At 40.5% G+C, this 70,837-nt stretch overlaps 5 protein-coding genes and 1 pseudogene across 9 annotated transcripts in view; 1 reads left to right on the forward strand and 5 right to left on the reverse strand.

Annotated features, from left to right (window-relative positions):
• The window catches only part of LOC100551746 (phospholipase A2 inhibitor gamma subunit B), a 16,500-nt gene extending 16,423 nt beyond the window's left edge, over window positions 1-77 (reverse strand). The window contains exon 1 of the mRNA XM_003222816.4: window positions 1-77. This exon is cut by the window's left edge and continues 36 nt beyond it. The gene's annotated coding sequence lies outside the window, so the exon portion shown is untranslated.
• A 1,437-nt stretch (window positions 78-1,514) lies between these two features.
• LOC100551743 (phospholipase A2 inhibitor and Ly6/PLAUR domain-containing protein) lies at window positions 1,515-10,565 on the reverse strand. Of its 2 annotated transcripts, none has more exons than XM_008113777.3 (6): window positions 10,457-10,565; window positions 9,585-9,732; window positions 8,498-8,614; window positions 6,612-6,764; window positions 4,124-4,264; window positions 1,515-1,863 (listed from the first exon to the last, which is right to left on the reverse strand). In XM_008113777.3, the coding sequence occupies exons 2-6, from the start codon at window positions 9,655-9,657 to the stop codon at window positions 1,661-1,663; spliced, it is 687 nt and encodes a 228-aa protein (XP_008111984.3). In that variant the 5' UTR covers window positions 9,658-9,732; window positions 10,457-10,565; the 3' UTR covers window positions 1,515-1,660. The 2 variants fall into 2 exon arrangements, with proteins under 2 accessions (XP_008111984.3, XP_062818481.1); XM_062962411.1 differs by having other exon boundaries at window positions 10,425-10,518.
• Window positions 10,566-14,659: 4,094 nt separating this feature from the next.
• Window positions 14,660-27,700, reverse strand: LOC100568117 (phospholipase A2 inhibitor gamma subunit B). 2 transcript variants are annotated; one of them, XM_062962410.1, is made up of 6 exons: window positions 27,645-27,700; window positions 22,595-22,704; window positions 20,668-20,811; window positions 18,535-18,687; window positions 15,854-15,991; window positions 14,660-14,998 (listed from the first exon to the last, which is right to left on the reverse strand). In XM_062962410.1, the coding sequence occupies exons 1-6, from the start codon at window positions 27,671-27,673 to the stop codon at window positions 14,793-14,795; spliced, it is 780 nt and encodes a 259-aa protein (XP_062818480.1). In that variant the 5' UTR covers window positions 27,674-27,700; the 3' UTR covers window positions 14,660-14,792. The 2 variants fall into 2 exon arrangements, with proteins under 2 accessions (XP_062818480.1, XP_008111983.1); XM_008113776.2 differs by lacking the exon at window positions 27,645-27,700 and adding an exon at window positions 26,382-26,431.
• Window positions 27,701-29,856: 2,156 nt separating this feature from the next.
• On the reverse strand, window positions 29,857-40,079 carry LOC134293846 (phospholipase A2 inhibitor and Ly6/PLAUR domain-containing protein-like). 2 transcript variants are annotated; one of them, XM_062962741.1, is made up of 6 exons: window positions 39,914-40,079; window positions 39,510-39,619; window positions 37,393-37,521; window positions 34,658-34,810; window positions 32,663-32,800; window positions 29,857-30,202 (listed from the first exon to the last, which is right to left on the reverse strand). In XM_062962741.1, exons 2-6 carry the CDS (start codon window positions 39,556-39,558, stop codon window positions 29,985-29,987), a joined length of 687 nt encoding a protein of 228 aa, XP_062818811.1. In that variant the 5' UTR covers window positions 39,559-39,619; window positions 39,914-40,079; the 3' UTR covers window positions 29,857-29,984. The 2 variants fall into 2 exon arrangements, with proteins under 2 accessions (XP_062818811.1, XP_062818812.1); XM_062962742.1 differs by lacking the exon at window positions 39,510-39,619 and having other exon boundaries at window positions 39,914-40,073.
• A 2,807-nt stretch (window positions 40,080-42,886) lies between these two features.
• LOC103279302 (phospholipase A2 inhibitor and Ly6/PLAUR domain-containing protein) lies at window positions 42,887-59,757 on the reverse strand. Of its 2 annotated transcripts, none has more exons than XM_062962069.1 (6): window positions 59,356-59,757; window positions 53,039-53,146; window positions 52,085-52,198; window positions 50,084-50,227; window positions 44,734-44,865; window positions 42,887-43,395 (listed from the first exon to the last, which is right to left on the reverse strand). In XM_062962069.1, the coding sequence occupies exons 1-6, from the start codon at window positions 59,492-59,494 to the stop codon at window positions 43,181-43,183; spliced, it is 852 nt and encodes a 283-aa protein (XP_062818139.1). In that variant the 5' UTR covers window positions 59,495-59,757; the 3' UTR covers window positions 42,887-43,180. The 2 variants fall into 2 exon arrangements, with proteins under 2 accessions (XP_062818139.1, XP_008111982.2); XM_008113775.3 differs by having other exon boundaries at window positions 53,039-53,162; window positions 59,356-59,749.
• A 6,161-nt stretch (window positions 59,758-65,918) lies between these two features.
• LOC134293882 (U2 spliceosomal RNA) lies at window positions 65,919-66,014 on the forward strand (annotated as a pseudogene).
• The last annotated feature ends 4,823 nt before the right edge of the window (window positions 66,015-70,837 follow it).

Genomic DNA, 70,837 nt, shown 5'->3' on the forward strand with positions numbered 1-70,837 from the left:
TCTTTGGTCTTAGTTGCAGGAGGACTCTTTTTAGAATGTCTATGGATTCTGTCTGAATAGGCCTTTGTTTCCTTGTGTTCTAACCAAGAACCTTTGTACTGCTCTAGCAATTTGACTCAACTATTGCGAGATTCAGTCTGAAATATTTAAATGCATTTTAAAACATCTTTGGGATATCAAACCATTTACATTATACAATTAACCACAAAGAATTCAGTGGTACATCTCCTTCTTTATCCTGCAGCCCTGATAGATTATTTAAAAGAGAGGCCAATTTATTTTCTAAAATCTCTGTTTTTGCTCAGCCCAGTAAAGCTGACAGACCTACAGGCAAGGGTCATTTCTTTGTTGTGCAAATGTTCCTCTTTCTTTTTTTATTTTTACTACTCAAGGTACCTCCAGCAGGAGACAGTGAATTAAAGGAGGAAACTGAGGACAGAAATCTGACTAGAAAAAGATTAGGACATGAATATTGGAGAACCATGCTTTTCTTCAGTTGACTGTAACAAAAGTCCCCTTCTAAAAGAAAGCGAGCGAGCGAGCGAGCGAGCGAGAGAGAGAGAGAGAGAGAGAGAGAGAGAGAGATTACAGTAAAGCTAAAATACCCTGAAACATATCTTCAAACATTTCACAAATGAAAACCATGACACATGAGGCCAAGCAACATTAAAGGTAGATCAAATTGGCAATGAAAGAACACAAGGGAGAGGCTACAAAATGTGTTCTTACTGAACCTATTGTGAATGACAAGATTCTGCCTCTTCCTGTTACCTCCACCTGCAAAATTGAATGCAAATTACTTTTGCACTGTGAGTCCAGTCTGTAGTAAATAGAGGACAAAAAAGTAATTTTAATTTTAAGGGTTTTTTTTTTTCAATTACAGCTTTTTGGGTTAGGTTGGACTAGATGGCTTTGGGGTCCTTTAGAGGAAACTTTAGAGGCTCATTTTTCTATCATTTTCATGGCTATCGGGATGAAACTTGGGAAACTTCTAGAACACATTTACAACTGTAATTCTTTACAACTGTTTCATGACATTTCACTCATCCACTGATCATTTGGAATTTTTTAAAGTTTTTAGAAATAGCATTTTAAAAAACAAGAGAGTTATCCTTTGAATTTCCCCACAGCGACAGAACATGAGTAGGGCATCATTCATGCCAAGTTTCGGAATGTTTCACTCCTGCACTGATTTTTAGGATGTTTTAAAAAAATTATATCTCTCCTACGTACAGGAAAAAAACCCAGGGAATTCTGGGACTCGAAGTCCAGGACAATGGAGAGGAAAATCATCCTGTGGTTGGCTGAGGAAGAGCAATGGCTTTCTAGTTTATAGAAATTGTTGGGAAGGGAGTTTGCTGTTGCCTTGTCACCCCTGGAAGCTCTGGGGAAAGCAGAGCAGTAGCAATGGACATCACCAAATGCTTCCCAAACCCTAAACACATGAGGCCAGATTCTACAGGCAAAGTGAACTCAAACACATAACGTAAAAAAAAAAAAACATTCCATTTTGATTGGTTTTACACTTGGAGTTTATTTTTACTGATGAAAGCAGAGAAACTCCACCTGGATGTCTAAGCAGCACGGTAAACTGAAAACATGTGGATTCAGTCAAGGAGTGACTAATTGTTTAGTTGGTACAATCTTGCAAAAACATCGTTTACAAGAGAGTCTTCAGCAGCAGGAGCCCGTAGAAGAGTGGTTGGAAGAACTTAGAGGAGGCTGACCCATGAAGTGGATCAGGTGTGCATTCAATTTTTGTAATGATGGCCTCTCCCAACACTAGAGCCCGGCTACTTGATAATGAAGCACAGACAGCCTGCGTTGTACAACCCTTCATGGTATATGTCATATCCTTTCCACCTGAATGTGAAAGATCAGAGGGAATAATTGTTGCTTGTCATGTCACTAGTTTAGGTTTAACTCAGTGCAATAGTACATGCCATTTCTCCCTCCCATTCCAATCCACACCACACTAATAATAATAATAATAATAATAATAATAATAATAATAATAATAATAATAATAATAATACTGTGGGACTTCCGAATCCAGACTGACAAAGTTCTGGAACACAACACACCAGACATCACAGTTGTGGAAAAGAAAAAGGATTGGATCATTGATGTTGCCATCCCAGGTGACAGTCACATTGACGAAAAACAACAGGAAAAACTCAGCCGCTATTAGGACCTCAAGATTGAACTGCAAAGACTCTGGCAGAAACCAGTGCAGGTGGTTCCGGTGGTGATGGGCACACTGGGTGCTGTGCCAAAAGATCTCAGCTGACATTTGGAAACAATAGACATTGACAAAATTACGATCTGTCAACTACAAAAGGCCACCCTACTGGGATCTGCACGCATCATCCAAAAATACATCACACAGTCCTAGACACTTGGGAAGTGTTTGACTTGTGATTTTGTGAAATGAAATCCAGCATATCTATCTTGTTTGCTCTGTCATACAATGTAGTTGTGTCAATAATAATAATAATAATAATAATAATAATAATAATAATAATAATAAATCTTTATTTGTATCCCACTTTTCTCCCTAAGTGACTCACAACATTTTACAAATGACAATACAGAACAATATACATATGTAAAATAATAACCTATAAAACAAATTTACAATCAGGAATAAGTAAATATATTTTATAACATTTATCTAATACAATTCTTGCAAGCTACTCAACAAGACAGATGGTAAAGTTAGCACAACTCAATGAAAGTTATCCTTCCTGTCATTACAGCTAAGTGTCTTCATCAAAAATGTGTGTGAACAGGAAGGTCTTTAGCTGCTTTTTAAAAGATGTCAGGGAGAGGGATGTTTTAACCTCCTTGGGGAGGGAGTTCCAAAGAGTTGGAGCGACCACCAAGACGGCCCTCTCTCTCGTCACTGTCAACCGCCTTTGCAATGAAAGGAGGGCCTCGCTAGAAGATCTTAATGTTCAGGCAGGTTGGTTTGAGGAGATGTGGTCTGATAGGTAAGTAGGACCTGAACCGTTTAGGGCTTTAGAAGTCAAAACCAACAGGCCCAGAATGGAATCAGGCCCAGAATGGAATTGGCAGCCAGTGCAGGTGTTTTAGTGGGGTGGGGGTGTATACTCCCTGGGTCCAGCACCTGTTAATAACCTGGCCGCAGATCTCTGAACTAATTGAAGTTTCTGGACACTCTTCAGGGGAAGGCCTACGTAGAACCCGTTACAGTGTCTAAATGGGATGTAACCAAGGCATGGACCACCATGGCCAAGTCTGGCTTCTCAAGGTACAGTCGCAGCTGGCATACAAGTTTTAATTGTGCGAAGGCCCTCCTGCCACCAACGACATCTGGGCCTCCAGGCTTAGCGATGAGTCCAGGAGGACTCCCAAATTGTGGACCTGTGTCTTCAGGGGGAGTGAGACCCCATCCAACTTAGGTTGGCACCCTGTACCCTGATCTGCCTTCCGACTGACCAGGAGGACCTCCGTCTTGTCTGGATTCAATTTCATCTGAATCCAGACAAGATGTTAAAATACCAGAAAATTATTTAAAAATTAACAACTATCTTCAAAAAAGACTTAGTAGCAATTAGAACAATAGTGTGCAGACAAAACCACAGTATTTGAAACATTGTTGTGATTGGGAAGTAATGACAGCTTCACCTTTCTGAAGAACAGAGTTCAGGTTCATCTGGTATCCAGGAAATGAACCATGGCTTTGTTGTCTAGATTCAGTCTGCCTCACTATAGGCTTTACCATCTAAAGGTGAAGGGAGTCCCAGCCTAACAGATTTGGAAAACTAAAGTGTCCTATCCTGATTCTGGGGCTGTACATAAACATGGATAGGTTTGTTGGCCCTTCTGCCTGTAGTATTTTGATGGAATTTTTCAGCCATGCCCATATGTCTCCAATCTCTCTCTCTTCCCCTTTCTCTCGCCCCAAAGTGCAAAGAAATTTGGTATGGGGCAGCCACCTTGGTTAAATGAAGGACCTTCACATGTCTTACACAAAGGCAAGAGTAGTAGTCTCCATCTATATCACGACCAGATAGCACTGCAGCTAAACCTAAGATCACATAAGGAAATAAAATTTTAAAATAGGGGAGAAATCGATTGCCCATTGAATTAGACTTACCAAGCCTTAGTAATGCGGACATATCAAAACAGAAATCCTGTGATCCAATACATGCCACGGTGCTGTTCTTGTCACATGTTCCCAAAGCAGTGTAGCACGCAGGGCATTTTTTTCCATTGAGCATGAACTCTGTTATTGGTACTGGAAGCAGATGACCGGGGGAGTGGATTGGTGTAGGAAAAGATATAGTGCTCTATTTCTAAATTATTTCATAAATGGCAATAAAAACAGTTCAGATAATTTATAAAGATGGGGAAGATATTAGTAGCACAAGGTTGAACTTCAACAATTGATTAAAAAGATATTAAACATTGGGATACAGTAATCTCCAAGCCTATAGCTCTATGTGCGTAACTAGACACAGGGTTTTATTGGCAAGATTTACTCAGAAGATAACTTTCTTTTTGATGTAAATCAGTGCTTCTCAACCTGTGGGACCCCAGGTGTTTTGGGCTACAACTCCCAGTTTACCAACTGTTCTGACTGTAACTATGTCTATTTTAACTGAATTGTTTTTGCCTTGTTATGATGTTGTTTATTATGTCTGTTGTGTTAAGTTGCTGTATGTTGTTGTTGACAATTGATTGTTTTGTATACATGCTGGAAAGTGCCCTGCGTCCTCTCAAGGAGATAGAGTGGTATAGAAATAAAGTTTTTGTATTATTATTATTATTATTATTATTATTATTATTATTATTATTATTAATTTTATTAATTTAATAATAATAATGTTGGATTTCTGGGAATTGAAGGCCAAAACATCTGGGGACCCACAGGCTGAGAACCACTGAAACACTGATAGTGTATAGACTGAATCCTATTGGTCCCAATTAGAGTAGATTAATTGTCTTAATAGCATTTGCCTACATGTTGACTCACCAGTCAATACTGACTCAGTGGGTATCCTCTAGTAAGGAGTAATAAATAGGACACAAGGCTTGTCCTCCTCTCTTCTCCTTACTACACTAAGTAACCAAATAAGCATCTTTTCTTTTTCCATGAGACATTGTTCCACAAGATGTGATTCCCTGGGGCACTGTATCAGAGGAAATGCCTTCCCACACCCAAATCATTTTAAAATTATGTGCAGGGTTTCTGGGAACCATGCTACCACATCACAAGAGCAACAATCTCATCAACATTCCTGAAACAGATATTTTACTTAGGAGGCCATTGGCTGCTGAGTTCAGCTACTTACTCATGTTTAAAACAAAACTTTTGGCAAAGTAGCACATTAGAGCATGCGGAGTAATGATCTATACACATAGGTCTATGTAGTGCTTCCTCATTGGGAAGCAGAAGAAAGATAATAAGCAGCTGTGAATGGAATTGAAATAATACCAAGAGTTCTGGGAGAATGGCTCCAGAGCAGCAACTGTAGTTGGGACAACTACTGCCCCTGGTTTCCTTTCCCATCAACCCAGGCTAGTAAATAGTCCCAAGAGTACCCTGCAACTGTTGGCATCGGGGTTTCAGATGTTTGGTGAACAGTTAAGGAATAGCACCCATATTCTACACCAATGGTCACCTTGACGTAGTGAGGGGGCTTGCATGTTCCAATGAACCTGCAGGCACAACCACAGGAGTCACACACTCCCAGGAGTGGCTACAGGGGAGGATCCAGACCAAGAACAATCCGAAGACTCTAAAGACCTCAACGGCGGAGCAGGCGGAGGATAACATGGTACATGTTACAACTGCTGTGAAGGCGGAAGAAGTCTGCAACAGACTGAGAAGCCACTCTTGTTGTGTTAACCACACCACTGCTGGGACCTCAATCTGTGAAGACTGTGTGTTGACCGGCCGTGCACCGACCTCCATACATTAAAAAAAAATCACGCACAGGCATCTTCCAAGAAATGGAGGACCATCATCCTCGAACTACGTGGGATCGCCTAAGTAAGCTTAATTATGTCTACATAACAAAGAGAGATCTCCTGATCCAATCCCCATCTAGCCCACCTAAAGAACCAGCAACCAAATCAGGTGAAGAGGTCATTTCAATACTCAATGAAATGGGGGCATCATCTTTCTGGGATAAAGATGATGCCCCCCACCCTCATACTCCTACCAGCAATTGAGATTGCACTAAGAACTTGAAACCTGCTCCTGATTGTCATTGCTTTGCTCACTGGTGGAAAGGAAGGTTGAAACAGCTACGTGTCCTTCCTTCACTCCAGTCAGAAGCTGAACGGGAGCACCTTTGCTTGCTCGAACATCTAGCTCAGGTGGCATTCATGTAGTTTTTAGGATAGGCTACGCAGTGGTGGAGCCATAACTTTACATTAGAAAGCCATTAAGCCATACCTTCAGTTAAGAATGCTAGCCTAGATATTTTTATGCAACATCCAAACCCACACATATTCATTATACTTGTGTGTGTGCATGTATGTGTGCTTGGAATCTGTTTAGAAACTTTGAGTTCTGGATGAAAAACTAAGAGAAATAAGGAATTGCAGGGGGAAAAACTAAGAGACATTATGCTTACTTTGAGGAGAAATATTTTGGCATTCTCGTCCTTTGCAACAGACCAAAGACGTCATGTAGGTTGTTTGTTTTCCCATACTCAACACAACTGCAGGAGAACCGCACATGTCAAGATTTCCACAGTTTTTAATGGTGTTCATAGACGTGTTTCCAACTGTGGTGGGGAGAAAGAAAAAATGACTTTCTAATACCCTAAATGTATTCTGTCCAGTATGAATTAATGTAGGAGTTGAAGCCCTAGAGATTTAATTCTTGACTGTTTTCCCCAAAGGAAAGAATAAGTCATTTTAGAAATTATTTTTTCTCACTGTGAGAAAGTCTCAAAAAACTGTATTGTTCTCAAAGACAATTGAGACAGAGATCCTGCTTCTGATTGACAGAGTTTAACTCATTGACTAGAGTAGAGTGGAAACATCCTTCTTCTTGGCACCAGCTAAAGAGATACTATGTTTGTTTGTTGTTAACTGTTTTCTGATAAAACAGATTGGGAATGAGTAGAGCCAGGGGCTATTACTTAAGGGTACATTGGTAGCTAAGAAGGCGATTTATTTATTTATTTATTTGCAGTATTTATATTCAGCCTTTCTCACCCCAAAGGGGATTCAGAGCAGATCAGAGAACACATATGCGGCAAACATTCAATGCCATTATACAAAGACAGGACAGACACGGTACAGATAAAGGTATATAGGCATTTCCCATCTTCGGCATCCCAAAGGTTGTGCTCGATTCCAGCCACAAGGGGGTGCTGTTGCTCCATCCTTCTTTTCAAAGAGCCCTGTTCACAGACTTCCTCCTTTTTTTGATCACCAGCATTTTTCTGGCATTTCCTTATGGTGCCAATTAAAATACCTCCCTGCTTAAGAGGTACCTATTTATCTACTCACAGCAGTTTTCGATCTGCTAGGTGGGCAGTGAGCTGGGCTGAAGGTTGGGCACTCACCCTAACCCAGGCTTCTAATTGTCAACCTTTCAAATTTGTAAGATTTACTCTAGCTGGTGGTTAACCTGCTGTGCTATAGAATATGGCCCATTTTTTCTATGTAGAAAATGATATTTCTAGCCCAATTTTCAGAGCAAAACAGCCATTTGCAAAAGTCTTGTAATATGAGGATTCCCATCAGTCCAGGATAATTCTCAAAAATTAAGAAACATTTTTGCTACAAGTTTTCAAATCTTTAAACTATTTTCCTATCCCTAGCATAAGAGGATGTTCAGCATTAATTGAACTTCAGCTCCCATTACCACTAGCTCTCAGAGCAAATGGTGAGGGTTCTTGGGAGCCACAGTGCACTTTCTGGAGGGTAACAAGTGCCCATTTCCACATTAAAAGCTTTCACTCCCTGCTCAGTTAGATCTAGAAGTTGCTGGGAGGTGGGAGGGATATCAGATGTTTAACTTCTCCATATCCAGTTTTGATAGAAAGATATTTCAATTTTAATTGCACTGAGCACCTTATTGATTCTATTGATTCTAGTTCAGCTTTCAGTTACATCAGTGGTTCTCAACCTATGCATCCCCAGATGTTTTGGCCTTCAAATCCCAGAACTCCTAACAGCTGGTAAACTGGCTGGGATTTCTGAGAGTTGTAGGCCTAAACACCTGGGGACTCACAGGTTGAGAACCACTGAATTACACAGTCTAGTCTGCAAAATTGCAACTTGATGCGAAAAGTGGTAGAGCATAGTTGACACATGCAGCCACATGCAAAGATTTGTCCTAATTAACTTTAATGCAGAATTTCAGTCAATATATAACAGAGAATATCCATCTTACTCAGGGCTCATACTGTACTATAGGCTAAGTTCATCCTTCCAGATTTTCAGCCATTTCCATTCCCACAGTAGGTCATCATGACTGAATTCTTACAATTTGCATCATACTTACATATAGTACTTCTAACCACTGCATGGATACACACGTCTTTCTTAGAAGGACATTTCTCCAACCTGCCAGAACAGGTGATGCCTTCACTTTCACAAATTTCACACTCCATGGATGCAACTGGTAAGTGAAAGAATAGGAAACCAATAGAGAAATCAAATACATTCTTTTGAAGGAAGTGATGAATTTATTCTAAGTGTAATCAGCCCAAGTAAAGGTAAAGGTTTCCCCTGTCGTTAAGTCCAGGCGTGACCAACTCTAGGAGTTGGTGCTCATCTCCATTTCTAAGCCGAAGAGCCGGCGTTGTCTGTAGACTCCTCCAAGGTCATGTGGCCGGCATGACTGCATGGAGTGCCGTTACCTTCCCGCCGGAGCAGTACCTATTGATCTACTCACATTTGCATGTTTTCGAACTGCCAAGTTGGCAGGAGCTAGGGCTAACAGCGGGCGCTCATTCTGCTCCCGGGATTTGAACCTGGGACATTTTGGTCCACAAGTTCAGCAGCTCAGCGCTTTAACACACTGTGCCACCAAGGACCCATGATAAGAATCAAAGAATACAAATTTTTATTAAGCCAGGATCATAATTATAGAAATCTGGTAGTTCTGTGTGGACTTCTTTGCAGCTTGTGGCTGATCTGTATGGTGCCTGTGTAGGCACTTCAGAGTGAACCAGAGCTCTATAATCCACATTCTAATCTGGATTAAAATCTTATGTGAAAGGGTCAATAGACCATGTTCAGTGCCTCCAATAGCTCTTTTAAAGTTTGGACTGAGACCTAGAGTAAATTCACTGCCCTGCTGACATTGAAGACTGATTTTTCCCCTGCTACCACGGAAAAAATAGCAAATCAGGAAAATGACACCCCATGCTAGAGTTGCAATCCTCTCCTCCCTGTTTTTTCAAGTAGCTAAACTTATGCTACTTCTCCCAATTCAGATATAAAACTTGATGTTATTCACATTATCAGAAAATTTTCATACTGTCTTTCATCTTGTACCCATGCCAGTCCCAGGACACCTACTTAGATTGGCCACTTTTTGCTCAATGGAACAAGTCTACATTGATTTTCTACCAGTTCCTCCTTACCTGTGGCTATCAGTGCAAAGAAAAGTAAGAGTCTCGGGACAATGTTGAAGAGGACATGCATGGTGATAGTCATAGGAAGTCGAATGTGGATGAGCTAGTGCAGAATTTCTCTCATTGATGTATCAAAGTCTGTGGCTCCCTGTGTCTGCTATAATGTGGAAAAGATTAATTGAGATGGGCTTCTCCATTCCCACTCCCTTTATAGAACTAAAACTCAGCTTCAGCCAGTTCTATCGATTAATAGCAGATTAAGGATAGAGAAAAGGAGGTGCATCTTTAAAAACATGTTATGAATTGGTACAATTTATTGTTAGGATATGGCAGCTTCTAGCTTAGGGTGCATCTACATGGACCACAAATGATGATGATGATGATGATGATGATGATGATGATGATGAAGATGATAATGATGATGATGATGATGATGATTTCCTGTCTTCTCATGATGTGGCCAAAGTGCTGCATCTTTGCCTCTAATATATTTCCCTCCAGTGAGCAGATATCAAATATTGCTATTATGATAATCATAATACATACACAATCTCCAAGAAGTAATACAGTTTTGAATATCAGCTGCTGTGGACAGCTTGGGAGGTCTATTGTTTTCATGCCCCACTTTGGGGCTTCTCTTGGGAAATTGGTTGACCACTATGGCAAAGAGGATGCCAAACAGTTCTACCTACTGTTCTCCTACATTTCTAAACCACAGGTCTATCCTTGAAAAATTAAGGAATTTTTTTCATTCTCAGAAACCTAGGGTATTCTCCTTGTTACTTGGGAGATGTTATCCAGATTAGTTTATAGCCCATTCTTAGATATTCATTTTGAGAGAATCCTCACCAACATCTTCAAAATCCACCACTTATATTCACCTTTATGTGGATGTCTTCATCTTGATAGAATGACACTGAAGACAATAGTTGCCTTTAAACTCATATCCCAAAGAATTCCAGTAACTGTAACTTAGGATTCTAGGATTCTAGGAATCCATTTCTCTTAAAGTGAAACTACAATCAGTCCTCCACTTTTGTGGGTGCCAGGGAATGGGATCCCCACAAAAGTGGGAAAATATAAATATTTCTAGATGGCTGAGCTATATTCACACACACAAAATTACATATATTGGCAGAATGGCTGTATGAAAGTTAGTAAGAGAGAAGGGAACTCTGAAGAGATTGGTCCAGCTAGGTATATGAATAGATAAGGATGTGATGGGATTCTGGGAATTATAATTTTAAAGAGTCTTTCATCATCTCTGCCAAATAGTGTTGCTACTTCACCAAACTATGATTCCTGGGATTCCACATCATTCAGCCCTGGCAGTTCAAGTGGTGTCCAAATGCATTCATTCTCCAGCAGCAGAGGGTCAGCAGCAGAAGAGGAAGGATGATATGAGCCTTTCTTCAGGGGAATCTGACTCTTGGAGTTTACTAGAAAGCTGTGTTTGTTTGTTTGTTTGTTTGTTTGTTGTTCTTTAAAGACTGTGTCAGTCCTTGAAAGCTATAGGACACAATGCAAGTTCACACAGGTAGTTCCGTGGAAATGCTTTATTGAAATCCTTCTTGCCAATATGAACACAAAGCTAGTACTAACCCGTTCCTGCCAAGACCCCAGCATATCAAACTACTACTTCCCCCCAGCCCCTTTCCACATTCAGCTTGCAAACCAGAGCAGGCCATAAATCAATCCTCCTAGCCAGATGGCCCTTATAATTTAGGCTATCTCCACCCCAATTGCTTTTGGCAGGATGGGAACAATTCAGCTAGTGTGAATGCTGGGCGATCACATCCTGACAGACTGGGTGCTTGGTTTGTAAGGTGGTGTGTTTGTTTTTAAGGCTTTGTGGTTCTGGTAGTTAGCGTGTTGATTAGGGCAGTGCAAAACTTCATTTGGAACTTGTTTGTTGAATCTATTTCATAAGATTTGCACATACAAAGTAACATTTAGAAAGGTGAGGAGTGGCCATGCAAAAAACTTAAGATTCACAACACTGACCTATGACTTTCAAATGACTTATGTAAGTCCTGTAAGTGGCTCCAGATCTCTGTTTCGGACTCTGCTGCTCCCCCAAAAGGGCTGGGTTTGGATCTCCCAAAGGGCCCTGAGGAAGATGGTGAGACCGGAATGGAGGGAGAAGCCCTGCTCTTTCCTCCAAAGGAGCTGGCGAGGGGGCGAGGGAGAGGGGGATGCCTGGCTGGATGGCTGAGTGAACAAAAAGTCCCTTTAGGACATGGCCGGCCCAGAAAGAGAAGCAGAGACCACACTCACATCGAAGTTTTAATGCGGGAAATGAGCAGAACTCTAGCAAATGTATTTTAGGGTGTAACTTTTGAATTCTCTGCTACAGGGGTCCTCAACTTCCCAAACTTCATTTCCCAGAATTCTGCTTACCACCTTGTCCGGCCTCCTCCTCTTCCTCCTCCTCCTCCCTGAAGGTTTTGGTGAGGAAACTTTATTTCTAAAGATAAAAAGGTATTGTTTGGAGTTGAATCAACTCTTTGGGATAGGCTAAGTTGAGAGGCAGTAACTCCAAAGTTTACCTAGTAGGTTTCCTATTATTAATAATATTGTTGTTGTTGTTATTGTTGTTGTTATTTCAAAGGCTAGATGAACATCTGCTGGAGTGGTTTTACTGTGCTTTTCCTGCCTGGCAGAAGGGAGTTGGACTGGATTACCTCTGGGGGCTTCCAGTGAAATACTACTGTTAAATTTATTTTGGCTAAAATTCCATAAAAATCAGTGGATGTGCAAATCTTTCTAAAACTTGGGGGGAATTATGCCCTGGTTATGTTGTATCATTGAAAATAGAAATTCAAAAAGATAGCTCTTGTAGTTTTTTTAAAAAAATTGTTCATAAAACCTTTTATAAATTCCCAACAATCAGTGAATGAGAGAAAAGTTCTGAAACTTGGGGGGAAGGGTAACAGTGGTTTACCATTGTAGCACATTTCATCCCAATAGCTCTAAAAATGAGGGGGAAAGTAGCCCCGGAAGCTCCCCCCCCCCCTTGCACAATCACATAATGAAAAAAAGTAACAAAATCATAGAATCATAGAATAGTAGAGTTGGAAGAGACCTCATGGGCCATCCAGTCCAACCCCCTGCCAAGAAGCAGGAAATCGCATTCAAAACACCCCCGACAGATGGCCATCCAGCCTTTGCCTAAAAGCCTCCAAAGGAGCCTCCACCACAGTCCTGAGGAGAGAGTTCCACTGCCGAAAAGCCCTCACAGTGAGGAAGTTCTTCCTGATATTCAGGAAGAGCTTCCTGATGTTTCCTGTAGTTTGAAGCTATTGTTCCATTGCATCCTAGTCTGCAGGGCAGCAGAAAACAAGCTTGCTCCCTCCTCCCTATGACTTCCCCTCACATATTTGTACATGGCTATCATGTCTCCTCTCAGCCTTCTCTTCTGCAGGCTAAACATGCCCAGCTCTTTAAGCCGCTCCTCATAGGGCTTGTTCTCCAGACCCTTAATCATTTTAGTTGCCCTCCTCTGGACGCTTTCCAGCTTGTCAACATCTCCTTTCAATTGCGGTGCCCAGAATTGGACACAGTATTCATTACAAAAATTCATTACTTTATTAGTTACAATACAGACCCCTAATGATATTTTGGAAACACTTTAGAAATGATTAGTCACCCCCACCTAATATAGAAATGAGCACTGAAACTTTTTTTCATTGATTGCATAGGCTGATACCTCTGCTCAAGGCCTTGAGTTTGAGGTTGTGTGCTTGAGGAGTTGAGTTTCAGCTAGATCCCCTGATCTTTCTGGGGCAGAGCCAGTAGCATAAAGGTCAACAACCATAATCTCCACACACACAAAAACTTAGAAAAGGGGATCAGTGAAGTGTTTTGAAAAGAGGAACCAGAGTTCTGTAAAAAGTCCTGCTTGGTGACCTAAGTCATCGGGATAAGGAGCAGAGTGGTGTAATCATGTGCAGGAGCTGTGAGATGTTCATCTTCTTGCCGGAACACTTGGCAAGTTACATCTGCAGCAAGTTACATCAATACCAGGAAAGATCATTAAGGAGGCAGTCTGCAATCACTTAGGAATGCTGTGAGTACTAAAAGTCAAAAACAAGTCATACCAGAATAATCTTATCTCTTTTTCAATAGAGTTGCAAGTTAGGAGATGCAGGGAATGCTGTGTGTGTGGCACATTTTGATTTCAGTCATAGACCAACCCCCTGCCAAGAAGCAGGCAAATCGCATTCAAAGCACACCTGACAGATATCCATTCAGCCTCTGTTTCAAAGCCTCCAAAGAAGGAGCCTCTACCACACTCCGGAGCAGAGAGTTCCACTGCTGAACCGCTCTCACAGTTAGGATGTTCTTCCTAATGTTCAGGTGGTATCTCCTTTCCTGTAGTTTATCTTTAAATATATTTAAATTCAAATTAAAAAGAATTCCAGTAAATGTTACTTGGAGATTCAGATATTCCAGGATTTCATTTTTCACAAAGTGAAATTATTTTTCATAGGAGATAGTGAGAAGAAGACCATAGTATTGGGTTAAGATTTCATTCAGGCATTGGTCAGGCCAGATGCCCAAGTATAGGCAATTTTGTTAAAGAATTGCTAGACAAGACTATCAAAGATATGTTATGTGGGATGAGAGGGCCAAAGTGTGATGTGGGGGAAATAGAGATATAAACGTTTATAACTTGCATTCTTTCAGGCAAGAACAAATTTTACACTTTTTTCTTGGCACGATAAAATCACCCAAATCAGAATGAGTTTTTGCAAGCCCAAACTCATTCTGTACACAAAAATGTGCTTTTTTTCATAAAGAATAGCAATTTCTGCAATGAAAACAATATTTTCTGTGCAGTTTTCTGTTCCGTGGGAGTGTATTCTAGAGCTGGAGTGCTACTATTGAGAAAGTGAAAAGAATTGCATTGTGAAACTCAGGGCCCATTTAGACTACAGAATTATAGTGCTATTATTCCATGATTCCATTCTCTGGGATTTGCAGTCTTAGATGGCAATCTGTGCTGAAGGAAAATATCTTTATCGAACCAAGAACATTTTTTTTCGGGGGGGGGGGGGGAGGGAGCCATCTAACATTCAGAATTTATTTGCTTTAAGCCTGGAATTTATTTTGGCCCACGGAAGCAGAGAAAATCCAAAAACTGCACTCAATTAAAATGGAAAATGGATGTGATGGAGTGAATGCAGACTGGAGGCATTCCCACGCTGTTGCCTTTTACCCAAAGATCTTCATCAGCAGGAGCCCAAAGACAGTTGGCAGGAAGAAACTTGTAGGTTGAGACCCCTTAGAAACCTTTGGGGTACATGCAACCTCATCAACTTCACCAGTGAAAAGAGGTGTTTTGTCCTCTTTTAGTGATACACAGACAGCCTCAGATGTGCAACCTTTCATAACACTGTTGACGGTTTTTCCATTAGGACCTAGGAGAGAAGAGAGATGGTTAAAGAACCAGTTATGCAGGCAAACTCCTCTCCAAGGACCCTTCCACACCAACCTATATCCCAGAATATCAAGGCAGAAAATCCCACATTACCTGCTTTGAACTGGAATATATGGCAGTGTGGATTCAGATAACCCAGTTCAAAGCAGATATTGTGGGATTTTCTGCCTTGATATTCTGGGATATAGGGCTGTGTGGAAGAGCCCCTAGATACGCTCCATCTAATCTATTTGACATATACTTTGCCCCTGTCACAAAGTCAGAGTGCATTCACACTATAGAATTAATGATGTTTGACATCCTTTTAACTGCCATGGCTCAGTGCTATGGAATCCTGGGAATTTTACAATGTCCAGTTTTGGATAGCAAAGATAACACTCCTGTGACATTTGCTTTGCTCTCTATGCCCCTGTTCAGAAGATTTCACCTTTCTTTCTGTTCCTGTGATGACTGAATTTTGAAAAATTGTTTTGTTGTGGAAACAAGGATTGTTGAGAAAGCTTCAGTGGAGACACCTTTCCCCCATGATAACTCTCCCAGGAGTGAGTTTTCCTTCTGAGCTGTAGATCTCTCTCACCTTCTCTTGCCGCAACCTGTTCTTAACCATGAGTCATTTGTAAGTCATGATGGTTATAACTTAGACGCAGTCTGGACTGGGATATAACAGTTAAAGTGGTTTCAAATTGCATTAATTCTATAGTATTGCACCCTAAGACATAGTATGTGAAAGAAGCATTGCTTTTTTGTTAAGTTGAAGCCAATAAAAGACTCCAGAGGCAAACTAGCCATTTCCCTACAAAAAGAGGAAGCGTCTTGTAGATCAGAAAGGACTTACGTTGTATGCGTGTGGTTTTGATCTCAAGGCAATGGGTGTCTGATCCGGTACATTTCATTGTCTTTGGCTTACATTTGTCTGACCAAGCAAAGCAGGCAGGGCATTCCTTTCCATTGGGAGTTTTTTTTTCTGGTGACACTGACAAAAAAAAAAGAGTGGAAATTTTGCAGTCGAGGTGGCATGCTACACAATGCAAAAGCAGAAATCTTACTAAGTATCTTGCATGCATATTTGGGTTTTATAAAAAGAGTAACAGAAAACTATAGAAGAAAAGTGCCTCCACAGCCATCTGCAAATTAGGATCCCTAGATCTCCGGGACTGATTCTGAGTCTCGGGCCCTGTACCATTTTCTCCAGTCCTCAGGGCAAGAGGGAAGGAACTCAAGGTGAGAGTGCTGACCTGAAAATCGTATGTGCGCATGCAAATGCAATGTGATCATTTGTTCTTAAATGGTCTAGTTTCCATATAGAGATATAACCCATTGGGAGGCCATAATAACTCAATGAGAAGCCCCGATATGGATCCCAATGGCCAATTAGGGGCCAATAACCCTATGGGGAGCCCTAATATGGGTCCCAATAACCCAATGGGGGCCTCTACTAACAATATATACATATGCATAGGTCATGCCATGCATATAGGGCCAAAAAATTACCATCACTCAATTGACATATTTGGAAAATAGCAGTAGTAATAGAGTTGTTTGGATAGGATTGTACATTGCAGTTGGGAATCCTATATTGCACACTGGGAAATGTACATGGTGCGTTGCACATTACACAATGGCACCTAGTAATGATGTGTTGCACACTGTTGCCATTCTATATGTGGGATGGCATGGCATGGGTGTACGCTGAACTAAGAGGAGTTTGGACTTGCAGCCTTATTATTTAGGATTTTATTTCAAACTAGCTGTACCTGGCCACGCGTTGCTGTGGTGCAGTGCGGTGATATGGAAAATAAAGTAATGAGAAAGTGCTGGTTTCTAATATATGTTATTTCTTAATGCTTATTTGTTGTATACAGTGTTCCCTCACTTTGCGGTTCACTTTTTGCAAATTTGCTGTTTCACGGTTTTTCAATAAACTCTAAAAGAATATTATAAATCATAAAAAATTACAATTCACAGCCTAAGGAAGGGAGGAAGGAGAAGCCAAAGGAAGAGAAAAGGAGCCCAAGCAGCAACGGGAGGAAAAGGAGGCGATTTATCAACACACAATTGGTTGATAAAGACTTAAAATAGTGTATAACTACTAAAATAATGTATAAATATTAAAATAAATATTGCGTCCCTACTTCACGGACTTTCACTTATTGCGGGTAGTCCTGGAACAAACCTCAGCGATAAGTGAGGAACACTGTACTCATCTTGTTATGTATCAAATTATACATATATCTACATATATAAAAGGGTAATAAAATTTCGGCCTAGATCAAAACAACAAAACTACTCATCCCAGAAACACTTAACTTGCCAGCACAACCCCTCATCTATGCCTCTACGTTCATACAACAAAAAGAAAAGAAAAAGAAAGTCCTAATTAGAGGGAGAGGAAGAATTGTTTTTATCCCATTGCTGCCAGTTAGAAGGCTAAGTTCCGCCCACTTGGTCTCCTAGCAACCCACTCAGCCCAGGGGACAGGCAGAGTTAGGCCTCACTTAGGCCTCTTCCACACTGCCTATAAGATACAGATTATCTGATTTTAACTGGATTATATGGCAGTGTAGACTCAAGGCCCTTCCGCACAGCTATATAACCCATTTATAATGGACTTAATGTAAGGTAAAACCTTTACCCTTTACCTTAACTACCACCAATTCCTCAATACTTTATTTCCCATACCACCATACTTTGCCACAGAAATGCGTGGCTGGCCACAGCTAGTATATATATAATATTATATTATAGTAATAACTCACATCATGACTGGCTAACCCCAAAAAGGTCCATGAGTACTGAAAGTCTGTTATATTGGGTTTTTCTTTTCTTTTCTCTGCTCGCTGAAGGGGAGTGGGGCAAGAGGGAGATTTCTTGTGCATGCACAAAGTGGGTTGGTTTTTTGTTTTGTTTTTTGCAATATTTTTGGCCTTGTCTCTGTTTTTTTTTTAAAAGATTTTTATGGTCACTCCTTTGAAAGTGATTAGTTTGTGGCCAAATTTGGTGTGATTTCGCCCAGTGGTTTTGTTGTTTCTTCTGTCCTAATTATGCACGTTACAATTATTTATATATAGATAAATAAATAAATGTCATTCTCCAAAATTTTGGTAGATGTTTCATGTAGCATGCTACTTGTCAGGGGAATGCTCTTCACCCTTGTAACATCTCCAGGACTCACCCACAATGACAATGATGAAGGGTTTTTTTTTAAATCTACAGATTGAGGAACTGTGGTGGCACAATGGGTTAAACCCTTGTGCTGGCTGAACTGCTAACCTGAAGGTCAGCAGTTCAAATCAGTGAGGCGGGGTCAGCCCCAAATTCCCATGTGGTGATATGAGAGAAGCCTCCCCTATGATGGTAACACATCCGGACGTCCTCTGGGCAACATCTGACGGTCGATTCTCTCAAGTCGCTTCTGACACGATTTTAAAAAATCTGCAAATCTACAGATGAACTCTTTTGGACCAAAAGAAAGATTAAGATGCTGAAAATAAATCCAATCAAAATTGATATACTTACATGGAGGAATGTCTTTGGGGCAGTTTTTGCCATTGCAACAGATTATGGATGACCTGTAACCTCTTCCCATCCCCACAGAAAAGTGCAGTTTGTGACGGGTACAGATGCTGGAGTAATCACAGGACCTCTCTATACTGTGTTCTGTTACTCCATCTATAAGTAAAGGAGGGGGGATTATTTTGTGACTAACGGAAGATCCTTCCATAGGATGAGTCTCGTATGTTGGAATGAAGGGTTTTTAGTTCTTTTCAGCAGTTGTTTATTATGTGCCTTCAAAGTCAAATTTGACTTCTCGGTTTTTCTTGGCAAGATTTATCCAGGAGGAAGATTGTCATGGTCTTGCTCTTAGACTGAAATACTGTAACCTGTGGCTGAAAGTGAATTTGAACCCTAGTCTTCAAGAATTCTAGTCTCTTTCAAGGACCCAGTCTATCAAGATGGGATCTCTGTAACTGACAGTTTAGTGGCTCCATGGATAAGTACTTACATGGCAATTTAAAAAATTGAGGCAGGCTGAACTAAACTAAATCCATCTCTGTAAACAAACCATGGGTTGTTTGCCAGCCACAAAGCATCATTAGTGGCCTAACTGTGGTTTATTGTTGATTTACAATCCCCAGGTAGCTTTAAAATGAATTTTCATTAGGTCTGAATCCCTCTCACTCCTGGGTTGCTTCCTCAGCTGCCCACCTTAAAACAGGAACTGACAAAAGGGACTGGAGGAAAACAAACTAGAGGTGTGGAAAACAATTTGTGATTTGATTAGTAATCTTTGGCTAGAAAAACAAAACCTATGTACGAAACATGGTTTAATGTAGCACTCTACAGTGTAGGTGGGCAGTTGAGGGAGACAAGAGAAGCATATTGGCACTCTTGGAGACCTAGGAGGAATTTCCCATCACAAAAAATCAATTTAATCCCTTCTCCCATCTCCAGCATAGTATAGCAGTGTGGACATTGGATTACGACTCTGAAGACCAGCGTTCAAATCCTTGCTCAGTCATGGAAACTCATTATGTGGCCTTCAGTGAGTCACACAACTTCGTCACATTGAGAGGAGAAAGCATGAGTGACCGTCCTTTTAGCATAGAGAATCACCCCTCTTATATTGTCAGCAGTCCGGTTTCAGGTTCTGCCTCTCCATCACGCTCACACATGGAAATTTGAGAGCTGGCAATATACTTACATTCATCACAAGGACAGTATTTTTTAAAAAAAATCAAGAGAAACAACAATATCCAACAACCAAGAGATCCCTTGCCCTGCCCAAAGCCCCTTTCATTAAAGGAGACTGACATCCGTTTAAAACCTCATCTTCTCATATCATGTGCTTGCAGAACTTCCATCATAAAATCCCAGTTTAAGCTGTCAAATGCTTTTTCTATGTCTAGAAAGAGTATCGCTAATTTCCTGCTGGGATATTTATCAAATAGTTCAATTATATCGATAAGGGATCTTATATCTTGTTTAATTTGTCTATTTGGTAAAATAAAAAGCCTATTTCAATAAATAAATAACAAATCCAAAAAAAAAAAAAACCTCATCTTCTCAAGGGATCCTATCAATCTGCGTCAAACCCTAGAGGATACAAAAGACAGCGATCCAGGTTTAAACCATTGCTTTCCATGGGATCCTATTGATCTGTATCAAACCCCAGAGGATACAAGAGGTTGTGATCCAGTTTAAAACTATTGCTTTCCATGGGATCCTATGGTTATCCATCAAAGCCCATAGGACCCAAAAAACAGTAATCCAGGTTAAAACTATTGCTTTTCATGGGATCCTATTGTTCTGCACCAAACCTCATAGGAGGTTTGAATAGAGGCTGAAGTGTCCTACAACTGGGAAATTTCTCAGTGTAATAAGGTGGAAATTCTCTCAGTCTCAGACCCTCTCTGAATGAATCTTGCCAAGATACACAACAACAATAACAACAACAATGCAACATCTCTCTTTTACCCTATACCAAGAAAAAAATAGCAATTCTTTTAAATCCGGGGGGTGGGGGATTAGTTCAAGGGCAAAACAATCTTATCTTAGGAGCTAGATGCCTCAATCCAACCAATCTTCTCTCTGGGCAAAAGTTTGTAATTGCTTTTACTCCGCACATGGCCAAGGCAGCTTCTCACCCACCTAGATTGTGTCGGGAATAGACTACGGAACAGGTATTTTTGTTAGCAGCACAGGTCTTCATGGGTCCACTGCAATTGATACTGGTGGCATTGCCGGTGTGGTTCCTGAAGATCTTCATACAAGTTTCACATTGTAAGCAAGCACCTGGAGCAAGCAGAGACACACAAAATCCTCTTGTTAGCATAGGTATGTCTGTTTGTCAAAACATGTGTTTTTCCTTAGATGCTCTTAAAACCTGCTACCCAACTTTAAATACAAACCAGGCTGTATGGCATGCACACCTCTGCCTTTCACTAGAAAGATGGAGCCACTGAGCCTCAGGAGAAATAGCTAAAGGGCTTTCATCCCTTCCTCCTTAGAACTTATGCCTTCACTCTCTCTGAAGGCAGGGCTAGCTTTCATTACATACAGTTAAATCGGGGGTACTTCTTTCACATTAAAAGGGGTGCATCCAAAAGGTCTGTACAACTGTTTTTCTTCTTGTGTCTTATTTTTCTTTGGCCCACTGATTTGTACACTTTTATTCCTTCCATGTTGATACCCATTATATAACCTGGAAAAGGAGATTCATAGAATCATAGAATTGGAAGAGACCTCGTGGGCCATCCAGTCCAACCCCCTGCCAAGAAGCAGGAAAATTCCATTCAAAGCACCCCCAACAGACAGCTATCCAACCTCTGTTTCGAAGCCTCCACCACACTCTGTGTCAGAGAGTTCCACTGCTGAAGAGCTGTCACCATTAGGAAGTTCTTCCTGATGTTCAGGTGGAATCTCCTTTCCTGTAATCTGAAGCCATTGTTCCACGTCCTAGTCTCCAGGGCAGCAGAAAACAAGCCTGCTCCCTCCTTCCTATGACTTTCCCTCACATCTTAATAAATGGCCATCATGTCTCCTCTCAGCCTTTTCTTCTGCAGGCTAAACTTACCCGGCTCTTTAAGCCACTCCTCATAGGGCTTGTTCTCCAGACCCTTGATTATTTTATTCGCCCTCCACTGCACACATTCCAGGTTGTCAACATCTCTCTTAAATTGCGTGCCCAGAATTGGGCACAGTAATCCAGGTGTGGTCTCACCAAGGCAGACTTCCCTGGATCTAGACACTATACTCCTATTTATGCAGACCAAAATCTCATTGGTTTTTTTAGCTGTTGCATCACATTGTTGGCTCATGTTTAACTTGTTGTCCACAAGGACTCCATGATCTATTTCACATGTACTGCTGTTGAGCCAGGCATCCCCCATTCTGTATCTTTGCAAAGAAATGTGCTGGAAACAAATAAATACAGAAGAGTAAGGCCTCTCTTACACAGCTGTATACAATCCACATTGAACTGGATTATATAGCAGTGTAGACTCAGATGACCCAGTTCAAAGTAGATATAGTGAATTATCTGCCTTGATATTCCAGATCATGTTGCTGTGTGGAAGGGCCCTAAGATACAAAGTGGAGAATTCGGGGCTTCCTTCATTGCATCTTTGCTATGGAATCCAAGGATGCTTATAACAGGTGTTGTGATTTTTCTTTCAAGATTGTATTTGGTTTTGTTTGCCAGCATGGACTGTTTTCTTCTTCTTTTCCCCTCTCTAATGATAACAACCCATTTGGACCCACTAAGAGTAGGATTTTTACAGGACAGGCAATCCTCAATAACTACAACACTTCATTTTCCTCTCTCTATTGCAATGGTTCTCAACCTGTGGGTCCCCAGGTGTTTTGGCCTACAACTCCCAAAAATCCCAGCCAGTTTACCAGCAGTTAGGATTTCTTGGAATTGAAGGCCAAAACACCTGGGGACCCACAGGTTGAGGACCACTGCTCTATTGGGATCTTGACATACCCTGCCCACCTCCCATGAACACCAGTCTTGAATCTGACCCCACCAAACTCAATGGAATAATTATCCAGTGAACTATTTCCTCCTACTTACCATTTCTTAGGAGCATAAAGAAGAGCAAGACTTTTAGAAAAACTTGCATGGTGGTAGAAAATCCATAGACCCTTATTCCACGATGGACTGGATTCTTTGACTCAAAGGCCCTGCAGTGACATCCAGGCAAAACATGCACGGCATGTGGTAAATTCTCCTAATATTTATGTGATAATGATAAAGAGATGAAACCCAGTTCATTAAGATATAGTCTTGAGCTATGTTTATAAGAGGCAGGTTACTCTGGGGTATTTCTGCTTCAGAGCTGCCCCAGATCCAACATGTACCTACTGAATCTAGAACCAGTATTCAGATGGCCAAACTCATTCCTTGGCTGGCCCATCCACTTGTATCCATACTGCCACCATTGCTCCCCACTGCCCATGGAGCCTGGCCATTGCCTGTTGCCTCTGTTGATGTCAGCGAGAAGAAGGTAGTGACTCCCTCCTTCTTGCTGGTCATGTAGGTCCCACATTTTGACATTTACAGATATGATCACAAAATGCTAAGTTCAGTTGGGAGTGGGGCATTGAGGTGGTGACACGGTGACAATATTGACATATTGAGATCTTGACATAACCCAATCTTCTATGAACACCCATTTTAAATTTGCCCTAACCAAACTCAGTGGACAGTATATTGGACCAACATGGAACTGGTCTGGCACAAAGTCCTAGGATAGTCCAAAATTTCCTGCAAACTCTGGAGCAGCGGTTCTCAAACATTTTCAGCCACGGGGCCCTATTTGAGGCAAAAGTTTCTCATGGAGCCCCAAGAAATGTTTATATATTATATATAATGCATATATATATCAGAGCCCCTAGTGGCGCAGCAGTTTAAATCGCTGAGCTGCTGAACTTGCTGACCGGAATGTGAGTAGATCAATAGGTACTGTTCCGGTGGGAAGATAACGGGGCTCCATGCAGTCATGCCGGTCACATGATCTTAGAGGTGTCTACGGACAACGCTAGCTCTTCAGTTTAGAAATGGAGATGAGCACCAACCCCCAAAAGTCAGACACGGCTAGACTTAATGTCAGGGGAAACCTTTACACACACACACACACACACACACACATATATATATATATACTAGCTGTGCCCGGCCACGCGTTGCTGTGGCAAAGTGGTGGTGGTATTGGTTAAAAATTGTTGTGTAATTTTTATTTGACTTTATTTGCATTTTTTATTAATTTTCTTGTAAGTTATATTTTTATTTATTATATTTTATTATTTTCTTGTATTATTTTTAGTTATTTCCTGTTATTATAGTATTTTATTGCATTAATTTTTAGTGTTTTCTATTATTTTTATTGGGTTGCTAGGAGACCAAGTTGGAGGAGCTTAGCCTTCTAACTGGCAGCAATTGGATAAAAGCAAGTATTCCTCTCTCTCTAACTAGGACTTTATTTTTCTTTTTGTTGTATCAACCTAGAGGCGTGGATGATGGGTTGTGTTGTCAAATTTCGAGGTTGGGGGGCCTGTAGTTTTGTTGTTTTGTAGGTCGCCGTGATGCCATCACTCTTTTATATATATAGATATACAGTAGAGTCTCACTTATCTAAGCTAAACGGGCCGGCAGAAGCTTGGATAAGCGAATATCTTGGATAATAAGGAGAGATTAAGGAAATGCCTATTAAACATCAAATTAGGTTATGATTTTACAAATTAAGCACCAAAACATCATGTTATACAACAAATTTGACAGAAAAAGTAGTTCAATACGCAGTAATGTTATGTTGTAATTACTGTATTTATGAATTTAGCACCAAAATATCATGATATATTGAAAACATTGACTACAAAAATGGCTTGGATAATCCAGAGGCTTGGATAAGCAAGTCTTGCATTAGTGAGACTCTACGTTGTGTGTGTGTGTGTGTGTGTGTGTGTGTGTGTGTATGTATGTATGTATGCATGTGTGTGTATGTATGTATGTATATATATATATATATATATATATATATATATATATATATATATATCTCTCTCCAAACTTTTGGACAGGGGTTGCAATGAATTTGACAGATGGGCCAGGCTAGAGGCAGATGAATGGAGAATGTTTGGGGGAACTAATTGGAAAAAAAACATGAACCAATTCCTATGCACATTGCACATACAGTAGAGTCTCACTTATCCAACGTTCTGGATTATCCAACGCATTTTTGTAGTCAATGTTTTCAATATATCATGATATTTTGGTGCTAAAGTAGTAAATACAGTAATTACAACATAACATTACTGCTTATTGAACTACTTTTTCTGTCAAATTTGTTGTATAACATGATGTTTTGGTGCTTAATTTGTAAAATCATAACCCATTTTGATGTTTAATAGGCTTTTTCTTAATCTCTCCTTATTATCCAACATATTCGCTTATCCAACATTCTGCCGGCCCGTTTATGTTGGATAAGTGAGACTCTACTGTATTTCATTTCTAGTGCCAAAAAAGAAAGAAAAAAGAAAGAACAATAAAAAAATTTAAATTAAGAACAATTTTAACCAAAATAAACTTAACAGTATTTCAGTAAAAGACCCCAGGGGTCATCCATTCCAACTCTTTTCTGCCATAAAGAAAAAGCATAGTTTTTTTTAGGCTTTTTAAAAAATTGTATGAATGGTTTAGCTTTTTTAAAGTCCTGTTTACATCATTTATCAATGTTTTAAAATTATTTTTATTGATAACATTTAAATCTAACATTAAAACTAAAACAGAAAAATGACACATAAGGTAGGGATACAAAAAATAGGGGACATAAAAAAATCGGAAATATTTAAATTGGTCCTGTTGTTGCCAACCCAAATGAGATCACACAGTAAAAATGTGGGAAATAATAATAATAATAATAATAATAATAATAATAATAATAATCCCGTTTAGATTACTGCAACACGATCTACAAGGGGCTGCCTTTGAAGACGGCCCGGAAGCTCCAATTAGTACAACGGGCGGCAGCCAGATTAATAACTGGTGTGGCATACAGGGAGCGTAGCACCCCTTGCTAAGCCAGCTGCCGATATGCTACCGAGCCCAATTCAAAGTGCTGGTTTTGACCTATAAAGCCCTAAATGGTTCTGGCCCAATTTACCTGTCTGAACATATCTCCTCCTATGAGCCATCAAGAACCCTAAGATCCTCTGGGGAGGCCCTGCTCTCGGTCCCACCTGCCTTGCAGACGTGGCTGGTGGGAACGAGGGACAGGGCCTTCTCGGTGGTGGCTCCTTGGCTGTGGAACACCCTCCCCAGCGATATTCGACAGGCCGTGACTCTCTTGTGCTTCAGGAAGGACCTAAAAACATGGCTATGTGCGCAAGCATTTAATGAATAAGTACTATATTGACATTGGTCTGAACTTAGGTTTATGTGCAATGGTTCCTTGGAAGAATAGTATTAAGTAACTATATGTTTTAAGCTTGACTAATGCATTTTATGGATTATTGTTAATGGTTTTAAATGTGTTGCTGTTTTTACTGATCTGTTTGGCATTGAGTTTTGCCAGTTGTTGTAAGCCACCCTGAGTCCCCTCGGGTGAGAAGGACGGGGTAGAAATATTGTAAATAAATAAATAATCACCAATGGATTATTTTTTAACCAGAACACACTATAGCTGGGGATTCACAAAAGTGAATCAAAGAATAAAGCTAAAGGAGTGAGAATGGGGAAAGGGGGAAAAACCCTAGCTCCCTTACTTCCTGGAGGAGGAATCTTAGGAAACCTAATTTCATTGAATAACATACCATATTAGAAATATCTAACCAGTAGTGATAAACAATTTAACAGATACCACCTGCTTGATGTTCAGCTGGGCTTTTCTAACTGTCACTTGGTTCTCCAAAATTCCATTGCTCTTAAAGTCACCACGGCAACATGTAGGATGGGAAAACTATGGTCAGTTTCCCTTTCTCCACATTTTCTCAAAAACTCAAATTCATTCTGTCCCAAATGCACAGCTTGAAAAGTATATCAGACAGGAAACACTCTCCCATTTGCACTGCTACATCATCACTATTATTATTATTATTATTATTATTATTATTATTATTATTATTATTATTATTAATAACAATACTGTGTACTAACAAGATTAGTACACAGCAAACAAGATCACTATGCTGGCTGTTATATTGGATCACACGTAGGACACTTTCCAAGTGTCTAGGACTATGTGATGTATCGGTGAATAATGTGTGCAGATCCGAATAGGCTGGACTTTTGTAGCTGACAGGTGGTATTTTGTTGGTGCTGATTGTTTTTAAGTACAGGCCAAGGTCTTTAGGCACTGCACCCAGTGTGCCAATCACCACTGGGACCACCTTGACTGGCTTATGCCTGAGTCTTTGAAGTTCAATCTTTAAATCTTCATATTGTATCAGCTTTTCCAGTGGCTTCTCATCAATTCTGCTATCACCTGGGATTGCAACATCAATGCTCCATACTTCGGTTTTTAACACCATCATGAGATCAGGAGTATTATTATTAGTAGTAGTATTTAGACCCCTCATTATCTCTCCTGAAGGAGACTCAAAGCGGCTTGACATAAAAACATTAGCATACAATTTAAAATATACAAATATGCAAACATTAAAACAGAATTAAATATAAACAGTATTTTAAAAATCCATTGAAACATATTCAAAGTTAAAAACCACAGCACTCCCTGAGCATTGTAACTGGCCACGAAGCTTTTTAATGGGAATGTTTTATGTGTCTTTTAATTTTTATATGTTTTATATTCAAATGTATGATTAACACTTTCAGTTGTTTTTACATTGAGTGCTACTTATTGTTTCTGGAAACTGCTTTGGGTCCTGTTCTGGATGAAAGGAGATATATAAATTAATAAATAAGATGACAATTTAACCTTCTTAGAGTACTGCGATACATTCTATATAGTCAGCTGAGAAGACTGGGCAACTTGGTAAGTGCTGAACCAACTGCTCTCTGGCTCCATGAGATGTAGAGCTAACCTTAAGAAATGGGACTACAAAGTGGAATCCATGACATGCAAGTGTGGAGAAGAGCAACCATAGACTACTTACTACTTACTTACCTATTACAATGCAGTCTGAGCCCTGCCATTGCACAATGGAGGACCTTCTTACATCAACACCAGAGGCATTCCAAGTAGCCAGCTTCTGGTCAAAGGAAATTTAGTATAATGTCAAATGTTTAACTTTATGGTTTTTCTATGCATTATAACTGTATACTCAATTCGCTTATGCAGAATAAATAAATCAATAAGCTCAGAAACCGCAAAATAAGTGAAAATACAGAAGCTGAACAGATGCCTGGAATGTCATACAAAAGCCACACAACACCAGTTTTAAGCGAATCATCCTAACTACAAATATGCTTCCCATCAGAATTCATTATGCTGGTAACATGAAGAGGCAATTATCCTGCCCAAGAACTGAGATCTAATGGAAAAGTCACCTTCTGTCAAGAAAATATGTTGTGGTAAATCACAGGACTCCAGACATTCTTGGTAGCCACTGATTTTCTAGATCCGGCGCAGTCTGGCTTTAGGCCGGGACGTGGTACCGAAATAGCCTTGGTCGCCTTGGTTAATGATCTACGCTGGGAGCTGGACATGGTACCAAAATAGCCTTGGTCGCCTTAGTTAATGATCTACGCTGGGAGCTGGAATGTGTCCCTGCTGGTTCTGCTGGACCTCTCAGTGGCTTTCGATACTGTCAATCACGGTATCCTTTTGGGACGCATCACTGGAATGGGGCTCAGAGGTACTGTTTTACAGTGGCTCCAGTCCTTTCTGGAAGGTCGTACCCAGATGGTGTCTTTGGGGGACACCTGCTCGGCCCCACAACCATTGTCTTGTGGGGTCCCGCAGCGTTCGGTACTGTCCCCCATGTTGTTGAACATCTACATGAAGCCGTTGGGAAAGATCATCCGGAGTTTCAGGGTATGGTGTCATCTGTACACAGATGATGTCCAGCTCTGTCACTCCTTCCCACCTGTCACTAAGGAGGCTGTTCAGGTCCTGAACCGGTGTTTGGCCACTGTTTCGGACTGGATGAGGGCGAACAAATTGAAACTGAATCCAGACAAGACAGAGGTCCCCCTGGTCAGTTGTAGCCGAACAGGATATAGGGTTGCAGCCTGTGTTGGATGGGGTTGCACTCCCCCTGAAGACACAGGTTCACAGTCTGGGTGTTCTCATGGACCCATCGCTGAGCCTGGAACCCCAGGTCTCGGCAGTGGCCAGGGGAGCATTCGCACAACTAAGGCTTGTGCACCAGCTGCGCCTGTTCCTTGGGAGGTCTGACTTGGCCTCTGGTTACATCCCACTTGGATTACTGCAACACGCTCTACATGGGGTTGCCTTTGAAGATGGCCCAGAAGCTCCAATTAGTACAACGGGCAGCAGCCAGATTGATAACTGGGGCAGCATACAGGGAGCATACTACTCCTCTGTTACGCCAGCTCCACTGGCTGCCAATATGCTACCGAGCCCACTTCAAAGTGCTGGTTTTGACCTATAAAGCCCTAAATGGTTCTGGCCCAACGTACCTGTCTGAACGTATCTCCTCCTATGAGCCATCAAGAACCCTAAGATCCTCTGGGGAGGCCCTGCTCTCGGTCCCACCTGCCTTGCAGGCGCAGCTGGTGGGAACAAGGGACAGGGCCTTCTCAGTGGTGGCTCCTTGGCTGTGGAACACCCTCCCCAGCAATATTCAACAGGCCCTGACTCTCTTGGGCTTCAGGAAGAACCTAAAAACATGCTATGTACGCAAGCATTTAATGAGTAAGTACTATGATTTGACATGGTCTGAACTAAGGGTTTACGTGCAAGGTGCTGGACAAATGGACTTGAGTATTTATATGTTTTAAATCTTTGTACAATGTTTTTATTATGTATTGCTAATTGATTTAATTGTGTTGTGGATTTTTATTGAATTTGTGGGCATTGAATTTTGCCAATTGTAAGCTGCCTTGAGTCCCCTCGGGTGAAAAAGACGGGGTAAAATGCTGTAAATAAATAAATAAATAAATAAATAAATAGAGTCTCTTCTGCTTTGGCATCTCAGTTGACCCTAATGTTGTTATCAACTATTTCTGTTATCAAATTGTTCACTGAATCCTTTGGAATTATTGTAAATTTAAATAACCTCTCATACGTAATTAGGTAGTGCGATAGAGCTCACATACATGGGATCAAAATTGGTGTGTAGCGTCTTCCAGCTGCTATCTAAATCAGTGTGTGTGTCTTTTATTTTTTAAAAAACAACAGGATTTTCTATTCCTATTTTTGATACACTTGTGTTTATTTTCACTGAAGAAAGCAGAAAATCCTACAGGTCAACTTGCATTAGAGAGATTGGCATGGAAGTGAAAAGGAGGTACAGCTGAATTTTGGAGTGGATCCGGTGATTTACAGAGAGAGAAAGATCTTCAACAACAGGAGCCAAAAGATGCTTGCCAGGGAGCAGCTGGTTGAATGAAATCCCTTAGAATGTCTTGGCTTACATTCTGCATTTTTAAGAGTTGCGTAACTGCCCCAAATCGGAGACTGACCCGCAGCTAGTAAACTACAGACAGACTTAGTTGTGCAGCCCTTAATAGTTCTGTCCAAGTGGGATCCATTTGCATCTAGAAGAGAAGATGTGTGGTTAGAGGAATCATGACAGTTACTGTTCCTCCCAAGAAGTCTTATTGGAACTCCCCTTCTAATACATGTGCTGCTAAGGAATAGAGTTTAGCAAGACCTAGAGCCTCCCAATGCGAGCCCAACAACACGAACACACCAGGAACAGACAGCTGGCTGTTTTCATGATGCTTTCAGTGACTAAACTAACTTTGTCTTGCTACAGTACAGTCAGACGATACTCTGGAGTTTGCCAGAAATGCAAATAGTTAAACTGAGTTCTGTGCTTTTCCCAGCAAACTCTGCTTTCTCCCTTCTTTTCCAGCCTCTTCTAATGGTGAGAGGCTATTCCTTTACAGAGGAAAGGCAAGGCACTAAGGCAGCCTTTTTGGCTTTGCTTTCAGTTTGGCTTCCTTGCACTGAATATGAAACTGACTTTGGAAGCCTTCAGAGATTTACAGAACTATAACAAAAAATATGGGGTAAGTTTAGATTCTTAAATTTTTGGTGCGTGCCACACCCACATAATAGATATCAACTCATAAGTATGAATTTAACAAATTTGATACGACTTATGAGGAAAAACGAAAAAATGCACGCCTCTGAAACTGTGACTCAGCACTTACAACATTTAAAGTAACCCAATGTCTTATCTTCAAAATAGGTTAGTATATTTTAAAACTCCAACATTATACCCAGATAATTTGCTCAGTGCAGTCCAACCTCTAGTTTGATTTAGCTGTAGTTTCATAAAAATGACTGTTGGGAATTAAAAAAGAAGCATGTTGGATCAGAACACAGTTCTATGTAGTCCAGTGTTCTGTTCACACAGCAGTGAGTGAGTCACCTTTGGGAAGCTCATCTGAAGCAAATGAACACAAAGTTCTCTCCTGAATGTTCTCACACACACAAAAAAAACCTGATATACAGGGTATGCAGCCTTTGATACTGGCAGAATAAGAACATCAGAGAGAGGTGGAAAAAGTAGGGGAAATTGTCTTCTTGTGTGGGATTCCGTCTTTAACGAAGATGAATTTATTTACCCTAATCACACAGGATTGCCTCCTCTGCCTCAACCATCTGCTTAGAGGAGATCCAAGCCCGTTTGTAAGACTGACACCACTTCTGGACTACTTGATCTTCCCCCTTTCAATCCCATTACTCTAAAGGAGTCTGAAGGGCACCGGTCTTAAGAATGCCCATTCCTCTATGTCATTGAAATAATTCAACATGGGCAAATCTGACAGATCCCATCCCACGTGTTTTTAAACGCTTTCTCCTGTTTCCAGGCGCATCAGGAGCCCAGAAGACGATTTCCACTTCACTGACAGATGACAGCCAGAAGTCTGTCTGAGTCATATGATGGGCTCCATGGTACTTCATCTATGAACTGTTTTAGAAGGGTGTGGAAAGGGATGGAACATACATGCAATGAAGTCCTAAGGGTGCATAGACACTGTAGTATTAATACAATTTAACATCACTTTAATTGACATGGCTCAATACTATGGAATCATAGGAACTGTAGTTTAACAAGGTCTTTATCCTTCACAATCAAAGAGTGCTAGTGCCTTATTAAACTTCAAATCCCAGGATTTCATAGCATTGCATCCTGGCAGTTAAAGTGGTATTAAACTACATTAATTGAACAGTGTAGATGCACTACACAGTCATAGCCATAGTTCCTTCCTCCATAAGTATCCCCAGTGCCTTTCTGAGGTCATCTTAATTGTGAGCCCTCACTACATCTGGTATTGGTGAATTTGATTGTTTGTAGATTTGGTTCTCTAGGAATCTGCATATCCTCCAGCATGATATTATTTTGAATTCAACATTATCCCTTTTACACAAGTACAAGCTCTAGTTCCAGAAATATATTTCTAACATATATCTTAGTAATATAATGCAGGTTGAGTGTCCCTTGACCAAAATGCCTGGGATTTTGGATATTTGATTTTTCATGTATGTACATAATGAGATGTCTAAATAAGACATTCATTTATGTTTCATAAAAGCCTGAAGGTAATTCCATGCACAATACTTTCAGTAGTTTTGTGCATAAAACAAAGTTTGTATACATTTAACCATCAGAACACAAAAGTGTCACTATCGCAACCTAGAGAAGAATCCCATTCCTTCCCAGGTCAAGCTTTATTGGAATTTTATCTTGCAGACATGCTATTGTAACCTGGCACTGAAGGTCTCTCTCCCAAAATCTTTCTTCCTTCACCGTCCTCCAATGCCACTGTTGCCGAAAAAAATCCAATTAAACCAATACCAAGAAAACATGGGCTGGATTTGGTTCTCATAAAAAGACTTCATAAAAGGAGCATCTTTGTCAGAGGTTTTGTTAACTGAAGTGGGCCTGTATATTCTGATTACACAAGGTCTACAATCCCCCTTGCCTTTTGCTTTTGGCAACTTTGACCCTACACACTTTTTGCTACATTTGATCTGGGACCTACTGGTATGTATACGAGATTCCATTTGAAAGCAGTATGTATCCATTCCCAGGCAATCCACCATCTCTTTGTGACATTTTGTTTCCCAAGAATAACATGAAAGACAGTGTTTTCCATTATGTTGTGTCGGCATCTCTGGTACTGAAAAGCAAAAGAAATCAGCATTAAATTGAGTCCTGACTGTGGTCTTCTGGAATGGGCAAGAGTGCATTCATAGTTATCGTTGGTGCACTAACTGTGCAATTCCTAGAGTTTTCCAGTCTGTGCCATAGTCCCATCCCATCTGGAGTACTGTAATATAGTCAATATGAAGTTGCCTTTGAAATGTTTAGTAGTCCCTCCACATTTGTTGAGATTAGGGGTGCAGAGTCCATGCAAAAGTGGTAAAAATGTGAATTTAACACTCTTTTTTAACATTCTCTAGTCATTCAAGAAGTTGGCGTAGAATCATGCTGGAGGACCTACAAATGCTTACAGAAATGTTCTCTCTAAGCATCTGTAGGTCTTCCAACATGATTCTAAAACTGTGCTTGAAGACCTATAAATTCCTAGAGAAATGTTTTCTCTAGTCACTTGTAAATCTTCCATCATGATTCTGTGGTCAACTGGAAGCTGACCAAAGATGTATGCTTAAGGATATATATATACTAGCTTGGTGTTGCCCAGGTTATTTGAAAAAGTCAGTTTTTAAATTGTACAAAATGCATAAGGTTGTGGATGAACTACAACTCACATCGTGCCAGGTTACCACAAGAAACTCCATCAGTACTTAAAGTTTTTTTATGTTGGAGAAGTCTGCTCTAGATATATGCATCATTGGTGGGGTTCAGTGTGCTCTCTGGCTGTAGGGTAAACTACAACACTCACTATGGTGAGCCAATCACCTCAAACCCCTCCAGTAGATTGAGTTAGTCATGGGGGTTCTGTGTGCCAAGTATGGTCCAGATCCATCATCGGTGGAGGTCACGGTTTCTCTGGTTGTGGGTGAACTACAACTCCCAGAAAGAAAGGTCAGTTCCCCCCAAACTCCTCCAGTAATCACATTTTAGCATATCAGGTATGTGTGCCAAGTTTGATCCAGATCCATCGGTGTTCGGGTTCACAGTGCTCTCTGGATGTAGGTGAACTACAACTCCCAAAACCAAGGTGAATTTTCCCCAAAGACCTCCAGTATGTTTGTTGGTTATGGAGGTTCTGTGTGCCAAGCTTGGTCCAGGTCCATCGTTGGTGGAGTTCAGAGTGTTCATTGATTTCAAGTGAACTATACATCCCAGTACCTACAACTCCTGTAAATCATGGTGAATTCTCCCCAAACCTCTCTAGTATGTTCAGTTGCTGATCAATTCCTCTGTTTGCTGTGTGCCATAGAAAATAATAGGAAAGGGTTAAAGGAGAGGCAGCGGGCGGGGTCATGCAAATTCCACATCAATGGAGAGAGTAAGGAACACTGGGATGTCTGTGGTGGAGAAAAAACAGAAAATTTGGATGATATTGTCCCCATATGAAAGCCTGCACTTGGGAAGTGGCAGTATGGTTGTGGAGGTCATTGACAAGGCTCTTGAACATGTTTATGGCACTCTCTATACTCTGTAATGTCATTGGAGGTAGGGACATTGGTGTCTCCTGAGTAGTGGGAGCTATAGCTATTTGTGGAAGTGGGAGCATGTCTGTGTAAGTGGACACACACATGCAACCCATATATCCCCAACTCCCTTTCAAAGGAAGTTAGATCCCAGAAGATATAGACACTCTACCACCTGTCTAGATAATTAGTATCTTTGCACCAAGACATTCTTTCTAATGTTCAGTCAAACTTTATCCACCTATATCTTAAAAGCATTAGTCTTGCTCCTATTTATGGAGCAGCAGTGAAGAAATCTGCATCATGTTCTTGATAACAAATCTTTAGATATTTAACAATCTGAAGGAAATTGGTAGAGGTGAAGAAATAGTTGGTTAAAGAATGGAAGTAAAAGAAAACCAATAACATATACCTACATTTAGGAGTGGCATCTCGGCATTTGTCCCCAGTACAACAGACTACATTTGCCCTGTAGTATTGATCACGCCCCAGATAAATTTCAATGGTAGGAAACCTACAGATGTTCGAGCTTTCACAGCCTTTCTCTATGGTAACAACTGTAGTTCCATCTACAGAGGAAAAGGGGGAAAATTGTGCACTGAGTAGCAAAACGCCTGATGTTATAGTCTGCTATTCCACTCCAGTTGCATTGTCATAAATAATGGATCCATATCGGGTTATGCACCTTCAGGTTATGCACCTGTCTTCAATAGCACAGGGCACTTCCAGACAGGCATTGATCCCGTGAACATTCGTGTTTAAAAAACATGAATGTTCCTGGATGCCTGTCCACACACACACACACACACACACACCAGTGCTTTCTGGGGTGGGTGTCCAGATGTTCTCCCTGAACTTTCTGGGAGAAGACCCAAACGCTGTATCCCCCTCCCCAAAAGCCCCCTGTGCTGGTACGGCTTTACCAGAAGCTCCAACTTAATTTTCTTGCTGCTAATGTTTGCAGTCATAGGACAGGCCACCTGTCAATCATCATTAAGTTTGGTTCTGCCCCTTGTTCAGGGCTCTGGGAGGGAAGGAGCCATTTTTAAGTCAGTCTCACTTAAGGAAGCTAAGCTATAAGACGTAGACCAGCTTGTTCCGTAGAAAAGCTTCATATCTCAAGAACATCCGGGGATATAGAACATCCGAGAAAACAGAAACAGAAATTCCAAGGGAAAAGGTCCCAAAAGCTCTGGCTGAGAGCTTACAGCCTCTCAGCCTCACAGCTCCTGAGGGAAACAGCTCTAAAGTTTCCAAAGAAACCTCAGAGAGAGAACAGCATCACAGATTCACGGAACCCCAGGTGAAACATCTGCAAGCCTGGTTGGTAGGTCTACTCAATGCCCAGACGCATTTGGAATCGGTAGTAGGTCCAACATCAGCTAGGCCCATATGATAGACAGCCTGGGAGAGGTTATAAGGGGATTTTCTTCTTACAGAAAAAATATATTTATCCCAAGCCAATTGCCCATCCCGTGAGGACAAGATTGAAAAGCCAACAGTTTATTAAGGAAACCTTGAACTGTTATTTGACTCCTTGAAGATTTATTATTTGTTCATCAATAAAGACTTTGTTATTTCATTAAAGACTCAAAAGGCCATCCTTTTCAGGGAAATCCTCAAGAACCTCTCTTTAGGCGCCCTGGCTTCCCGCTGGGCATAAAGTATACGTCCTATACAAAAGACAATAGTTATAGGCCCAGCGTGTGACAGAACAACCCCCCCCCCCAAACCCCTTTATAAAGTAAAAAAAAAACTTTACATAGATGTAAAGTTAAATGATTCAAAAGGTAATGAAAATAGAATGCAAGAAGTTGAAGAAAAATGGAACCGGGTCAAGAATTATATTATGAACAATTATGATCAGGCCATAAGAAATAGGATACAAATGTTATACAGTATGTATATCTAGAAGGATTATCTCAAACAGGATAAATATGTAAAAAATAATAATAATCCTCGTGGTGGTGGTGGGAATTGTAAATATTGTGCATGTGTATGTATGTCCTAAAATAAAATATATATATATTTTTAAAAGTAAAAAAAAAACATTACCGGGCCTCCATCACAGTGTTCCTGCAGCTCTCCTGGCACATAGCAATGATGCGCCAGGAGAGCGGAGGGTGGGGGGAGCAATTTTCCCTCTCAACCCCCCCCCCCCCGGCTCTCTTGCCACATCATTGCTACGTTCCAGGAGAGCTGCAGGACCACCATAATGGAGGCACAGTAAGTTATTTTCCTTTTTAAAGGGGGGCTTTTGGGGAGGGGTAGGTGTTTGCGGTTTTCCGGGCTAATTTAGTCCAGACAGCGGAAGTAGTGGGTTTATCCCGCACCTTCCTGGAAGGCGCAGAATAAGCCCACTAACAAATTAATTCGCCACAAACCAGGGTTTTCCTGGTTTCCGAAGACGTCATCAGGACAGCCCCCTTTTTGTTGTGGGAAGTCCTGCATTAAAGGGGCTGTCTGGATGGGCCCACAATTGCACTGACTCGCCATTCCATGGTCCTACAATTATATTTTTACAACACTCATAGAATGATGGAATCATAGAGTTGGAAGAGACCATGTGGGCCATTCAGTCCAATCATCTGTCGTGCAGGAAAAGCATAATCAAAGCACACCCAACAGATTGCTATCCAGTCTCTGTTTAAAAGCCTCCAAAGAAGGAGCTTCCACCACACTGATTTTTTAAACTATTGCAGTTTCTTGATTTTTTTAAATTTAATGCCACGTTAGAAACAAAAAAGGAAAAGATATGTATAAAATAAAAACAGCCTGCTTGGGAAAAGAGAGGATGATAATCCTGTCCTCTGACATCATGTTACCTCTGGAACCCAGCATAGGATCAAGAGGGACCCATTGAGTATGAATCCTTGTGTATTTAGCCCATTTCTATGGGCTGAATTAGTCTTCCACAATTTTATATGATTTAGTTTGGCTTAGTAAGTTCTATAACATCAATAGTAACAGGGAAGGTAAGTGCATTTGCATTTAGCCAGTGCAAATGGTTGAGAAATTGATGTAATTTGGTTTTGCTTAAGAAGTAAAATTTACACATTTCTACATAAATCACTAGCAGTTGGAAGTCAAACTGACCAATCTGTTCACCTCCAGAGATAAACCACCCGGATATAAAGTCTCTACTACTTACCCAGAGTACTTTCGGATAAAGAAATGGCACAGGTATCTTTCTTAACAGGGCACCTTTGCTTAGGGCCAGTGCACATGTTCGCACTGGCATAGCAAACTTCACACTCGAGAGGAACATAACTGGTGTTATCTTGAATGGGGAAAAATGGAAGAGAAAAAAGAATGATAGTAGTTTCCTACAAATGCAACTTCTTAGCCACTTGGAGGCCTCATTTCTACATTGCCTCAGCAACATGCAAATATTCACATGCTAACCTATGCTAACTTACTGTTAAACACCAAAGCTGGTTCACATAGCCATGATTTGCTTCAGGCCCCTTCCACACAGCTGAATAAAATCCCACATTTTCTGCTTTGAACTGGAAAATATGGCAGTGTGGACGCAGATAATCCAGTTCAAAGCAGATATTGTGAGATTTTCTGTTGTGACTGCGCCTTCGGGGATTATGGTTGATGGTGATGGGATTCGAAGAGGAAGAAAAAACCCTCGTGATGAGGGTTCACTGGAGGAGTTGCGCAGGAAGCGACTTATGGGGGATCTTCTGAGGAAGATTCAGATGGGGAGTTTGGGGAAGAAATGGATCCTGAGGAACAGGTGCTGGCTGGGGAAGTGGGCACTGAATGGGCACAGCCACCAGAGATGTCTGGGGATTTGGGGCCTATGGATACTGCTGAACCTGGGGTTTCTGCAGGAGCAGATCCCACTTGGGATGCTTGGAGAAGGGAGGATGGTTCTTTAAGTGTTCATGGGGCTAAGTGTGGGCAGGATGATTGGGACTCCGACGAACTGTTAGGCACTCCTGATCCACGAGCCCTAGCTGTGTGGAGTTCGGACTCTGAGTAGATTTGGGACACCTGGTGTTTGGGTGTGAGTGTTTGGTCACCCAAGAGGAAGGGGAATAAAATGGGAATGTTTGGCCACTTCACTTTGCGTGTGGCAAGGTGTTGCTGAGGCGCCATTGGGATCTCTGTGCTTTCGTGAAGACTGGACTTGGACTGTGATTCGGATGTAAGTTATCTGGGACTGCTCTGCAGCGGAGGGATGGAATGTGTGGGTTTCCCTGGACTGCACTCTGATTAATATTTCTAGCTGTTGATACCATCGTTGCTTGGCTCTTTGTGCCTTTTCGTGGACCTGGTTTGGATGACTGCTCCCTCTTCGGACTCTGGATTGGAATTTGACCTGGCTTCTGTCTTCGCCCTCTGACTGACGACTACTCCCGGCTTCTGACTACTGGTTTGCCCTCCGGAATTTGCTGCTGCCTCCTGACCTGACCTTGGATTCTCCTGACGACGGCTATTCATCATCCCTTTGAAGCTCTCGGCTTTATCTGCACCGTAGAAGCAGTTTACTGCACTTCTAGTTTGTTTTGTTTTCAGACCAGTTTGGTGTTTTTCTTTTGGGAACTGTCCCTTTAAATCCGCAGAGCCGGCTGGCTGTTTCAGAAACGGTTTGGAGCCAAAAGTGGCTTTTGCACTTTCAGCTGTACTTTGCAGCTTCTGGAAGGTTTCAAGTCTTTGTTTATTTTGCATATTTTCTAGCAGTCAACTCAATTTGTTCTCTAAAGCTGAACTGAAGCGTCTTTTAGTTTTTATTGAATGCCAGAGTGGATAAATAGCTTGGCTTGTTTTTGAGTTATAGTTTTTGTCTGAACTACTCTTGAAACACTGATAAGTGAAGTGTTTCAAGGATACCCTCTATGTTTATGTTAATTTTTGGCTTATCTTCTGAATAAACTCTGTTTTGTTTGTTAACTGGCGCCTGACTCTTGACATTTTCTGCCTTGATATTCTGAGTTATATGGCTGTGTGGAAGGCGCTCAGAGTGAGCAGGCAGGCTTCGAGAAGCATCTGGCTATGTGCAAAATGAGCACAGAAGCAAGACCCCTGGATGACTTCAGTGGATCCCAGCACGGCTGCAATAATTTAGCATCTAGCTATTGGATCTCGCCAGATGTTCCTACTGACTTTGAAGCACATAATGGCCATGTGATGCAGCTTCAGAGTCTTCACAGTAAAGGACGGGAGGCCTGAGGTGCTGCAGAGGGAGCAAGGGAATACCAAACCATACAGTGTCTGAATTCCAGTCTCAATTTACAATGATTGACCAGTTCCTACCTATTCTTAGGACGACAAATAAGAGTAAGAGCCTAAGTAGAGACTGCATGGTGAGAGGAAATCCAGAAAGCCTCTCTCCACATTGGGTTGAATTCTTTTGGTCAAAAGGCCTGCAAAAATATCAGAAAGAAGCATTGCATGAAATAACAACTTTCTACAATATTCTTGAAACCATTTTAAAAAACGACTGTTGTCTCTCCACATTTGTGGTTTTGGCTCTTATAGGTTTGGTTATTCACAGATCGGATTAAAAAAGTTCCCTCCAGGAATCTCTGTGTTCTCTAGTGTGACTCTGTGATGGAGGATCTAGAGATCTGAAATTAAGAAATAACTTTGCATTTTAGTACAAAGCCCAATATTTTCACAGAAAAGTGTTAGCCCTAATGGCATGAAACTCAAATTGCCTGCAATGATCTAGCGTTGTTTCTTCTTAGCAGCTGTTTCACTGTTTAGTTTTAACATTTCACTTCGCCATCAATCCCTCTTGTAGCCTTGATGAGAGATTTTCTTGTTCAACAGTTCCTGTTTGAAGAGTAGAGGTTGGCCTTCTGTTGAACCAATGTTTCTCAAAGTTCTAGAAAAACCTGGGCATTCTAAGAAGAATGGCGTCTGAGATCTCCATTAACAAGAACAATGAACAGTAGACAGGTTCCAGCTAAAGATAGCTTGGGCATTATGGCAGAGCTTCCCACTCTTAGACACAGACAAAATCAGTTTGGTTGGACTCTGTGATGGAAAGCAAGGAGCAACTCAAGAGGGTGTCCAACCAGAACCTAACTGTCAGTGCATATTGAGATAGACCTTTTGTTCTTCATTTCAGGCCATTTCTGGTAAAAATTAATCAAAATGTGCAAATTCCTTCATATATAGGATAGGAAGGACTTGATTAAAAAAAATGAGGCACTAAAACAGATTTTTTTTTGTCCAAACTCAAAATTATTAAGTGCTTACCTCTTGAAGGTTGAGCTTTGAATCTGTGCATATTCAGCAATATTAGTGTAGAAGCTTGCACAAGCATTTATTTGCTTTGGAGAGGCAGCACATCTTGAAAACCCATATGGCAAGTGGGTACAACATAGCCATGTGCCAAATGCATTTGGGAACAGCTGTCAGTTGCATTTGTACAGATCAGGAGAAAGACATTTTAGTATGTTGTCTTATAAATATTTCTTATTTTTTCCACCATGAACAAATAAATATAGTTTAAATACTATTCACCACATTGGCTATTTAGTTAAATATGCAATGTCTCCAAGACAGATCAGGTGAAGGTATGTTCAGTTAGCTATCAGGCCACACAGAAAATGTTTCCAGTCTTCTCCTGCCAATGATTAAGGCTACAACAATATGAAGCAGGATCTCTATTGAAGGATATAAAGATGGTTAGGAGACCAAATCAGTAGCACATGTCCTTTATGATGCCCAGCTAGGACCCTTCTCCAACTTCGCCCCACTCGACCTTGTGCAATCAAAAAGTTTAAAATCGGCCCTACAAGTTCCAAGATGTATCTCCAGTGCCATCCTGTGACTAGAGAGTCAACCCCATGGACTTGCCCCAACAACTTTGTGGGATGACTTCCAGTCCACATGGAAGCAGGCAGTAGTAACCAAAATGTCATCCCTGGGATTCTCTCCAGGGCTGCTACTCAGCATGGGATATGGCCAAGCCAAAGCACTCATAAAACAATGTATAATAGACACAGAGTACCAATCAGATCTAGCCAGCGTCGCATCCTTTATCAGCAATGAACTCAGTAGATATCGCGCCTCCCCTATGGCATACTTTGCCAATCTAGAGGTGCCCAACCATCGGAGGACTTTCACCTAGGCACAATGTCATACCCTCCCATTTGCTGTACTCGAGGGTCGATATTAGAAGATCCCCCCACCGAGATAGACTGTGCCCCTGTGACTCTGGTCACATAGAAACAACAGAAAATGGGCTCCTGCAGTGTCTGCTTTACAGAGACATTCATAATAATCTCATATCACCATTGCTTTGCAAACACCCAGGGCACTCAGGACAATTTTACACCACCATGCTGCTCTCAGACACCAATGTCATTCCACATATAAAGGAATATAAATAAAGTTTTTAATTATATTATTAAAGTTGGCAAGTTCTATGCGACAGTGCTTAAAATTCTCCAGGTAATGACTGGTACCACAAGCTAGCATTTTAACTTATCGGAAACTTGCAATTAGCTATAGTTAGTACATACTCCTACCCCTAGTCTTTGGACTTGTGTTCAACTGTGCCCCTCCCTACTTGTGCCCCCTCATGTTCCCTATGTGCTCATACCCCTCCCTCTAGATTCTTTTCTCCTGTTGCAAGTGTTTGTTCATCAACAATAGCTTGTCAGTGCCGTTTCAAAAGGTTTTATTAGCTTTTATCCTAGCTAACAGTGTTATTTAAATATACAAACTTTTAATGCCGTTTCAAGTCTCATACATAGCACTATTTTTTAAACTCACCTTTTAAAAGTTGCATTTTAATGCCTAAATGTATGTTTTACTCGTGTTGTACTAATTCTGTCATTGACCAAAGTAAAAAGGTTCGTTCATTGAAGACAGTTAGTACATCCACTGGCAACCTCAAGGCCAGAATTATGTGCTGTACATAGGTCTGCCTCTGTACAAAGTTCAGAAACTCCAGAAAGTTCAGAATACAACAGCCAGACTGTTAACTGATACATCTAGGAATGATTGTAATACGCTTATATAAAAATTACTCCACTGGCTGTCAATTGCTTTCAATGCAAAATGCCAATGTTGCTTGTTACTTTTAAAGCCCTATGGGGATTAAGAATGCAAATCAGTTATGAAGGTATAATAACTCTAACCCACTGCATCCCAAACTATAGGTCCCAACCCCAAATGGGGTTCCCTTAGCTCAGTGTTGTGACTGCAAAAAATTTGGCAACAGTAAAGGTTTTCTGAACATGCCCACACCTTCCCATTCACATGGATCTGTTAGCAACAACATGCAGTGTTTACAGTGGGCTCCACAAAAGGGAAAAATAACCTGTTCAGGCCTTGCAAATGCTGATTTATTGTCAGTAAATATTTGATTTTAATACCTATTTTATATACCTATATATCTGGGGTCATGTAAAAATTTCTCAGGCAGAAAAGGGTCATGAGTGGAAAAAGTTTAAAGCCCTGCTCTAACCTACATGTGTGCAACTGTGATCACGAATCCCTGACCACACTTTTAGCTGATCTTTCCTGTCAGTGGTTCCTCCAGATATTTGCAACTCCAGCTCCCAGAATTCCTGAAAGTTGGTCAAACTGACTGGAGCTTTTGGGAGTCAACGTTCCAGAGACCAAAAGTTGGGAAACACTGGTTTGGGTGCTTGTCAATGAAAGCACTGCTCTGTTATCAAAGTCATGTGACATTTTATTTCATGTAAACATATTTCATTAAGCTTACAGCATTACATTACATTAATAAAAGAACATAAAGAACGTTTGCTCTCAGCTCTCGCCTTTGACCCGCTGAATCAACGGAGCCCTGGAACCACTTAAAACTGGATCCCATCTACTCCTCTTCCTATTTTTTATTTATTTTCTGCAGTGAAATATAAAGAAAGATCAACTCCTCAAGATGTCATGCTTACAATAAAGGATGGTTGTATATGACACAAGCAGGGTTGGGGGAATGTTCTCTGTCATATTATAAACATTTCAACCAGCAAGAGAGTCATAAGGAAGAATCCAGACGATGGGGAGGCCTCCTTGATTTGAGAGTCCTTGGCTGGAACACATAACAATTCTTCAAATCTCATGCCAGGGATAAGATCGGGACCAAAGGTTTGATATGTCACACAGGTAGCTGCTGTAGTGCAACCTTCTCTTGTGAGCTTTACAATCGAGTCGCCTAAATCTAGAAAACAAAAGATGAATGAGTTAAATCTCCCCCTGCTAACCTCCTATTGAAGGGGAGAATGGATCATAAGATACAACATCCATTCATCACATTGTGTCTTGGTTGACTAAAATGGAGATACTGAAAATGGAAGTCAACACCTTCTCCATGCAAAGTAGATGCTCAGACATTAAAGGGCAAAGGAGCCATGATACAGTTAAAACACAAATCCTAACAAACCACAAGAAAAATAAGAAACAGAAAACCTGTCAAAATAGAATGATCTTCACCTGCTTAAGAGTTGGGGAATAGAAGATGAGATAAGACAATTGTATTATTGTGTTGTCGAAGGCTTTCATGGCCGGGATCACAGGGTTGTTGTATGTCTTTCGGGCTGTGTGGCCATGTTCCAGAAGCATTCTCTCCTGACGTTTCGCCCACATCTATGGCAGGCAACCTCTGAGGATGCCTGCCATAGATGTGGGCGAAACGTCAGGAGAGAATGCTTCTGGAACATGGCCACACAGCCCGAAAGACATACAACAACCCAATTGTATTATTATTTTTTAACGTTTTGGGATTCATGGAGAAAGGCAGCTCCAGTAGAAGTGAAAACACAAACTGTATTGTAAGGGAAATTACGCCACTATACATGCAATTTTACCTCCACTGCTGCCAACAGAATATAATTATTATAATAATATACTTTATTTATATTCTGCTTTATCTCCCTGAGGGGACTCAGGGCAGATTACAGAACACGTTTACAGGAAACATTTGATGCTGTTATACAATTAACAAGGACAGACAATACATAAACAGACTTAGGCTTTCCCATCTTTTCCATCTCTGGCATCTGAAGGTTGTGCTCAACTCTGGCCACAGGGTGGTGCTGTCACTCCTTCTTCTATGTGGAGCTTTGTCGTCCGTAGACGTCCTCTCGATCAAATCACCAGCATGTTCTTATGAGCGCCATTTTATTACCTTCCCACTAAAAGCTGTACCTATTTATCTACCCACATTACTGTTTTCGATATGCTAGGTGGGGAGGAGCTGGGCTGCCAGTAGGAGCTCACCCCAACCGGGGTTTGAACTGTCAACTTTTCGGTCGGCAAGATTTTCTACAGCTGGCGGTTTAATCCACTGTGCTAAAACCCTGTCCCTTTTTGTCCTATGATGAATAATTCATTGCATAACTTTTGTCGCCAATGGGATGCCGGCATTTCTATTTTGCCCTTGCACTACGATCCCATTCCTGCCAATCACAACTGGTGGCAACTATCAATTCATGGACTAAATGAGAAGGGAAAACTCAGAGGGGGATAAAATGCCACACAACAACAGAATTACTAGTACCTCTAATAATCAGAACTTTTACGCAGTGATCTTCATTTCCTGTACAGTAAACCACTTCATTGGGGCACATGCGTTCGTCAGAACCACAGGATGGGCAAGCCTTTCCATTGTTCTTTTCCTCTGCCTTTGGAACTTCAAGAGAGAGAGAGAGAGAGAGAGAAGGGGAGGCAGAGAGATGGAAATAAAAAGGTGTCAGCTTAAGAAGTAACTCTGTTGTGCCACTCTGTAATTAAAACTGTCCAACCTTAGAGGAAGCTTCTATGAATGATTGCGATCATAACCTGTAATGCATCCTTGAACAGTATACAGTGCTCTATAAAACTTTAAATGCAGTGTTCCGTCACTTATCGCGGAGGTTACATTCCAGGACCACCCACGAAAAGTGAAAATCCGCGAAGTAGAGACACTATATTTGTGTTGTTTACAATCTCACTGATCCTGTCTGACTGTGTTGTTTACAATCTCACAAAGCTGCTTCAGCCTCATTTTCTCTCCCTTCAGTTTCTCCTTCCTTCCTTCCTTCCTTCCTTCCTTCCTTCCTTTCTTCCTTCCTTTCTTAGAATTCTCCTTAGGAAGGAAGGAGAAAGAGGGAGGAAGGAAGGAAAAATCATAATTTTAATGGTTTATTATATTCTTTTAGTGTTTATTGAAAAACCGCAAAACAGCAAATCTGCAAAAAGCGAACTGTGAAGTAGTGAGGGAACACTGTATTTCAACAATGATGTGGGCAGAAAGAGCTGCTAAATAGTAGAGGCGTGCATTCGTATAGAATTGCTATTCGTTTTGTGTAGTTTCATTCATGTCATCTCATTTTCATATTCGTGTCCCGCTAACGAAAATGGGCTGCCAATACGACACAGATTTTCATCTGGCTTATAAAAAAACCCTAAAATTTGCTTATTGTTACGGGGCCGAAAGAAAGGAAATGAAAGCAAGCACGCTAATTGTGCATCTTTTATTTTCGTGTCGCCTCTTTGTTTCCTACAAAAATGTTGTCACTCGTTTTGTATAGACAAACAGTCGAAACAAAACTATAACAGGAAGGAAACGAAGGAAACATTTTCATGTACACCTCTACTAAATAGATTCCATCTCGCTGAGGTTCTTTATCTTAATCGGAACTGATTATGTTTCAATTAGGGGTAGAAAGGTTAATTTGTTGAACTCTGTAATGATATTATGAGTTGCAGCACTTATGCTTTTTGCCAAGAAAGTGAATGAGGATTATTTAACAAAAAAGTAATGTGCGGTAGACCTCAGAATAAATCAAAACCACAAGAAATTGTATCCCAATCTTTCAGCTGATAACTACAAGAGTCTATAATTGAATTTGAAAGACATTTGCAATTATTATTTTGCCAGGCTTTCATTAGAGTGTTCCATTGATTTAGTAATTGCTAAATGAGGACACAATGGGAAAACTCTCAAAACAGACAGTCCAGGGTGATGTGTCAATCCGCCTGCTTACTCACAAGGGAGGGTACCAATGAAGTTCTGCAGCCATGACAGATGCTTTATGGTTTCCTCCTTTCTCACAACCGTAAAAAGCATTAGAAATTCCCCTGACAGAGTTTCAGCGCTGACTTCAAGGTAGGGTGGAGGTGTTGGGTGTTACATGAGAGAAAAGCTTGTTGTGCAAGCTCCAAAACAGTTTAACAAAGCTTCTGGCCGCAAAGCTCCTTTTTACAAACTATTCTAATGCCAACGTGTTGTCAAAGGCTTTCATGGCCGGAATCGCCCAGGGGATCCATACAGAGGAAAAGTGTTCTTAACAAACATCAAGGGAATCACTGACCACATAGGGAAGTTGATGAAGAAACGCAACTTAGAAACTATCTACAGGCCCATTAAGAAAATACAACAAATACTATGTTCAGCATAGGACAGGAGGAATCCTCTCACCTCTGCAGGAGTCTACCGTGTACCATGCAGCTGTGAACACTAGGGTTGTCCATATCATCGTAAAAATTGTCATACCGTTATAATTTCGTTATGTTCCCGTTTTTTGACACGAGTATTGAAACGTTTTCCCTGGGCGCAACTGGCAATGTAATGCGATCCATCGTTGGCCCATTCTGTAATTGTGTCTTAAAAATTTCGTTAATTTTTTTCCTTCCAAAAAATTTTTTAAAATATTTTTTATATATATTGTTTCTGCAACCTAACATGAACGGGAGCCTAGCGCAGCCTAACATGGCTCCCGCTCCCTGCCAGTCAGAGTCTTCCACGATGGCTAAAAAAGGTGGGGGCTTGCGTCCTCCCGTCGACGTGTAGAATCGCTATAAAAATCGCCTCCGCACGGAGCCAAGCCATTCTGGGTTGGGATACCGAGGAGAGAGGGTGGTTCGCGCGCGCGCCGTGAAGCTCAGAGGGCAAAGTGGCTGGTTGTTGCCGGTTAGATATTGTGTTGGGGGGAAATTGGCTTGGGGCAGAGTCCTTGCTGTGGATGTTGGGAATTTTTATTTTCCAAAGGAGTCTGCGTCCCTCCCTGTAACCGCTAGCTTTGGGGTTTTTGGGGTGCGTTTTCTTTTGGAGGTTCACTTTTTGCCTTTCCTTTGCAAAGAAAGCAATAAAACCCATATAAGGCAAGCCTGCTAAGGAGTGTGTGTGTGCACTATGCACTGCTTCTTTCCCTGTAACCCCAGAGATTTGGGGTGCTTCTCCTTTTGGAGGTTCACTTTTTGCCTTTCCTTTGCAAAGAAAGCAATAAAACCCATATAAGGCAAGCCTGCTAAGGAGTGTGTGTGTGCACTGTGCACTGCTTCTTTCCCTGTAACCCCAGAGATTACAGAGATTACAAGGAAGACTGTTGGGAATGGACCTTGAAGTGGTCCCAGAGAAAAGACTTCGGCCTTCCCAATGGCGGGGCAGTGAGACCCGAGCAGTGACCCCTTTTCCTTGTTGCACAAAAAAAAAAAAACCCCGGCCACCGCTTTTTATTAGATAGGGGCAGGGTGTGTGGTGTGGGGCTCAGGTCACAAGGGAGTGGGACACGAGCTCCCATGTCTTAGGAAGCTGAAATATCACCACCTTATTTTTAGATAGGAGCGGGGGGTTTCCAGTTTCTGCAAATGACCACCATTTTCGCTGATTTCCGGCCACAGCAACAAATATACACAAATAGAAAAGAGGGACTTTCACAGTGAAGAACCCAATTGAACAGGAAGTAAGACTTTCAAAACAGGAACAGATTTCTTAAAACAAAAAAAATAGTATATTATAAAAAGTTATAAAAATTCGCCAAAAATCATAGGAGACAGGAAACATTCTGCAATTTGTTGAGCAAAGAGTGTGGAATGTGTTTTCCCACTGTACCAAATTTGATGAGAATAGCTCAAGAAATGAGGGCGGGAGACCCCCAGAAAAGTCCCCCCCCCCGGTTTCCTGTTTTTTGGCGATTGCGCATGCGCGTCCGCCATTTTAGAAACATTTTAGAAACATTACGAAATTTCGTAAATATCCAAAAATTTTGGGTGAAACATTTAGAAATAATTTCTACATCGAAGAGCCGGCACCCCCTACTTTAGAAACGAGAATTGAAACAATTTTTCCATCGATCGGACAACCCTAGTGGACACATCTACAGAGGGACCACCAAACGCAACATTGCTCAAACATGAGTCAAGGAACATGAAAAGCACTGCAGACTAACTCAAGCAGAAAAGTCAGCCATAGCAGAGCACTTGATGAACCAACCTGGATGCACCATATTATTTGAGAACACAGAAATGCTGGACCTCGCTAACAACCACCATGTCAGACTACACAGAGAAGCCAATGAAATACACAAGCATGTGGACCATTTCAACAGAAAGGAGAAAACCATGGAAATGAACAAAATCTGGCTACCAGTATTTTAAAAACTCTAAAATCAGCACAGTAAATAAAGAGCAACACTCAGAAAACAGGGGAATTATGGACAGAAAACAATCAGGGCCAGCTAACACCTCCCAACAAAGGATTCCACCAGGCAGAAAACAGCCAGGCTTTGAAGCTGCAAGGCCATTCAATGCTAATCAAGGTGACCAATTGCAACATTCACACCTGCCTTCAACAGACAAGAGTTCTTTCTCCCACCCTGGATATCATTCCACAGTTATATAAACCCCACTTACCTAGTTTCCAACAGATCCCTCAACCACTGAGGATGTCTGCCCTAGATGTGGGCAAAACATCAGGAGAGAATGCTTCTGGAAAATGGCCAGGCAGCTAATAAAAACTCAGAGCAAGCATGAAAGCCATGAAAGCTGGCTGGCCAATAATCAAATTGGCCAATTGCAACATGCACACTTGCCTCCAACAGACAAGAGTTATTTCTCCCACCCTGGACCTTCCACAGATATATAAACCCAACTTGCTGGATTCCAAGACACCTCACAACCTTTGAGGATGCCTGCCATAGATGTGGGCAAAATGTCAGGAGAGAATGCTTCTGGAACTTGGCCAGACAACCCAGAAAACTCACAGCAACCCAACTATTCTTATGCCATCTCAGTCCTTGCCTCCCCCCGCCACCTTTAATTTACCATCCATTAATCAGCTGAATTTTTTTTAGCAGCATTGGCAACAGAATGGATAAGGAAACAAGGGAGGCTGGAGAACAGGAACTTTTGGCACTGGATTAAAGCAATACTTTTTTAAAAAAAGAATTGAGCTGGGAAACAGCAGGATTCGACTCTAGCTTGCAAGTCTGCATCCAATGGGATAGGTAAACAAAAGCATCCTCTGGAATCCTTCACTGAACAAGTGTTGGACTCAGATAATCCAGTTCAAAGCAGATATTGTGGATTATCTGCCTTGATATTCTAGGTTATAAGGCTATGTGAAAGAGCTCTGTTCGGATATAGTTTTTATAAATGAAAGAAAAACCACCATCAAAAACTAAAAAGTTCTCAACTCACCTTAAACAACACTGCCACCTAACGGTGATTAGAGATACTACATACAAGTTAACCTTAATGCTTGCTCATACATTTTAGGACATTATCACACAATTGTCATAATAATACACCATTCCGTGATGTGTGGTAGTCATATACCTCCTCTTGCAGTAATACAATAACTTTAAAATAAATAGCATTAGTTATGTGTTGTTTTCAGACCAGAAAATCAGTCTACTGGGAGCATCTCCCAAGCAGCCACAATCAGCATTTTTATGCCACTGCAGTTTATTTAATAGGACAACACACAAGTAAATCCCTACTCTAGGTGAGACTAACAATAGGATTCAGGTGACCATTTGCTGAATTCTTGTAAAGCACATTGCATTCTTTCTTGGGGTATGCAATCCAGCTTATGGCCATAATGTTAGATAGTCAGAAAAGACAATAAAAGTAAAATGCATACATACAGATAGAAATGTTTGGAGCACAGCCATCTACCATGCAGCAGGAAATATTTTCCATTAGTAAACTTCCTTTGTTGGATTTCACATGTATGAGTCCAGTGTTGCAAATCTTAGAGGATGCACACTTCTTAAATACGATGAGATCTTCTGTTCAAAAAAGAGAAACAGGATATATGAAGAAGCTGTGTGATATGATGGGAACAATCCAGGTGGATCAGGTGCAAGTGAACACAAACACGGTAGTGGAAACAAAGTCCTATGAAGAGCCCCTCAAGGACCTGGGAATCATTAGCTTGGAACAAATAATAATAATAATAATAATAATAATAATAATAATAATAATAATAATAATAATAATAATAATGACTGACAATGTTGTGGAACACAACACACCAGACATCACAGTTGTGGAAAGAAAAAGGTTTGGATCATTGATGTTGCCATCCCAGGTGACAGTCGCATTGACGAAAAACAACAGGAAAAACTCAGCCGCTATCAGGACCTCAAGATTGAACTTCAAAGACTCTGGCAGAAACCAGTGCAGGTGGTCCCGGTGGTGATCGGCACACTGGGTGCCGTGCCAAAAGATCTCAGCCGGCATTTGGAAACAATAGACATTGACAAAATTACGATCTGCCAACTGCAAAAGGCCACCCTACTGGGATCTGCGCGCATCATCTGAAAATACATCACACAGTCCTAGACACTTGGGAAGTGTTTGACTTGTGATTTTGTGATATGAAATCCAGCATATCTGTTTGCTGTGTCATAATATTATAATAATAATAATAATAATAATAATAATAATAATAATAATAGCCAGCAGAGTGTCTGCTGTGGACTCATCTTGTTGTGTTTATAATAATAATAATAATAATAATAATAATAATAATAATAATAATAACAACAACAACAACAACAACAACAACAACAACAACAACTTTATTCTTATATCCCACCCCATCTCCCTGAAGGGACTCGGGGCGGCTTACATGGGGACCAAGCCCAGTAATGCAACAATAAAATACAACAACATAAGATACGAGGGCTATCCAGAAAGTAGGCTACTTTTGGATTTTAAAAAGATCAAAGTATAAGATAAATCATTTACCATATGCAGCTGAAAGACACATCCCAAAACTACAATCTCATGTAATCCCCATTTAAATTTAGCCTTGTTTCTTATAGATAAATGAGTTTGAAAAGTACTGCACCAGTAAATTCCCCGCTTGTGTCCTCAGCTCTTCCCCTTTCTCCCTTCCTGCAGCGTAGCCAAAACGCTGCGCTGCCAGCCACGCCCCCATTGTTGGAAACAGAGGAGAGAGGCAGCAAATTTACTGGTGCAGTACTTTTCAAACTTATTTATCTATAAGAAACATGGCTAAATTTAAATGGGGATTACATGAGATTGTAGTTTTGGGATGTGTCTTTCAGCTGCATATGGTAAATGATTTATCCTATACTTTGATCTTTTTAAAATCCAAAACGTAGCCTCCTTTCTGGATAGTCCTCGTACATTCAATTACAATGAATGAATACATAAAACCATAAAAAAATCATAAAAGCATAAACTCAACAACAACCGATAACCAATAAATAATAGCCGGGCGCAATGAGTGTTGAAAAGGTTGAGAATGAATGTGATAGCCATGTGCAAATATCTTAAAAGATGTCACAATGAGGAAGGGGCAAGCTTGTTTTCTGCTTCTCTAGAGACAATTACATATAGCATTGGATTCAAACTGTATGGGGAAAAAATATATACTTGAAGGACTTCCGGATGGTAAGTGTTGTTTGACAACAGAATATGCTGCCAGGGAGTATGTTGGAGCCTCCTTCTCTTGATCTTTTTAAACAGTGGTTGAACAGCCATCTGTCAGGAGTGCTTTGATTGTGTGTCCTTTGCACGGCTGATTAGGCTTGGACTAGATGGCCTTTGGGATCTCTCCCAACTCTATTATTATATTCAGTAGTATGGCCTGGTATATAGCCCCTCTAACTTACCATTTAAGCTTTTCATCACAAGGAGGGCACAGGCATCTTCACCAGTGGCACAAACCGTCATATTCCCTGTACATGTGTTCTTTCCACTGCATTCCTCACACTTAAAAGAGGTGCCTGCAACAATGAGGAAAAGGGCCAGTAGGTATATCTGGTAGACGAGTTTCTGTATTATCATCCTTTCTGATGCATCGACACCAACTGTGATCTTTTTTTCACAATTTCTGAGCACACTCCATACTGAATCTCCGTCTTACTTCCAAAATATATTGTGTTAAGCAAGAGGTCCTTTTTTCCAACTGTCCGAATTTGACAGATACAGTCCTAATTACTCCTGTGCTTTCCCCACTTTAAAGATGTCCTAGTTTCCTTCTCCTCCTACCACTTTCCCCCCTTTGTCCTCAGCTTATTTCAGTTGCTGCAAATTGAGTGCCCACGAAAAAAGAATTTGCATTCAATGAACTCAACTCGGTAACTGGTTGCTGTGATTTTCCAGGCTGTATGGCCATGTTCCCGAAGCATTCTCTCCTGATGTTTTACCCACACCTATGGCAGGCAACCTCAGAGGTTGTGAGGCTTGCTGAAAACTAGGCAAGTGTGGTTTATATATCTGGGTAATATCCAGGTTGAAAGAAAGAACTCTTGTCTGTTGGAGGCAAGTGTGAATGCTGCAGTTGGCCACCTTGATTAGCATTGAACAGACTTGCAGCTTCAAAGCTTGGGTTTTATTTATTTATGCTAATCACCTCCCAACAAAGGATTCCCCCAAGCAGGAAGCAGCCAAGCTTTGAAGCTACAAGGCTATTAAATGCTAATCAAGGTGATCAATTGCAACATTCACACTTGCCTCCAACACACAAGAGTTCTTTCTCCCACCCTAGAGAAATAATAATTCTAATTGAATAATTTTGCCCCAACACCAAAGCCAAATGGAGATATTCCAATAGGGTCCCTTACCTGATCTTAGAAGTATGACAAAGAGGAAAAATTGAAGTTGAGCTTCCATTAGTGACGGGGGAAATACAGTGTGAAAGGTAACTCTTTGGATTTTGTAGCCTGTGGTACCTGCAGTATAGAGAAGCTGAATAATAATAGTAGTTATATCATCTAGTAGGAAATACATAGTCATAATTTACAAATATGACTTTCCATTCCAAGTAATCTACCCTATTTCAGAAGGTTTAGAAGCAACGTGTATACAACATCAAGTAGCAAGAATTATACGCAAACCTAATTAATCGTCTGCCATCCAAGTTTTCCATTTTTTAAAAATGACCCAGTTTCTCTCTCCTACTTCTTTCTCTTTTCTCTTTGCCCTCAGTTTATATCAATAATAATAATAATAATAATAATAATAATAATAATAATAATAATTGATTTATAGACCACCCTCTCTCCCCAGGGGGACTCAGAGCAAGCAAAGATACTGTGGGACTTCCGAATCCAGACTGACAAAGTTCTGGAACACAACACATCAGACATCACAGTTGTGGAAAAGAAAAAGGTTTGGATCATTGATGTCGCCATCCCAGGTGACAGTCAAAATTACGATCTGCCAGCTGCAAAAGGCCACCCTGCTGGGATCTGCGCACATCATCCGAAAATACATCACACAGTCCTAGACACTTGGGAAGTGTTCGACTTGTGATTTTGTGATATGAAATCCAGCAAATCTATCTTGTTTGCTGTGTCATAATAAAATAATAACATAATAATAATAATAATAATAATAATAATAATAATAATAATAATAATAATTGATTTATAGACCACCCTCTCTCCCCAGGGGGACTCAGAGCAGTTTACATACAAAAAGGCAAACATTCAATGCCATAGTCATCAAAAACAAATCAAAACAATACAAAATAACATCAGTAGACTCAAATTGAAAAGAAAAATACTAAAAATTTAAATGGCTGCAAAGACTGAAGTTTGGCATCTATTAAGTCAGCAGAGGGAAAGAGAAGGGAGAAAATAGAAACATGTGCTTTTCCATGAGTTTAGGCAAAAGTAAGCCATTCCAGCCTTTCTTCATTTTCCTTTACATCCTAATACTTTTCCCTATCCTGACACAGTGATGGAACTTGACCCACATGTTTTATGGCTTTCAAGTGTAAATGGTGAAGAGCAGGCATGTTGCACAGTCTAATCCACTGTGTTCTTTTGACAGTTTCATTCTCTGTCCCCATCAAGAAGTCTCAACTAGTGGCCACTGCTCCATGAAATCTGATAAGCGCACAACATATTAACAGAAGAAATGTTAAATAGGGAGTAAAATAAGTTGGAAGCATGTTGTCGAAGTTGGAAGCCTTGGAAGCCTTGGCATGCTTGCTTAAGAGCATTAAATGTGGTGGTGATTACTCCTGCAATCCTATGCTCACAATCTTAGAGTTGAGCCACACTGAAATATGAGGGAGATTAACCATAGAGGGTAGAGGAGAGAACAAGAAGCCCCTCTGCTTCTATTATTTCACTTAGACCCTATTGACCCCTTTTTTCTTGGTGTTTTTAAATATGTTTCTTATTGTAAAACTGTTTTTATAGGTTATTGTTTTACATATGTATATTGTTTTGTATTGTCTTTTACATAATGTTGTGAGCCACTTTGGGATATAAATAAAAATTTATTACAGTAGAATCTCACTTATCCAACATTTGCTTATCCAACGTTCTGGATTATCCAACACATTTTTGTAGTCAATGTTTTCAATACATCGTGATATTTTGGTGCTAAATTCATAAATACAGTAATTACTACGTAGCATTACTGCGAATTGAACTACTTTTTCTGTCAAATTTGTTGTATAACATGATGTTTTGGTGCTTAATTTGTAAAATCATAACCTAATTTGTTGTTTAATAGGCTTCTCCTTAATCACTCCTTATTATCCAACATATTCGCTTATCCAACGTTCTGCCAGCCCATTTATGTTGGATAAATGACTCTACTGTATTATTATTATTATTATTAACACAAAGACATAGTTTGACACAGCAAACAAGATTTGTATGCTGAATTTTGTTCTGTGTGATTTTATTATTATTATTATTATTATTATTATTATTATTATTGTTGTTGTTGTTGTTGGTGGTGGTGGTGGTCAAGCAAGATACTCCATTCTGACATCACAGATGCAACTATGGTGGCCAGGCGCTTGGACTCCGTCAGTGGCTCATGGGGAACAACAATGGTGGCATCGGACAATGTGGTGTCCTATCCGGACAGGAGATCCAGCCAAACTGGACCCAATCCAGTGTTCAAGCTGCCACAAAGTCTCAAGATATTCCACAGTTTCCAGCAAACTCTTGGCTTTGGCCTAAAGTCATGGCCCCATGTAAGCCGCCCCGAGTCCCCATTGGGGAGATGGTGGCGGGGTATAAATAAAGTTTTATTATTATTATTATTATTATTATTATTATTATTAAAGTCGAGGCCAAGTTGGGGTAACGTTGGGGCCGGGCTGTGGCGCAGGCTGGTAAAGCAGCCTGCTGCAATAAATCAATCTGACCATGAGGTCATGAGTTCGAGGCCAGCCCGTGGCGGGGTGAGCACCCATCAATTAAAAATAAAAAAATAGCCCCTGCTCATTACTGATCTAGCAACCCGAAAGATAGTTGCATCTATCAAGTAGGAGATAAGGTACCACTTATAAAAAGTAGGGAGGCAAATTTAACTAATTTACGACGTTGGAATGAGGAAGTGCGGTCAGAGTGGATGATGAAGCAGCTGCTCCCCCCTGTGGCCAGAATCGAACATCCCCTCAGGAGAAGGTTGAATTGCCTCCGCGTCTGTCTGTCTCTGTCTCGGTTCTATGTATATGGGCATTAAATGTTTGCCCTGTGTGTGGATAATGTGATCCGCCCTGAGTCCCTTCGGGGTGAGAAGGGCGGAATATAAATACTGCAAATAAATAAATAAATAAATAAATAAATAAATAAATAAATAAAGTAAGGAAACAAGATATTTAGGTAAATCATCATACATAATGGAAATAAGCCAGAGTGAGTCCAGTTTTTCTTGTTCATGTATATTTGCCCCCACTTTAAGTGTTACCCCCCCAGTAAACAACCTAGGCACAGGAGGACCTTTACCCAAGCATGTGCATTTGATATTGGGTAGAGTTCAGCAGAACCCTGGCATCTGCTAGAGTTTGTGTCCAGAGTTCACTGTGGATATGATAATCTGTGAAGTCTCATTACAATAGACTTTCTGTTAACATGAGGATTGATAGCTGCCAGATAAAATGTAGTTTCTGCTTGCTTGAGAGTGACTATTTTAAATAATATTATTCATCATCATACCTTAAACCCTGTATTGACTTTGTGTTAATATTGAAATACTGCAATTGAAAGCAAATTAAGACTGATAAAGACCAATTTAACTTAATAGGTTTTATTTTACTTTTCATTTAAAGTATAATTTCTTTGATTTTTTGTTAGTTGCTTGAAAGTATTTATTTATTTATTTATTATATTTATATCCCGCCCTTCTTACCCCAGCTTACAAGTACGCAATAATTCAATGTTGCACATAAAAAAATTAAAATAAAATGAACATATATAAAAAACCATAAAATTATAAACATCTAGGCCAATGATGGGCAACCTTTTGCACTTGGTGTGTCAAAATCCACCAAAAAACCTAGCATGACTTCGGTAGTGTGTCACTTCGAGAAAAAACCCATAATTTCACAATATATATAGTTTAAATAACAAAAATATATAATTGTAATATATAACTGTATTTAATAAATCAAAAACTATTTACTACCATTATTTCCATGTACAACAATCTATGGTACCTCTTGCAGTTTCCACACTGATTTCTCTCTATTGTAGTTTCAATGTAGTCATGAATAATGAAAAATATAATAATAATAATATAATAGTAATAATATAATAATATACTACAATAATAATAGAATAATAATAGAATGATTGTGTGTGTGTGTGTGTGTTTGTTTGTGTGGGTGTAATGTGCATAATTCCCATGGAGTAAACAAAAAAACCACTGGACCAAATCACACCAAATTTAGCCACAAAAGACATTAGTCATCCAATCAATCTGCATGCGGCAGCATGTCAGCAAAAATGGCTAGGCGTGTCAGTCCTGACACGTGTGTCATAGGTTGGTCATCACTGATCTAGGCATTAAAACCAATTATTAAAACCACATAATCCAAAATCATAATCCAGGAGCCGTTCCGACCGTAAGTGCACTTATTCAATATCACTAGTGCACTGAATTTATTGTCCAAAAGCTTGCTCCCACAGCCATGTTTTTAATTGCGTTCTGAAGGTCAGGAGGAAGGGAGATGATCTGAGTTTGCTGGGGAGGGAGTTCCATAGCCGAGGAGCCACCACTGAGAAGACCCGTCTCTCGTCCCCACCAACCATACCTGCGAAGGAGGTGGGACCGAGAGCACAGCCTCCCCAGAAGATCTTAACCTCAGAGGTGGTTCATTGAAGGAGATACGTTCAGACAGGTAAGCTGGGCCAGAACCGTTTAGGGCAGTGGTTCTCAACCTGTAGGTCCCCAGATGTTTTGGCCTTCAACTCCCAGAAATCCTAACAGCTGGTAAACTGGTTGAGATTTCTGGGAGTTGTAGGCCAAAACACCTGGGGACCCTGAGAACCACTGGTTTAGGGCTTTATAGGCTAAAGCCAACACTTTGAATTGTGCTCGGTAGCAGACTGGCAACCAGTGGAGCTGATGCAACAGGGGAGTTGTATGCTCCCTGTACATTGAAAGCCCGGGCTGTGGCGCAGGAGGGAGAGCAAGCCAGCTGCAACTAACTGCAATGAATCACTCTGACCAGGAGGTGATGAGTTCGAGACCGCTCGGAGCCTATGTTTGTTTGTCTTTGTTCTATGTTAAAAGGCATTGAATGTTTGCCTATATGTGTAATGTGATCCGCCCTGAGTCCCCTTCGGGGTGAGAAGGGTGGAATATAAATGGTGTAAATAAATAAATAAATAAATAAATAAATAAAGTATCAGTTGCTCCAGGTTCCAGTTAACTGAGTCTTTATATAAAAGGATATAGTAAAATGGTGTCCTTTGTATAAAATCAAGGCATGCTTTGGGGACTTTTATTCATTTTACAATACAGTAGAGTCTCACTTATCCAACATAAACAGGCCAGCAGAATGTTGGATAAGCGAATATGTTGGATAATAAGGAGGGATTAAGGAAAAGCCTATTAAACATCAAATTAGGTTATGATTTTACAAATTAAGCACCAAAAAATCATGTTATAGAACAAATTTGACAGAAAAAGTAGTTCAATACGCAGTAATGCTATGTAGTAATTACTTGATATAGACACAGGGTCTATTCCCATCCCAATTTGCACCTCCAAGAATTTGAAGCACTTTCACCTCGTGCTTACAATATTTATATGGTGCACCTTACCCAGTCTACTTTTACAACCTCTCCATTTTAATCCATGTTTTTATTAGTTCTTGTCATTTGTTTTTATTGGCTAATTTTTATAATTGTGCATGCTTTTTGTCTGTTGTTGTGTTTTATATTGCTATTGTTTTTATTTGGGCTTGGCCCCATGTAAGCCGCCCTGAGTCCCCTTTGGGGAGATAGAGGCGGGGTATAAAAATAAAGTTGTTATTATTATTATTATTATTATTATTATTATTATTATTATTACTGTATTTACGAATTTAGCGCCAAAATATCACGATGTATTGAAAACATTGACTACAAAAATGCGTTGGATAATCCAGAACGTTGGATAAGCGAGTGTTGGATAAATGAGACTCTACTGTTTTTTCAAACCGGAGACGAGCATGTTAGATGCAGAATCCGTGGCCACAGTGGTCCGACCATATAACAAAAAGGAAGGGGCGAAATGACCCTCCCATAAGAATTCTGCCACCAATGCAGTATTCCTTCAGTCACCTCATTTCCAAGAAGGTAGAGACTGCAGCAAGAAAAACTATTCATGTCTAGGGCCCATATTCTTTGCTAGCTTTGCATGCCCACCTTTTCGAATTTCATTTTGACACCTAACCTGTCTTTCAAAATGCTCAAGTTTCAAGCTGCCACTGTGCAGGGGAAAATGCATTTACATGGCAGACTTTTGGAGAGGCAGGGCTTTTTTTTCTCTCCGATGTATGGAGTGAGTGGCCAAACAAGGCTCTTTGTCAAGTGGGGCCTACTAGGGCCAGAGAGAAAGTAAGCTACTAAAGCCACAACCAACAAATCCAAGACAAGAGACAGGGAAAGAAAAAGAAAAAAACAAGTGCCTGAACACTCACTTTGAGCTTCTCTCTGGATCCTCTGCCTCCCAAAGACCCTACTAAAAGGAGAAGGCCCCACCAGTTCCTTGCCACCACTTGGCTCTTTGCTCCAGAAGGAGCAGGTTTTCCAAGACGAGAGTGTTTCCATTTCTATCATGTATCTGTTTTATCCCTATGCATACTTGCCTTGTGGTGGGGCAGCAAAGTATAATCTCTGGGCCTCATCACATTGAGAGGGGAAAACATGGGTGACCATCCTTTTAGCATAGATCATCATCATCATCATCATTTAATTACTTATTAATCGCCCTTCATCCACGATGCTCTAGGTGATTTACAAGATAAAATTGTAAAGGATAAAAATACATACATACAAATATTGATAAAATTAACATAGATTAAAAGCTCTAGTAAACAGCCATGTTTTGAGTGCTAGGGTAAAAGGCCCTAACTCACGCATGGCTCTCATGTAGGGCAGCAAGGCATTCCATAGGCAGGGGCAGAAATAGAAAAAGCTCTGCGTCTGGTCCTTTCCAAGTGCACTTCTCTAGGACCCGGTATGTAAAGTAAGTCGTGTTGGGATGGTCGTTGCGACCTCCGATGATGGGAGAAGGAGAGACGGTCCCTAAGGTACAAAGGGCCCTGGCCGTAAAGAGTTTTAAAGGTCAGAACTAGCATCTTATATAGACCACGATAATCAGTTGGAAGCCAATGCAGATGCTGCAGCACTGGTGTTATGTGGCATTTCATGGGTGTTCTTGTGAGTAGCCTGGCTGCCACATTCTAAACAATACGGAGCTTTCGGGTTGTGGACATCGGAAGGCCAGCATACAGGGCGTTGCAATAGTCCAGCCTAGACGTGACCGTGGCATGGATGACTGTTGCCAGCGCCTCATCAGATAGATAGGGTGCCAGTTGCCTCGCTTGCCGTAGATTGAAAAAGGCCTGTTTGCTAGCAACAGCGACCTGAGCTTCCATTGTCAGCTGCGAATCTAAAACGACACCCAGGCTCTTAACGATAGGAGAAGGAGATAGGGCAGCACCATCGAAGGTGGGTAGCAAATGGGTCAGACCAGTCGAGCGGCCATGCCAGAGAATCTCAGTCTTTGCCGGGTTCACCTTCAGTCTAGCACGTAGCCAGTTCGACAGAGCCTCCAGACATAAGGTGAAATTGTCTGGTATTGACGTTGCTCCAGGCTCCAAGCACAGAAGGAGTTGGGTGTCATCCGCATATTGATAGATAATCGCCCCTCTTATATTGTCAGCAGTCCCATTTCGGGTTCTGCCTCTCCATCACACGCATGGAAATTTAAGATCTGGAAATGCATTCCTCTTAAATTCATCACAAGGTCAGTGTGACTTTTTTGTTTTTAATCAGGAGAAACAAAAATATTCAAAAACCCAAACATCCCTTGCCCTGCTCAAAGCCTCTTACATTAAAGGCAACTGACACCAGTTTAAAACCGCTTTTTCCCATGAGAAAAATTGTTCTGACCCAAACCCCATAGGATACAAGAGGCAGTGATATAGGTTAAAACCATTGCTTTCCATGGAATCCTATGTATTTGCATCGAACCCCAAGGATACAAGATACAGCGATTCAGATTAAAGCCATTGCTTTCCATGGGATCCTATTAATCTGCATGGAACCGCAGAGGATACAAGAGAAAGCGATCCAGGGTAAAACCATTGCTTTCCATGGGATTTTATTGATTTGCATCGAACCACATAGGATATAAGAGAAAGCAATCCAGGTTAAAACCATTGCTTTCCATGGGATAATAATAATAATAATAATAATAATAATAATAATAATAATAATAATAATAATAATAATAACTTTATTTTTATACCCTGCCCCATCTCCCCGAAGGGACTCGGGGCGGCTTACATGGGGCCAGGCCCGATAAAACAAACAAATAACAGTAACAAAGCAATAAAACAATTATCCCAGTAAAAAAAACATCAACATCAATAAAAACAATCATTAAAATCAACAAGCAGGATACAGTGTTAAAAACAGGAGACTAATTCATAGATCCCAGGCGAAATGCAGAGTGTTACGAAATGGGAAAAGGAAATCTCAAGTTGAATGGACAATAAAGTGCGGTATAAAATGGCAAGACAACAACAATGGGACAATTATGGAATGGACAGATAGATCAATCCAGCAGCAACTAAACATCGAAGGCCTTTTGGAAGAGCCAGGTTAAGATCCTATGGTTATGCATCAAAGAATGGCATAGCAACTCTGGAAGCACCTCTGAGTTTATGATATTTTCCTTTCTAACAATATAGAATTTTATATTGGTTATGATTTAATTTTTTCTCAAAGATCACTGCAAAAAAAAGCCCACTCCTACATATTTTTGTGCATTTTATTTCAGTTCAGTCAAGGACCAGAATTCCATATGGCCATGGTATATTAGTTCTGTATACAGAACTATAATACAGGAGAGGGGTCAGGGAAATTTTGCCTATGTCCCCATAGCCACATATCTGGATCCCACAGAAGTCCCAATGGATGATATAATCATATATCTGGCATGGAAGGATCTATTACAGAGTAAAGATTGTTTAGAACAGGGGTCCCCAAACTAAGGCCCGGGGGCCGGATGCGGCCCTCCGAGGTCATTTACCTGGCCCCCGCCCTCAGTTTTATAATATAATATATTGTATATACATATAATATTGATAATAATATTATAATGTAATACAATATAACACTAATAATAATACCATATAATAATATTAACTATATATTCTATATTACATATATTACTAATAATATTACAGTATAATGGTATAGTTCAATATAGTAATATATAATGCTAATATTGTGCTATGCTAATAATATAATATATTGTATGTTCATATAATTTATAAGCCACTCTGAGTCCCCTTTGGGGTGAGAAGGCTGTGATACAAATGTAGTAAATAAATGCAGTAAATAAATAATAAATAGATTTTAGACTTAGGTTCACCCAAAGTCTGAAATGACTTGAAGGCACACAACAACAACAACAACAACAACAACAACAACAACAACAACCTTAATTAACTTGACTATCTCATTGGCCAGAAGCAGGACCACACTTCCCATTGAAATCCTGATAAATGTATGTTGGTTAAAATTGTTTTGATTTTTAAATATTGTATTTTTCTTTCGTTGTTGTTGTTGTTGTTGTTGTTGCACTACAAATAAGACATATGCAGTGTGCATCGGAATTTGTTTGTATTTTTTTTTCAAATGATAATCCGGCCCCTCAACAGTCGGAAGGATTGTGGACCGGCCCTCGGCTTAAAAAGTTTGAGGACCCCTGGTTTAGAAAGAGCTTGCCTTTGCTTTCCTTTGAGGCTCAAAGAGTGTCACTTGCCCAAAGTCTCCCAGTGTGCTTCCATGACTGAGTTTGAATTCTGGTCTCCAGAGTCATACCTTTAGGAGACACTCAATCCATTGGCATTAGATCATGTTTGCTTATGTATTTATTTATTTATTTGCTACCTTTATATGCCGTCCTTCTCACCCTGAAGGGGACTCAGAGCGGCTTACAAATTAAATTTACATACATTATATTATTAGCATAGTACAATACTGGCAATAAATTACTATATTGTACTATATCGATATATTGCACTATTATTAATATTACATGTAAAATATAATATATAATTAATATTATTATATTGTATTATTAGTATTATATCATATTACAATATAATATTATGAATATTATATGTATATACAGTATGTTATAATTATTATATATTATTGTAAATTATATTGTGTATGTGTGTATATATGTATGTATATATATGTACAAATAGTCTGCCGAATCAAGACAATATAGTCATAGTTGTCCACTGGCCTATTCTCTGCTCCGAGTGCCACATTTCCCCTTATCCAATTTCACGCATAATTGTATTCTTCTTTTCTCTCCCCATAATAACACAATATACATAGTAGAACTGGGACAAAGAGGAATAAAAACAGAACTAGAAAAGGGCGTAGGATTTTCATATCATTCTCATCGGAGTGATTTTTTCTGCTGGTGTTGGTCTTTGACTCTATCGTGGGTGAAGAATAAAAAATTAGTTCATCGAGTATCTTAGAATAAGATGGAGTCTTCAGCTTTTGCAGATTATCTCCAGAAGAACTATATTTGCTGCTGGGATGGTATGACTCAGGAGATGGAATAACAAGTCCAAGATCGTGGTTCTTTGGGATATGAGCTTGCCCTGTTTCTTGCAGATTAGCTTTCACTTGCCTCATAGTCCTACCTTCATAGCCAACGGTGCCTAGAGGAAGGCCACCATTTGCTGATCCAGTGGTGAGGGCACAACAGACAACAGAAGGCAGAGGTGCTTCTTGCCTCTTCCCAATAAGTGTATCTTCACTGGCTTTCTGCCTAATTTTGGCCAGGAAGTCCATTTGATGCTCCGGCTCAGTTTGTGCCGTGGAAGCCTCTCCTTTCAATCTGCTCATTTTCAATAGAGACGGTGTGCTTGCATTTGTGGTTTGGGCCTTGTTTGGAATCACGCTCTGACGCTTGAATGTGGATGCTGAATTTTCAGCAGAGACCTCTGAGCCCCTGGATGTTCCTGAAAAGATGAGTTCTCTGCTTTCTGTGTAATGCAATGTTGATTGTGTATAATCTGTCACAGAAGCTGTAGAGGAAATAACAGCAAAGAGAATTCAGAATGTGGTCACCCTCTTGGAACATTACGTTCTGCTCAGAAGCTAGAAAATATTACTTTCTGAACTATACATCCCAAAATCCCCCTGGGAGAACTCTGGGAGTTGTATTCTGAAAGAGCAACCTTCCCAAGCTCTGCTTCTATCACACCAAACATTCCTATTTTTCATTTATGAATATTTTGTTTATTCCCTGTAATAATAATAATAATAATAATAATAATAATCCCTCTGTCAACAATCTTACAAAAAACAAATCTCGGCTATCAAACATCTAAGAATTCTCACAAAATTTCACATTTGATGTACATGGATAACCTGAAGCTATAAGGGAAAACGGAAACTGAAATCCAGTCTCTGACCAACACTGTCCGAATTTTTAGCACTGATATCAACATGGAGTTTGGTTTGGACAAATGTTCGACAGTGGCATTGAAGAAGGGAAAAATCATTGAAAGTGAGGGCATAAATATGCCCAGTGGCCAAACAATAAAGTGTCACCAGCCAGAGGCCTATAAATATCTGGGCATACTACAGCTGGACAACATCAAGTAGGAACATGTGAAAACTGTGGTCAGCAAAGAATACACACAAAGGGTCAGAAAAATTCTCAAAAGCAAGCTCAATGGAGGCAACACCATCAAGGCCATAAACACCTGGGCCATACCTGTCATAAGATATACTGCTGGCATTATAAATTGGGCACAGGTGGAACTGGACAATTTGGACAGAAAAACAAGAAAACTCCTGACCATTCATCATTCCCTGCACCCTCGCAGTGATGTTGACCGGCTATATCTGCCTAGAAGATCAGGGGGCAGAGGACTCTTACAAGTAAAACAAGCAGTCAAAGAAGAAGAACATGCCCTGGCAGAATATGTCAAGCAAAGTGAAGAACCTGCTTTGATTGAAGTCAAAAATCAGAAACTCCTCAAAACACAGCAGACAAAAAACCAGTACAAGAAAACCGCACTACAAACTAGAGCTGACAGCTGGCACAACAAAACACTGCATGGAAAGTTTCTTGACAAAATTGAAGGAAAAGCTGATAAGGAGACCTGGCTCTGGCTCACGAATGGGACCCTGAAGAAGGAGACAGAAGGCCTGATCCTTGCAGCCCAGGAGCAAGCCATCAGAACAAATGCAATTAAGGCCAAGATTGAAAAATCAGCTGATGACCCAAAATGCAGACTGTGCAAGGAAACCGACGAAACCATTGATCATATCCTCAGCTGCTGTAAGAAAATTGCACAGACAGACTACAAACAGAGGCACAACTATGTGGCCCAAATGATTCATTGGAACTTATGCCTCAAGTACCACCTCCCAGCAGCAAAGAACTGGTGGGATCACAAACCTGCAAAAGTATTGGAAAATGAGCACGCAAAGATACTGTGGGACTTCCGAATCCAGACTGACAAAGTTCTGGAACACAACACACCAGACATCACAGTTGTGGAAAAGAACAAGGTTTGCATCATTGATGTTGCCATCCCAGGTGACAGTCGCATAGATGAAAAACAACAGGAAAAACTCAGCCGCTATCAGGACCTCAAGATTGAACTTCAAAGACTCTGGCAGAAACCAGTGCAGGTGGTCCCGGTGGTGATTGGCACACTGGGTGCCGTACCAAAAGATCTCAGCCAGCATTTGGAAACAATAGACATTGACAAAATCACCATCTGCCAACTGCAAAAGGCCACCCTACTGGGATCTGCACACATCATCAGAAAATACATCACATAGTCCTAGACACTTGGGAAGTGTTCGACTTGTGGTTTTGCGAAATGAAATCCAGCATATCTATCTTGTTTGCTGTGCCATACAACGTCGTTGTGTTGATAATAATAATAATAATAATAATAATAATAATAATAATAATAATAATGCTTCTCGGCCTTTTGTCTATGATCAAGTGTAGTATCTGTTCTTATCTAACAACAACAACAACAACAACTTTATTTATATCCCGCCACCATCTCCCAGAGGGACTCCAGAGTGCTCACAAAACACTCAAGGTGTGACACAAAATACAACAAGTGCAAAACAAAACATAGGCAATAAACAGTTAACATCTTATCTGTTAAGCCCAGTGAAAGCACGATATCCTGATGTAGGTTGGATCTAGACCTCCATATAATGCAGTTTGAAACTGCCTTATATAGTCATGCTTAACACATATAATGGAGTTTAATGCAGTTAAAAGGCATTATATGTATCTACACAGACCATATACAGTAATACAGTTTTCAACTGCATCATATCGCAGTATAGACAGGGCCACTGTTATCTTTCTATACCAGACAATGCCAGCACAAGCCATGTTGTTATCTGTGGCACGTTGGCAAGACACAATGCTAATCTCCTTACACTATCAGGAACACGGAATGGAATTTCCTGGATTCTTTCTCACTCTTCCCAGCAACTCCTTCCACTATATTCCCATAGTGAGGCAGCAATTCTGTGGGAGTCATGATTCACGCAAATTGTTTGGCCTCGCCTGCGTTGCCTTGGCCAATGAAGCTGCAGTGATGTGGGCTGAACTGAAAGGGATGCAACGCATGGTGTGGAGGTCATAGTAAGGGTAGAGACTTCTAGGTTCTTCAATATATATCGATGGTGTCACCATTGAGGCACATTGTGTTGTGGAATACAAATCACAGCTTGCAATAACAAACAGAAGATTTGGCTGTTGGCTGTTATGGAGGCGCGGCTGGTGGGAACGAGGGACAGGGCCTTCTTGGTGGTGGCTCCCTGGCTGTGGAACACCCTCCCCACAAATATCTGACAAGCCCCAACTCCTCTGGGCTTCAGAAAGGCTGTGAAAACATGGCTGTGTGCACAAGCTTTTAACAAGTAATACGATAACGTCGACATAGTCTGATTGAAGGCTGAAGCTTGAGGTTTTTAGACAAATTGATCTAATCTACATATGTTTTAATTGTTATAATGTATTTTAATAATGTATTTTTATAGTTTTAATTGATGATATGTACTGTTTTTGTTTTATTATGTTCTTGGCATTAAATGTTGCCAACTGTTGTAAGCCGCCCTGAGTCCCCCCGGGTGAGAAGAGCGGGGTATAAATGCTGGAAATAATAAATAAATAAATAAATAAAGTCCAATGCCCTACAATCCTCAGTATGCATGGAGCTCTTTAAAAAACCCAAACCCAGAGCCGGTCCAACAATGAGGCGCAAAACATACAGTTGAGACTGCTTTTTCTGTTGATTTCTTGTAAAACATGATGTTTTGGTGCTTAATTTGTAAAATCTTAATGTAATTTGATGTTTAATAGGCTTTTCCTTAATCCCTCCTTATTATCCAATATTTTCGCTTTTATTTTTCAGTAATTGGTTTGGGGGGGGGGGGCAAAATTCTGTTCGCCTACACTTGAAAATTACCTAGGGCCGGCTCTGCCCAAACCTATCAGAAAAAAACACACACCTATGCAGACTTTGGTTCCAAAAGGTCAATGTCCCTTTGACTGAGAGCAGGCAAGACATATTATCATCAGACCTTTCTTAATAAGGTGGGGGTGCTTCCAAAACTGTCGCTGAACATGTATGTCTTTACTACTAGGACAGTCAAGCCAAAACATTCAGTTCAGACTAACCTTATCCATGCTTTGTAGGAAAGATAAGACACAAAAGAATAACTGAGGCATGAACGCTCGCATAGCCAGCAAATATCCAAAACTGCAGTGGGCAACAGAGGGTTGGGAGGGGAGGCAAATTATCTCTCCAGGACACCCTGAAAGGCCATAGGACCCCTATTATAGCCTCCACAAAAAGTACTAAACTTTAGTTGTACTGGCTTGTTACATACTGAGCTATTGTGGGATTTGGAAGGAAGTGGTACAAATGAAACAAATAGTGTCCATAGCAAGCACATTTTGGTGTTGTCACATATGCGTTGGATGCATCCTATCTTCAATCCCCAGCATCTCCAGGTAAGATTGGATAATTTCCTGCCCCATTTGAATCCCTATAGTGCAGGTATCCAGGTTAAATATTCTTCATATGAAATGATTGGAACCGCAAATGTTTAGAATTTGGGATTTTTGTAAATTTTAAAATATTTTCATTTGCATAATGAGGTATTTTGGCAATGGTACTCAAGTCTAAACATGACATTCATTGATGTTTCATACATAACTTATAAGCATAGCCTGAAAGATTTTATACACAATATTCCTAAATATGTTTATGTATAAAACAAAGTTTGTGTATGTTGAACCACCAGAAAGCAAAAGTGTCACTACCTCAGCTACGTATGCATACAGTTTTGGATTTTGGAGCATTTCACATTTCTGGATAAGGAGACTCAACCTATACTAGTCTAGATGAATGGGCGACCGGTGGTTTTGATATTAGTGGGGTGATGTATCCTCTGTGAGTTTGAATCTGAACTTGAAAGGGGCTTTTCAAGTGCTAAGCTTCCTTTGGGGATGGGACCTGGGTTCCTTCTTTGTAAGGAAGTCACAGAACAGACTTGACTCAAACCTAACTCTACTTCTTTAGAGGAGGCCATACAGAATGGTCCAATGGTCATGTCATTTCAGCTTGGGTAACCTTACCTTTTCCAGGTTGAGCACCGGCCACACCCAGGAGACCCATGAGGACACATAGAAGCAAAGTAAACATTCCTTTTGGAATTTCAGCACACAAAAATACAGAATTTGGTACCTCAAATTGCTGAGTGGTAGGATAGACCTAGGCATGGAAAGAGTTGCAATGGAATTAGTAATTGAAACAGAAGGCTATATTGCACAATACAAGGAAACCAACATCACAGCTGAATTGTCACCTTTGGTAAGGATCCTTATCACAAAATGCCATGTACATCCTATTGTTGGTTGGCCTCATGATTATCCAATCCCTAGCTATTGATGAGTAAGATATGTTGATAGCTCCCAACCCTACTTTGGTGCAATGAGTCCTTTCCATTTTGGTACATGCAGTAAAGTACAGTAGAGTCTCACTTATCCAACATAAACGGGCCAGCAGAATGTTGGATAAGCGAATATGTTGGATAATAAGGAGACATTAAGGAAAAGCCTATTAAACATCAAATTAGGTCATGATTTTACAAATTAAGCACCAAAACATCATGTTATACAACAAATTTGACAGAAAAAGTGGTTCAATATGCAGTAATGCTATGTAGTAATTACTGTATTTACAAATTTAGCACCAAAATATCACGATGTATTGAAAATATTGACTACCAAAATGCATTGGATAATCCAGAACGTTGGATAAGCGAGTGTTGGATAAGTGAGACTCTACTGTAATATCAAGAGGTGGGATTCTCTTCCTTTCCCTTTCCTTCTGCTCTCCCACCTGTATACAAAAACTATCTGTTACTGTGTGTTTATATCTATAAGTAGTTATATTTGCATTTTTTCATTTTTCAAAGCTAGAATTGCAAACTTGCTTTAAAATAACAAGTAATGAAAATATGGAATGGCAGTAGTGAAGGAAGGCAGGATTACTAGAGTATACAGAAATATGTTCATGAGACCACGAACTGCTGAATTGACACAACTGCATAATTGAAACGAGGTACAATATTGAAGGTGCTCAACCTGGTATCCACTGAAAACATGACCTCAGGGAAATAGCAGCTTTGTGCAATAATTTCATTTTAAAATGGTACTCTGGTCATGTTGCAATCATGGAGAGGCTCTAAATGAAGCCACATTCAGCGATTAGAGTCCTAGAACCCACTAACATTACCACAATTCTTGTACTATGATTCCTTTGATGGGCATGGTTCTATCCTTTGGAACCCTAGGATTTGCTGTTTGAGTGGGTGAATTTACAATTCTTAGCCAAAAAGGTTTAATGTCTCACCAAACTACAGCTAATATAATTCCACAGGATTTAGCCATGACATGTAAAGAGTTATTTTAATTAAACAAGTGTTGTTTTTATGGGCCCCAGATATTGAATGCTGAGAGATGATGAGTACTCCAGTCCTTCAATATGTGGTGGGCTATATATTTTTACTATTGGTTTAGAGCAGTGGTTACCAACCTGTGAGCCACGGCCCACTGGTGAGCACTGAGACCTAAAATAAGGTCTGTGAGACATGCAGGGAAAGTCAGCTCATTATTAAATATGGTTTTCTGTGGGTGAGCTGGATGACAGATGTCATCAGAAACTAGAGCTGATGTGGTCTATCCAATGCAATTTTCTGAATCAACACCCCAATTTACCAAACCGAATCTAAAGTTGACCAAAAACTGATTTGGAACCCTTTTGGTACTAATGTTGGAGAGTGGTCTCTGGTCAAGTGGTCCCTGGTCCAAATGGTCCCCAGACCCAGTCAAGTGGTTTGTGGTAAAAAAAAAAAAAAAAAGTTGGGAATCACTGGTTTGGAGAATAGAGTTCAAATGAATGTGATAGGATGACATTCTCATGCAAACTGTTCCACATTGATTTTTAAAATCCCAGTTCCAGTAACTGATTTTATATAATTCCAACTATGTGTCTGTATGTGAAATTGTTTGCTTTTCAGAAATATCTTAAAAGCTAACATCTAAATCCTAATAATACAAAGTACAAACCTGAAAAAATGGAAAGTATCATCACATTAGAGCCACACTAGCAGGCATCTTGAGAAGCTGGTGTGTGATATGCTGTCTGTATAAAAGACAGGACTGGAGCAGAAGATCTATCCGCATTTACCCAACTGCATGTAGAGACAGGGCAAGGCAAGAAGTTTTACAGTTTTGAGGTCACCACCAAAAAGACCACAAATGCAGCATATAAGAATGGTAAGACCATAGCTTGTGCC

Source organism: Anolis carolinensis, unplaced genomic scaffold (assembly GCF_035594765.1).
Source record: "Anolis carolinensis isolate JA03-04 unplaced genomic scaffold, rAnoCar3.1.pri scaffold_10, whole genome shotgun sequence".
Lineage (NCBI taxonomy): Eukaryota > Metazoa > Chordata > Lepidosauria > Squamata > Dactyloidae > Anolis > Anolis carolinensis.

What these genes read in the sequence shown, in the direction of transcription:
- LOC103279302 (XM_062962069.1), bottom strand. Translation starts at nt 59,494, where the DNA reads ATGATAGAAATGGAAACACTCTCGTCTTGGAAAACCTGCTCCTTCTGG. An exon ending in TGCTCCAAACATTTCTATCT is followed by an intron (nt 44,866 to 50,083) that starts GTATGTATGCAT and finishes TCTCTCTTGAAG; the next exon opens with TTCCAAAGGCAGAGGAAAAG. An exon ending in AAAAGTTCTGATTATTAGAG is followed by an intron (nt 43,396 to 44,733) that starts GTACTAGTAATT and finishes TTTGTTTTCTAG; the next exon opens with ATTTAGGCGACTCGATTGTA.
- LOC100551743 (XM_008113777.3), bottom strand. Translation starts at nt 9,657, where the DNA reads ATGACTATCACCATGCATGTCCTCTTCAACATTGTCCCGAGACTCTTA. An exon ending in AGTGGTTAGAAGTACTATAT is followed by an intron (nt 6,765 to 8,497) that starts GTAAGTATGATG and finishes TCCCCACCACAG; the next exon opens with TTGGAAACACGTCTATGAAC. An exon ending in GTCCGCATTACTAAGGCTTG is followed by an intron (nt 1,864 to 4,123) that starts GTAAGTCTAATT and finishes TTTCACATTCAG; the next exon opens with GTGGAAAGGATATGACATAT.
- LOC100568117 (XM_062962410.1), bottom strand. Translation starts at nt 27,673, where the DNA reads ATGGCAGGGCTCAGACTGCATTGTAATAG. An exon ending in CCCCAAAGACATTCCTCCAT is followed by an intron (nt 15,992 to 18,534) that starts GTAAGTATATCA and finishes TTTTTTTGTCAG; the next exon opens with TGTCACCAGAAAAAAAAACT. An exon ending in CAAAACCACACGCATACAAC is followed by an intron (nt 14,999 to 15,853) that starts GTAAGTCCTTTC and finishes CTTCTCTCCTAG; the next exon opens with GTCCTAATGGAAAAACCGTC.
- LOC134293846 (XM_062962741.1), bottom strand. Translation starts at nt 39,558, where the DNA reads ATGCAGTCTCTACTTAGGCTCTTACTCTTATTTGTCGTCCTAAGAATA. An exon ending in ATTTGTCGTCCTAAGAATAG is followed by an intron (nt 37,522 to 39,509) that starts GTAGGAACTGGT and finishes TCCCCATTCAAG; the next exon opens with ATAACACCAGTTATGTTCCT. An exon ending in GGAATCTCGTATACATACCA is followed by an intron (nt 30,203 to 32,662) that starts GTAGGTCCCAGA and finishes CTTCTCTTCTAG; the next exon opens with ATGCAAATGGATCCCACTTG.